At 44.4% G+C, this 72,089-nt stretch overlaps 3 protein-coding genes and 1 pseudogene across 4 annotated transcripts in view; 2 read left to right on the top strand and 2 right to left on the bottom strand.

Annotated features, from left to right (window-relative positions):
* Window positions 1-6,098: 6,098 nt before the first annotated feature.
* Window positions 6,099-11,770, top strand: LOC311139756 (DOMON domain-containing protein FRRS1L-like; the record flags this gene model as incomplete). The annotated part of the gene is made up of 5 exons (XM_084174698.1): window positions 6,099-6,303; window positions 6,867-6,951; window positions 7,178-7,316; window positions 11,212-11,458; window positions 11,598-11,770. The coding sequence occupies 5 exons, from the start codon at window positions 6,099-6,101 to the stop codon at window positions 11,768-11,770; spliced, it is 849 nt and encodes a 282-aa protein (XP_084030824.1).
* Window positions 11,771-15,512: 3,742 nt separating this feature from the next.
* tmem245 (transmembrane protein 245) lies at window positions 15,513-32,640 on the top strand. The gene is made up of 16 exons (XM_084175333.1): window positions 15,513-16,231; window positions 17,122-17,239; window positions 17,711-17,926; window positions 18,546-18,761; window positions 18,897-19,066; window positions 23,003-23,107; window positions 23,243-23,325; window positions 27,770-27,860; window positions 27,956-28,054; window positions 28,284-28,421; window positions 30,117-30,239; window positions 30,315-30,460; window positions 30,538-30,638; window positions 30,840-31,014; window positions 31,167-31,361; window positions 31,568-32,640. The coding sequence occupies exons 1-16, from the start codon at window positions 15,626-15,628 to the stop codon at window positions 31,614-31,616; spliced, it is 2,631 nt and encodes an 876-aa protein (XP_084031459.1). The 5' UTR covers window positions 15,513-15,625; the 3' UTR covers window positions 31,617-32,640.
* A 2,865-nt stretch (window positions 32,641-35,505) lies between these two features.
* Window positions 35,506-53,802, bottom strand: LOC311139323 (NLR family CARD domain-containing protein 3-like; annotated as a pseudogene). The gene is made up of 10 exons: window positions 53,733-53,802; window positions 49,514-49,625; window positions 49,374-49,422; window positions 41,899-42,115; window positions 37,539-39,323; window positions 37,255-37,428; window positions 36,975-37,139; window positions 36,427-36,597; window positions 36,261-36,307; window positions 35,506-36,051 (listed from the first exon to the last, which is right to left on the bottom strand). The product of its transcript is annotated as an NLR family CARD domain-containing protein 3-like (transcript).
* A 15,360-nt stretch (window positions 53,803-69,162) lies between these two features.
* Window positions 69,163-72,089, bottom strand: part of LOC311139550 (polypeptide N-acetylgalactosaminyltransferase 1) — a 47,578-nt gene continuing 44,651 nt past the window's right edge. Inside the window, exon 15 of the mRNA XM_084174437.1 lies at window positions 69,163-71,506. Coding sequence (XP_084030563.1) covers window positions 71,360-71,506 — 147 coding nt within the window. The 3' untranslated portion in view covers window positions 69,163-71,359. The remainder of the gene's footprint in view (window positions 71,507-72,089) is intronic.

Raw genomic sequence — 72,089 nt, 5'->3', positions numbered from 1 at the left:
AGTGCAGCAAGGACACACACGCGCACACACGCACTCACTAACACACACTCACACACTCACACACGGTGGGTTTAGCAGCTGCAGAGAGACAAGTTGAACCTGTTCACGTGTTACACTAGCACCACCTTCAGGTGGTTATGATTTTACCCCAGTCTTCCCAGTCTCAGACTCTTGGTCTGCCCAGCTAGAAATGTATGGAAAGAGAAAAAGTATGTTATTATAAAGTTGATAAAAACAGGATGAGACTAAATTGTTTTCATGTCTATGTTTCTGTTGGTTATTTCATTAACGTAACAGTTTTGTACTTTAGCACACAATCATTGTGATTACTATGGCTAAACCAATTTCACGGTACTGAGACTGTATGCCAGATATTAGAACAGTGGACCTATACTGCCATCTAGAGGCAGGAATAAGCACAACCAGTGAAGAAAGTGAGTATTCTGGGTGTGTGCCACCGTGCAGACAGCTGTTGTCACAAAGTCAGGTAACACACACATAGCAAGACCCGTTCACACAAAGACTGGTCTTGGTAAAGGAATAATGAGAATTGAACATTTGTCTCTGGCGGAAAATGTAAAAAAAAAAAAAAAAAAAAGAACACCAAGGACTCTGATCAAGTGAAAGACTGGGTGAGCTGACCTCATTGAAATGTCACTCTGTATGAGGCGGTGGGAGAACTGAACCTGTAATTGGGTGGAAGATCTCTCTTTATCCCTACAGTCTGTACATGTTCTGTACATGTTCTATATTATACAGACCTCCTTCAACCTCCACGGGACTGGCTCTTAGTAGAGTTCTTGGTGTAGTTCCTGTAACATCAGTGGACACAGAACATGTACAGACCGTAGCGATAGAGAGAGATCTTCACCCCAATTACAGGTTCAGTTCTCCCACCGCCTCATACAGAGTCACATTTCAATGAGGCCAGCTCACCATCAGAGACATATGTTCAATTCTCATTATTCCTTTACCAAGACCAGTGTGTATAAAGAAGGGGACTGAGCCCAGTAGACTACATTAGTTCTGAAGAGACATTCAGAATGAGGGGTGCTGTAGCTCTGCTGGTGTTGCTGTTCTGTCTGTCTGGGACATGGGGTCAGGGAGAGAGTGGAGGGGTTAGGGAGAATGACATCACTCAACAGCGTCACAGCGAAGGGGGAGAGAGCAGGGGTCAGAGAGAATAACATCACTCAACAGGGTCACAGCGAAGGGAGAGAGCAGGGGTCAGAGAGAATAACATTCAACAGGGTCACAGCGAAGGGGGAGAGAGCAGGGGTCAGAGAGAATAACATTCAACAGGGTCACAGTGAAGGGAGAGAGCAGGGGTCAGAGAGAATAACATTCAACAGGGTCACAGCGAAGGGGGAGAGAGCAGGGGTCAGAGAGAATAACATTCAACAGGGTCACAGCGAAGGGGGAGAGAGCAGGGGTCAGAGAGAATAAAACTCAACAGGGTCACAGCAAAGGGAGAGAACAGGGGTCAGAGAGAATAACATCACTCAACAGGGTCACAGTGAAGGGAGAGAGCAGGGGTCAGAGAGAATAACATCACTCAACAGGGTCACAGCGAAGGGAGAGAGAGCAGGGGTCAGAGAGAATAACGCTCAACAGGGTCACAGCGAAGGGGGAGAGAGCAGGGGTCAGAGAGAATAACGCTCAACAGGGTCACAGCGAAGGGAGAGAGAGCAGGGGTCAGAGAGAATAACGCTCAACAGGGTCACAGCGAAGGGGGAGAGAGCAGGGGTCAGAGAGAATAACACTCAACAGGGTCACAGCGAAGGGGGAGAGAGCAGGGGTCAGAGAGAATAACGCTCAACAGGGTCACAGCGAAGGGGGAGAGAGCAGGGGTCAGAGAGAATAACACTCAACAGGGTCACAGCGAAGGGGGAGAGAGCAGGGGTCAGAGAGAATAACACTCAACAGGGTCACAGCGAAGGGGGAGAGAGCAGGGGTCAGAGAGAATAACACTCAACAGGGTCACAGCGAAGGGGGAGAGAGCAGGGGTCAGAGAGAATAACACTCAACAGGGTCACAGCGAAGGGGGAGAGAGCAGGGTGAGGTTCAATTTGAGAATCAAAACGTAGAAGCAACAGAAACGGCCACAAACAGACGAGCGACCAGACCACCACCGCCCCTGACAACTGGGCTGAGCTGAGAGCATTGAGAGACATGGTGATGGAACAGAGAGTGGAGCTGAGGAACATGGGGGCAGACTGAGGGACAGTGAGGACCTGGTGGAGCATTCTCACAAAACTGTCCAAAGAAATACAACCTTTTCAAGTGTCATTTTTTATCACAAAATTCACATTACGTAACAGTTGCCGAAGTCCAAAAAAGTCATAAACAAATCAATGTTTCTAATGTTTTTTAACATTGCCTCCCTAATGAAAAGGTGTGCGTTAAACGTTATACTGAAAATAAAAATATTTGAAATGAAATTATACAATTATTATAAAATGTTATCAGACTTTTTCCCAATTTGAGCTCTTTAGCCGTTTTCGTTAATGAGAAGTGGGATGGGGGGGGGGGGGGGGGGGGGGTTGAGAATAAGAACCTCATTCTGAAGGCATATAAGCAAATAAATTAACTTAACTTGTGCTCATCTAAGGACTACTCCTCTAGATGATGCATCATGGGTGAATAAAACTTTATTTAAAAACTGATTCAACACCATAGTGCCCTCAAAGCTCATCACTAAGCTAAGGACCCTGAGACTAAACACCTCCCTCTGCAACTGGATCCTGGACTTCCTGACGGGCCGCCCCCAGGTGGTAAGGGTAGGTAACAACACATCTGCCATGCTGATCCTCCACACGGGGGCCCCTCAGTGGTGCGTGCTCAGTCCCCTCCTGTACTCCCTGTTCACCCATGACTGCATGGCCAGGCACGACTCCAATACCATCATTAAGTTTGCCGACGACACAACAGTGGTAGGCCTGATCACCGACAACGATGAGAGAGCCTATTGGGAGGAGGTCAGAGACTTGACCGTGTGGTGCCAGGATAACAACCTCTCCCTCAAGGTGATCAGGACAAAGGAGATTGTGGACTACAGGAAAAAGAAGAGGACCGAGCACGCCCCCATTCTCATCGACGGGGCTGTAGTGGAGCAGGTTGAGAGCTTCAAGTTCCTTGGTGTCCACATCACCAACAAACTATCATGGTCCAAACACACCAAGACAGTTGTGAAGAGGGCACGACAAAGCCTATTCCCCCTCAGGAGACTGAAAAGATTTGGCATATGTCCTCAGATCCTCAAGAAGTTCTACAGCTGCACCATCGAGAGCATCCTGACTGGTTGCATCACTGCCTGGTATGGCAACTGCTCAGCCTCCGACCGCAAGGCACTACAGAGGGTAGTGCGTATGGCCTAGTACATCACTGGGGCCAAGCTTCCTGCCATCCAGGACCTCTATACCAGGCGGTGTCAGAGGAAGGCCCTAAAAATTGTAAAAGACTCCAGACACCCTAGTCATAGACTGTTCTCTCTGCTTCCGCACGGCAAGCGGTACCGGAGCACCAAGTCTAGGTCCAAAAGGCTTCTTAACAGCTTCTACTCCCAAGCCATAAGACTCCTGAACAGCTAATCAAATGGCTACCCGGACTATTTGCATTTTCCCCCCCAACCCCCTCTTTTACACTGCTGCTACACTCTGTTTATTATCTATGCATAGTCACTTTAACTCTACCTACATGTACATATTACCTCAATTACCTCGACTAACCTGTGCCCCTGTACATTGACTCTGTACCGGTACCCCCTGTATATAGCCTCACTATTGTTATTTTACTGCTGCTCTTTAATTATTTTAAATTTTTTACTTATCTATTTATTACTTAACACTTATTTTTCTTAAAACTGCATTGTTGGTTAAGGGCTTGTAAGCATTTCACTGTAAGGTCTACACCTGTTGTATTCGGCACATGTGACAAATAACATTTGATTTGATTTGATTGAAGTTTTTACAGGAACTTGAAAAAGTGTTACGTAATGAGACACATGTCCACAGACACTGTGCTTGTACGTAATAAATATTATAGTTTAACATTAACTTATATACAATGTTTATGATTTATGGACAAACTACAGAAACATATTCTGTATTTTATTCAAATAAGTAAGGTTTTTCAAAATATTTTTTTATAAAATGACCCGAGAATTTAATCCGGACGCATTTCCGTAATGAGAATGAGGTTTGATTTGCTATCTGAATTCCAGCTCAAACCACTGACCTGTCAGTGATGGGGGGCCAGAGTGACAGACAGGTGGAGGAACTGAAAAGAGAGAATGCAGGTAATTTATCACAAGAATACATAAAAAATATGATTTTGTTAATTGGGTCCATATCAAATCAAGGGGGAGGGGGGGCAGAGTGACAGCCAGTGAGAGCCAGGTGGAGGAACTGAAGAGAGACAATGCAGGTAATGTCATTTGGATTTGGTCAACAATTTCAGTATATGAATACGTAAGTTGTTGACCAAGTCCAGAGGAAGAAATATGCTGAATTAAGTTGCTTTTAAAATTATTTGGCTATAGATAGTTTATTTAAGTTAATGTTGATGTTATTTTAACATGATCATGTTATATTAACATGATCATGATTATTTAATCTGATGTTCCTTTGGTGTTATTTTTCCTTCGACCTCATGGCTTGGTTTTTGCTCTGACATGGACAGTCAACTGTGGGACCTTATATAGACAGGTGTGTGCCTTTCCAAATCATGTCCAATCAATTCAATTTACCACAGGTGGACTCCAATTAAGTTGTAGAAACATCTCAAGGATGATCAATGGAAACAAGATGCACCTGAGCCCAATTTCAAGTCTCATAGCAAAGGGTCTGAATACTTATGTTAAATAAGTTGTTTTTTTCTTTTATACGTTTGCAAAAAAATCTAAAAATCTGTTTTCGCTTTGTCATTATGGGGTATTGTGTGTAGATTGATGAGGATTGTAACATAACAAAATTTGGAAAAAGGGAAGGGGTCTGAATTCTTTCCGAATGCACTGTACATATCTAATGCATTGTCTGTAGAGCTGGAGGAGGTAGATGTGGTCTACATGAGTCTCCCCTCAGGCAGTGGGCTCTTCGATGATACTGATAACCCTAACACTTTCCAGGGCTTCTTGCTCTTCCCTTTGTGAGGAGAGCACCATGCATTCTGTAATGAATTCAGATGTCTGATGTGAGCTGCTCTGGGTTCCAATGTTCCTCTCTAACCAATAAATAAACAAGCATTATAGACAAACAATTAAAATGATTATCTTTGTATTATTGTATTATTGACAAAAGGAGAAGGGGAGATAATTGAGAATCATAATCCTTGTAAAGCCAGTTGTAACCACTGGTAAATTGTGTGTCATGCTTTTTTCAGCAGTTAGGCCTTAGGTCTTGGGAGTTATCTATGCTCTAAACAATAAAATGCAATGTAGATTCTACAATATTTTCACATCACAGAAAGGAATAAGAAACCAACCTTCCATAGCAGATAATTCAGCATAATAAATGTATAAATCCCATACATTACCCCATATTGTTATTCAATTGCCATCTGTGTTTGCATAAACAGTGCTGAATGGAATTTTAAACTGTAGATTGATAACGCTGAGTGTTCGTCGCGGTTTCCTATTGGACGCTGCAGTGATTGGCTCTATCGATGGATGTGATGGACCATTAGGAGAGAGGAGAGGAGACGGGCGAAACCAACAACAGGCACATTCATTCTTAAACTGGGATATCATTACATCATTTCAAGATTAAATCCGATCACTTGGATTATTATGAACGTCTCCGTTTCCCACAAGGTTTAAGCGCATTGGCAAAACAGATCGGTTCAGTTACAAATCCCGCTAATTCCAGATTGGTTTAACCGAGACTAATTCGTTGACAGCACTGGATCGCTCCCCTCGCGCCCATTCACAATACTAGAAATAGCCTATGACACATCAAACAACCGCGTTGAAAATATTCTGTAGTGATGCGATTGAGATCCAGTGATTAGGCTCCGTAAAGAAATGCTCAAATACAATCAACAATGAGGATTCCGTCTCAGTTCTGTCTCGTTTAGACCGTTTTTATACTCCCTTTTTGGCCATGATTTTCCTGCGCAGCCTGCTGCAGCTGACAGTGCTCCTGGTCCAGGGCAGTTGGCGGTGGGTCGCGCCGAGCCCCACTGATGAAGGCGCACTGCGGGCCAGCCACGGAGACCATGGAGAGCCGGGACACAAGGAGCCCCATAAGGACTCATACAGCACCTTCGCCTCGGAGTTCCTGGAGTCTAGACATCTATCGGATGATGGTGAGAAAGAGATACAGGATAGGCCAATTCTGAACGAGGCATTTTGCTTACTGTGGCCTTCATGGTAATCAAGGCTGTATTTATGTTTATGTGTAGGCCTTCTCTTGATGGAAATCAGAGGGAGCATCTACATATCTGTGGTTGATAAGTAATTCGTGGTTGATTGGCTATTTATGTGATGATGCGCGGGTTGATAGACCGACCATACAGCGTCTTACTTCCACCCGAGGCCACTCATGCATGGATCAGGACCCTGGCCAGCTCCCCGCAGATCCTGCTCTGGCTCTCACTGGCAGGCCTGGAGATGGGCGAGCATTGGACAGTTCTTCACCACATTAAATGTTGTATATTATTAGATTATAATAAATGAACAAAAATAACATATTTCAAACTATCTCAATTTTGTTATGAAACGTGAAGGAGCAGTTGTGCTTCTCTGAATGCACATTAGGCTGAACCCCACCAAGTGATGCATATAGTAGAACTTATAGAAGATGATTGTTGGGGAGGCAGCTCAGTAGCCTAATCATTTCTCATGTGGTGGGTGTGTGTGTGTTATCCAGGCTACCCCTTCCCCACCGCCCCTCCTGTGGATCCTTTTGCCAGGATCAAAGTAGTAGACTGTGGAGTCACCAAGGGCTGCATAAGGTCAGTGTGTGTTTGTGTGTGTGTGTGTGTGTGTGTGTGTATGTTTTGCATACTTGCAAGCATGTGTGTGTCCAGGGCTCTCTCTGTGTACTGTGGTCCCACTCTGGCAGATGTGGGAGTACATCACTCTGAAGAGGTTACATTTCTTAATTGTGTGTGTGTGTGTGTGTGTGTGTGTGCGTGCGTGTGTTTGTGTGTGTGTGTGTGTGTGTTTGTGTGTGTGTAGGTATGGGAAGCCGGGGTGTGATGCAGAGACGTGTGACTATTTCATGAGTTACCGGCGGATCGGGACAGACGTGGAGTATGAGATGAGTGCTGACACTGACGGCTGGGTGGCTGTAGGCTTCTCCTCTGACAAGAAGATGGTGAGTGACCGTATCTGTGTATGTGCGGGCATTGATGTGTGTGTGTGTGTGAGCATGCGTGAGATCTGTTCTTACACTCTACATACAGTGCATTCGGAAAGTATTCTGAACCCTTGACTTTTTCCACATTTTGTTAAGTTACAGACTTATTCTAAAATTGATTAAATTGTTTTTTTCCCTTCATCAATCTACACACAATAACCCATAATGACAAAGCAAAAACAGGTTTTTATATATTTTAGCAAATGCATAAGAAATACAAAACTGAAATATCACATTTACATACAGTACCAATCAAAAGTTTGGACACGCCTACTCATTCAAGAGTTTTTCTTAATTTTTACTATTTTTTACATTGTAGAATAATAGTGATGACATCAAAACTATGAAAGAACACATTTAGAATCATGTAGTAACCAAAAAAGTGTTAAACAAATCAAAATATATTTTATATTTGAGATTCTTCAAATAGCCACCCTTTGCCTTGATGACAGCTTTGTACGCTCTTAGCATTCTCTTAACCAGCTTCACATGGAATGCTTTTCCAACAGTCTTGAAGGAGTTCCCACATATACTAAGCACTTGTTGGCTGCTTTTCCTTCACTCTGCCGTCCGACTCATCCCAAAACATCTCAATTGGGTTGAGGTCGGGGGATTGTGGAGGCCAGATCATCTGATGCAGCACTCCATCACTCTCCTTCTTGGTAAAATAGCCCTTACACAGCCTGGAGGTGTGTTGGGTCATTGTTCGATTGAAAAACAAATGATTGTCCCACTAAGCCCAAACCAGATGGGATGGCGTATCACTGCAGAATGCTGTGGTAGCCATGCTGGTTAAGTGTGCCTTGAATTCTAAATAAATCACAGACAGTGTCACCAGCAAAGCACCCCCAAACCATAACACCTCCTCCTCCATGCTTCACGGTGGGAACTACACATGCGGAGATCATCCGTTCACCCACTCCGCGTCTCACAAAGACACAGCGGGTTTGATACAAAAATCTCCAATTTGGACCAAAGGACAAATATCCACCGGTCTAATGTCCATTGCTCGTGTTTCTTAGCCCAAGCAGGTCTCTTCTTCTTATTGGTGTCCTTTAGTAGTGGTTTCTTTGCAGCAATTCGACCATGAAGGCCTGATTCACACAGTCTCCTCTGAACAGTTGATGTTGAGCTGTGTCTGTTACTTGAACTTATTTGGGCTGCAATTTCTGAGGCTGGTAACTCTAATGAACTTATCCTCTGCAGCAGAGGTAACTCTGGGTCTTCCTTTCCTGTGGCGGTCCTCATGAGAGCCAGTTTCATCATAGCGCTTGATGGTTTTTGCGACTGCGCTTGAAGAAACTTTCAAAGTTCTTGAAATGTTCAGTATTGACTGACCTTCATGTCTTAAAGTAATGATGGACTGCCGTTTCGCTTTGCTTATTTGAGCTGTTCTTGCCATAATATGGACTTGGTATTTTACCAAATAGGGCTATCTTCTGTATACCCCCCTACCTTGTCACAACACAACTGATTGGCTCAAACACATTAAGAAGGAAAGAAATTCCACAAATTAACTTTTAAGAAGGCACACCTGTTAATTGAAATGCATTCCAGGTGACTACCTCATAAAGCTGGTTGAGAGAATGCCAAGAGTGTGCAAAGCTGTCATCAAGGCAAAGGGTGGCTATTTGAAGAATCTCAAATATGAAATATATTTAGATTTGTTTAACACTTTTTTGGTTACTACATGATTCCATATGTGTTATTTCATAGTTTTGATGTCTTCACTATTATTCTACAATGTAAAACATTGTAAAAATAAAGAAGAACCCTTGAATGAGTAGGTGTGTCCAAACTTTTGACTGGTAGTGTAAGTATTCAGACCCTTTACTCAGTACTTTGTTGAAGCACCTTTGGCAGTGATTACAGCCTTGAGTCTTACATTTACATTTTAGTCATTTAGCAGACGCTCTTATCCAGAGCGACTTACAGTTAGTGAATACATATTTTTTTATACTGGCCCCCCGTGGGAATCGAACCCACAACCCTGGCGTTGCAAACACCATGCTCTATCAACTGAGCTACATCCCTGCCGGCCATTCCCTCCCCTACCCTGGACAACGCTGGGCCAATTGTGCGCCGCCCATGAGTCTCCCGGTCGCGGCCGGCTGCGACAGAGCCTGGATTCGAACCAGGATCTCTAGTGGCACAGTTAGCACTGCGATACAGTGCCTTAGACCACTGCGCCTCCCAGGAGTCTTCTTGGGTATGACGCTACAAGCTTGGCACACCTGCATTTGGGGAGTTTCTCCCATTCTTCTCTGCAGAGCCTCTCAAGCTCTGTCAGGTTGGATGGGGAGCGTCGCTGCACAGCTATTTTCAGGTCTCTCCAGAGATGTTTGATCGGGTTCAAGTCCGGGCTCTGGCTGGGCCACTCAAGGACATTCAGAGACTTGTCCCAAAGCCACTCCTGTCTGGTCTTGGCTGTGTGCTTAGGGTCGTTGTCCTGTTGGAAGGTGAACCTTCTCCCCAGTCTGAGGTCCTGAGCGCTCTGGAGCAGGTTTACATCAAGGATCTCTCTGTACTTTGCTCCTTTCATCGTTCCTTCGATCCTGACTAGTCACCCAGTCCCTGCCGCTGAAAAACATCCCCACAGCATGGTGCTGCCATCACCATGCTTCACCTTAGGGATGGTGCCAGGTTTCCTCCAGACGTGACGCTTGGCATTCAGGCCAAAGAGTTCATTCTTGGTTTCATCAGACCAGAGAATCTTGTTTCTCATGGTCTGAGAGACTTTAGGTGCCTTTTGGCAAACTCCAAGCGGGCTGTCATGTGCCTTTTATTGAGGAGTGGCTTCCGTCTGGCCACTCTACCATAAAGGCCTGATTAGTGGAGTGCTGCAGAGATGGTTGTCCTTCTGGATGGTTCTCCATCTCCACAGAGGAACTCTGGAGCTCTGTCAGAGTGACCATCGGATTCTTGGTCACCTCCCTGAGGTCCTTCTCCCCCGATTGCTCAGTTTGGCCGGGCGGCCAGCTCTGGGAAGAGTCTTGGTGGTTCTAAACTTCGTCCATTTAAGAATAATGGAGGCCACTGTGTTCTTGGGGACCGTCAATGCTGCAGAAATGTGTTGGTACCTTTCCCCAGATCTTTGCCTCAACACAATCCTGTCTCGGAGCTCTACGGACAATTCCTTCGACCTCATGGCTTGGTTTTTGCTCTGACATGCACTGTCAAATGTGGGACCTTATATAGACAGGTGTGTGCCTTTCCAAATCATGTCCAATCAATTGAATTTACCACAGGTGGACTCCAATCAAGTTGTAGAAACATCTCAAGGATGATCAATGAAAACAGGATGCACCTGAGCTCAATTTTGAGTCTCATAGCAAAGGGTCTGAATATTTATGTAAATAAGGTATTTCAGTTTTTTATTTTTAATACATTTGCAAAAATGTATAAAAACCTGTTTTCGCTTTGTCATTATGGGGTATTGTGTGTAGATTGATGAGAGAAAACATTGATTTAATCAATTTTAGAATAAAGCTGTAACGTAACAAAATATGGAAAAAGTCAAGGGGTCTGAATACTTTCCGAATGCACTGTATGCTTCCAACAATTGAGTGGGTAAACCTAATAACCAACGTTTCTGCAATTAGGTTATTACATTTACCCATTAAATTGTTGGGAGCATATATAGAGTGTGGGACTTTCTTTCTTTTGGTACAGTTTACTCTTGGTTAGTCAACAGCACCTCTACAAACATTTTTGGGTCAGAGTCAGTTAATGCTTTTACTACATCTGGTACACATGAAGTCTGTCATGACAGACACATGAAAAAGTAAGACAATGCTGATTGGTCAACCTATCCTTCCTGCTGATTGGTTCTCCTCACCCCCACCCCTCTCAGGGAGGAGATGACGTGATGGGCTGTGTCCATGATGATAATGGCCGTGTTCGTATCCATCACTTTTACAACGTGGGCCAGTGGGCCAAGGAGATCAAGAGGAATCCTGCCAGGGATGAAGAGGGCGTCTTTGACAACAACCGTGTGACCTGCCGCTTCAAACGGCCGCTCTACGTCCCCAGAGAGGAGACACTGGTGGACCTGCATCTCTCTTGGTACTACCTGTTGGCCTGGGGACCTGCTATACAAGGTCAGCCAATGAGTGTGTATGTGGTTGTGTGTGTGCAGAAAGTTGATGTGTGTTTATTAGCATGTACATGTAAATGATTTCTCTTACTCTCCTCCCCCACTCTTCTCCTTTCCTTCTCTCCTTTCCTCCTCTCCTCCAGGTTCCATCACACGTCATGACAACGATGCTCCACCAGTCTCCGATCACATGATCAGCATCTATAAGTATGAGGACATCTTCATGCCGTCTACAGCCTACCAGACGTTCTCCTCTCCCTTCTGTCTGCTGCTCATAGTAGCCCTCACCTTCTATCTGCTGATGGGCACGCCCTGAGAGAGAGGAGAGGAGGAGAGAAGAGAAGAGAAGAGAAGAGAAGAGACGAGACGAGACGAGACGAGACGAGAGGAGAGGAGAGGAGAGGAGAGGAGAGGAGAGGAGAGGAGAGGAGAGGAGAGGAGAGGAGAGGAGAGGAGAGAAAATTACATTTTACATTTTAGTCATTTAGCAGACTTACAGTTAGTGAGTGCATAAATTTTTCATACTGGCCCCCCGTGGGAACCGAACCCACAACCCTGGCGTTGCAAGTGCCATGCTGTACCAACTGAGCTACAGGAGGGCAAAATGAGAGAGGAGAGGAGAGGAGAGGAGAGGAGAGGAGAGGAGAGGAGAGGAGAGGAGAGGAGAGGAGAGGAGAGGAGAGGAGAGGAGAGACGAGACGAGACAAGAGGAGAGGATAAGAGAGGAGACGAGAGGAGACGAGAGGGGACGAGAGGGGACGAGAGGAGAGGAGAGGAGAGGAGAGGAGAGGAGAGGAGAGGAGAGGAGAGGAGAGGAGAGGAGAGGAGAGGAGAGGAGAAAAGAGGAGAGGAGAGAAGAAAGGAGACGAGAGGAGAGAAGAGAGGAGAGAAGAGAAGAGGAGAGATGAAAGGAGATGAGGAGAGAAGACAGGAGAAGAGAAAAGAGCCAGCAATAAGACTGAGATTTTAAATTGTATTTCTGTCTGCCACACCCTCAATGCAGGGTGCTCTTTACACATAATTTCACTATAAATATATATGAATAAATATATACAGTAGGATACTATATATACTTTACATTGAGGACTCATCAGGAAGCTTGCAAATCATTCAGAAAATGGTATTGTATTACCATAACAACATACACTAACCCATTAGTCAGAAAATCTGAAATATTGTAGGTGTTTCTAGAGAACAGTAGCATAACCTTTAGTTTTAGCAAGGTATTTAATTGAGGTCATTTATGTTTATGACAGTAAGGTATTGCACACCTGACAACAAGTATTACTCCAACGCATGTGGCGAATCACAGCTGGACCCTGAATATGTGAAGAACCTACGGACACGATACCAGGAGACGTTACACACTGGGACAGACTACTGAGACTGGAGAGAGATTTCACTTAGAGAGAACCATCCAGATTGATGTGAGCCAAATAAAAGCAGACAGCTCATAGTTTATTATCCTGCTGAAACATACTGCTTCTGTATGCAGCCATGCTTTACACAACACTCATTCTCCACAGGGAAATACAGTATTATTAGTATTAGTATTATAGTATTTGTATACAGAAACTAAGACTAGATGGTAGAACAGATTTTTATTTTTCAGCTCTGAGACCTTTCAACAATGGCCTATTCAGCCCCAGGGGATAAGTCTTTACTATGTAACACTGAACTCTATACTGTATTCCACAATGTGTGAGAGGGTCCATTTTTTTAGGATTGCTTTAGTTCACCACATGCTAGTTCATATGTTTCATTTGCTTGTGGCGAAGTGCGTGTGTGTGATCACTGTTTGCTGATGATAGGGCAGCTGGCTGTATGATTGATGGTGCATGATTCCTTTGTAGATATGCAATAACACACCCATCAGCACTGAGCCTATAGTGGACATTATGACAGCCAGGGACAGAGGCTCTGTCTGACAGCTTGCCTTGGCCCTGCAGCATATGGCCTAGAGCTGAAGGAATCTAAGGCACAGAGTCCAGTTGTATTTGTACCGTTCACTGAACCGTTGTTTTACATGGAAATGCTTCCCCACTGAAACAGTGTCTAGTGTCTAACATGCAAGTGTTTTTGTTTTCAATAAAGCTGTGTTCAGTAAAAAATACCCAACAACATCTTGTTTTCATCCCTGTTGGTAATGTGATGGATCTGTCATCTGCATCATGTGCCCTTCAGGCAACATACATTTAATCTGCAATGTAATGAATTTACAACAATACAACATCTGTGTGGGTCGCCCTGGGCTGGGAACAAATAATGGGCATTGACATATTTTTGGACAAGCAGCACATTCTAAATAATTCAAGATAATAGAGGATAGGGATAGACTACAGATAACTGGGTAACACTTCATTTTAAAGGGTCCTTATTACAGTGTATTTACACTGTAACAAGTATTGTAGTTAACGTGTAACAACTCATATTTACAGTGTAACAACAACATGTAACTGGTACTAATTGCGGTCTGTAATTACAAAGGTGTAACAATTAATGCTTGTTACCATGCTTGTTACAATAGGCAGGTTTCCACTAAATTCACCAACTTAGTGTTTTGTTTCTTCTCAGCTGCATACAGTTACAACTGTTACAAAGGTTGTGATCCCTCGTGGATGCGCTGGGTGTCTGAGAGATTATAGCCTATGCTCAATATGCTCTAATTACTTAGCCTTGAATGTGCACTGTTCAAACTATATCTCCACTCAGTGTTGTTGCTAGCACTTGCCCCCAAAATAAAGTGTACCATCTGGGTTAACATGGTTGAGCTGGTAAAAACAGATCAGAAAGTCAACCTCACTGATTGGGATCTAACATGGGTGGCATCCCAGATGTGGAAAAATACACTATTTCAAAGCATAGTACAAGTAATGTTTGCCTAAGTACAATGTAATTACTAGTTGTTACACGGGATTTAGCTCATTAAAATTAAGTGTATCTTGAGGGGTACTTAGTTGTAATTAATGTGTACTTATACAGTACACTACACATCCTGACAACCTGGCCCTCAAGCTTCTGGAAGTTTCACTTCATTTCACAATAAGGTACAGAAATTACGTGAAACTTCCAGAAGCTTTAAAATGAGGGCCAGGTTGTCAGGATGTGTAGTGTACTGTATAAGTACACATTAATTACAACTAAGTACCCCTCAAGATACACTTAATTTTAAGTAGCTAAATCCCGTGTATCAACTAGTAATTACATTGTACTTTGTACATTGTACAAACATTACATGTGCTATGCTTTGAACTAGTGTATTTTTCCTCATCTGTGATCACAAAGTTAACCCAGATGGTACACTTTATTTGGTGGCAAGTGCTAGCAATAACGTTGAGTGGAGATCTTTTTTCAACAGTGCACATTCATGCGTAAGTAATTAGAGCCTATTGAGCATCATTTCTCGGACACCAAGCGCATCCACGAGGGATCACAACCTTTGTAACAGTTGTAACTGTATGCAGCTGAGAAGAAACAAAACACTAAGTTGGTGAATTTAGTGGAAACCTGCCCATTTGTAACAAGCATGGTAACAAGCATTCATTGTTACACCTCTGTAATTACATACCTCAATTACTACCAGTTACATGTTGTTTTTACAGTGTAACTATTGGTTGTTACAGTTAACTACAATACTTGTTACAGTGCATGTAATTACACTGTAATAAGGGCCCTTAAAATGAAGTTTTACCGATAACTGTTGTAGCCTAGGCCGAGATTGTAATGATAGGCTATGTATAATTTGCAAATATGTGGTTACTTTGCATATTTGCTACGTGACAGCACGGACATCCTCAATTCGTGGTGATCCTCCCTAAGGTCTGTTTATTCAAGTTTCTGTGTGTAGTTTAACTGGGCATTCCAAGGAGTAGGCTACTAGCAGGAAACTGAGCAGTGAGCACAGCTCTGTCTGGCACCAGCTAGCTACAATACATTTACATTTTACATTTTAGTCATTTAGCAGACGCTCTTATCCAGAGCGACTTACAGTTTGTGAGTGCATACATTTTTTCATACTTTTTTCCCCCATACCCATCATGCCTTGCGACAAACACGTCACCAGTGTGATGGTGGTTTCAAAGATACTGGAAACTAACGCTCCTTCTTCTGTCTGTGGTGGTATTGGGTGTGATCCGCAGGGGGAACGCAGACCGAGGCGGATTCATTGAAGATGGCAGACGAGGAGGACTCGGGGCCGGAGGCAGAGCCAGCTCCTTCCTCTCCCGCGGAGACCCCTCGTTCCGCCCGGCCTCACTACGTCTCGTTCTCCGAGAGCGTCCAGCCAGCGGTGGGCATGATGAGCCAGCTACTCAGCCAGCCTTCCTCCCTCAAATTCGACAAGAACATCAAACAGGCCTTCTACAACACAGGGGCGATGATTTTCGTGGCTATCTGTTGCGGAGCGGCTGTGCTAGTCTTCTTTATCCTGGAAGCCTTTCTGCGACCACTGCTCTGGGCCGTTCTCTGCGGGACCTTCCTCCACCCGTTCAAACACTCCCTAGCCCGGCTGGGCCGCTCCTGGCTCAACGGCCTGCAGGACACCGGGACGCCGATACTCCTGGGGACGCTGCTGGTCCCCGTGTGGTGTTTCAACCACGGGGTGGATTTCCTGGGGGGGCTGGTACTGGAGAGGCTCACGGTGCTGCTGGTGATCGGGGCGGGCGCGCCCCTCATCTACTTCTTTTACCTGTTCTGGAGCGTGATTGGCATGCAGGTGATCATCGGGCACGTGTGTGATGTCATCGGGGGCGCGCTGGACTGCTTCCACTCTGTGTGGGTGAGTGACAGGGACACTACTGACACTAAGGGGGAAGGCCCCCACAACAATAAGAAAGGCTTTTCCAATACTGTAGCCTACAACAGGATGGGCAGGGGATAACACTGTAATGCAGCCCTTACATGAATCAAGTACTCAGCTAACTCAATTAAGAATTTCATGAGAACTTTCACATGCCTTGGCTTAGAGTGTGTGTGTGTGTGTGTGTGTGTGTGTGTGTGTGCTTGTGCGTGTGTGTGGACAGGAGGCTACTGTCCATAACTGAATAATTTCCTTAAACTCTTTATAAAAGAGATAAAGAACTCTTATAAAAAATACATTCTGCTTTTTCTCCCCCTCTTTCTACTCCCTCCCTCATCTTCTCCCTCTCTCTGTCTCTCTCTCTCTCTACTCCCTCCCCACCTCCTCTACTCCCTCTCTCTGTCTCTCTCTCTCTCTACTCCCTCCCTCATCTTCTCCCTCTCTCTGTCTCTCTCTCTCTACTCCCTCCCTCATCTTCTCCCTCTCTCTGTCTCTCTCTCTCTACTCCCTCCCTCATCTTCTCCCTCTCTCTGTCTCTCTCTCTCTACTCCCTCCCTCATCTTCTCCCTCTCTCTGTCTCTCTTTCTCTCTCTCTCTACTCCCTCCCTCATCTTCTCCCTCTCTCTGTCTCTCTCTCTCTACTCCCTCCCTCATCTTCTCCCTCTCTCTGTCTCTCTCTCTCTCTCTACTCCCTCCCTCATCTTCTCCCTCTCTCTGTCTCTCTCTCTTTCTACTCCCTCCCTCATCTTCTCCCTCTCTCTGTCTCTCTCTCTCTCTCTACTCCCTCCCTCATCTTCTCCCTCTCTCTGTCTCTCTCTCTCTACTCCCTCCCTCCCTCCTCTTCTCCCTTCCTGTCTTCCTCTCTCTAGGTGATGACAGTGGTGTTGGGGTATGTGCTGGCTGTAGCCTGCAAATGGAGCCCTGTTACAGAGGGATACCTGAGAACTATGTCTGTACCTGTCTGGACAATACTACTCTTCTACCTGGGTGAGGAGAGGGGGAGAGAGGGAGGGAGAGAGAGGAGGAGCTATGTGAGTGAGAGACATGCCTGTTCCTGTCTGGACAACACGTTCTATTCTTCTACCTGGATACAAACAGCGGAGTGGGAGTAGGAGAGGGAGATGGAGGGGGGTAACTTTGTAGGTATTTATGTTCCATCATAAGATAAGGAAGTGTATAAAGGTAAAGTGTGTGGCCGTGGCCTCAGGATATTTAGTCTTTAGTATTAATAGACAGCTGGTAGTGTGCTGGGAGGGAGGGAGGCGGTGGTAACCTTCAGGCTGAAATGTTAAAAGGTACTGAGAGCTGAGACCACTGCTAGGACGGAGGTATTTAGAGGCAGAGTAGTAGCACATTCTGATGTAGTTTCAACAGGAGTCTACTGTTCATTAATCATCACGCTGTCATACTCCCCTCTCACCATATACCTTCCCCTCTCCCCCATGCCTCCCTCTCTAGTGTCTCTGACTGGCTCGTGGAGAGTTCCTGTGTTTGTAATCGTGGTCACGCTCCTCATTGTGGGCTCTCAAGAGAAACCACCTGTCCCTGGCAACTCAGGTGAGCTGTCAGGACAGGTGTTGTCGTTCGCTGCTAACACCATCTACATGGCCATCTCCTGCAGTAACCTCCGCCTGGGCCCCGAGAGAGAGACCAGCACCAGCAGTGGCTCCACAGGTCAGATAACACACAAACACACACACACACACACACACCACAGTGGTTATCACAGTCAGCCACAAAAAGCTCTCTAAGTGTTAATTCTATATTAATTTAATAGATGTTGAAGGTTTGGACTGATTTAATGACCACTTCCTCACCCTTTCTATAACTCTTTCATTCCAAATATACTTGTCCCCCCCATCCCTCCTCTCCACATCTCCCCCCTACTCTCCACATCTCCCCCCTACTCTCCTCATCTCCCCCCTACTCTCCTCATCTCCCCCCTACTCTCCACATCTCCCCCCTCCTCTCCTCATCTCCCCCCTACTCTCCTCATCTCCCCCCTACTCTCCTCATCTCCTCCCCCTCTTCTCCCTCCTACTCTCCACATCTCCCCCCTACTCTCCTCATCTCCCCCCTACTCTCATCATCTCCCCCCTACTCTCATCATCTGCCCCCTCCTCTCCACATCTCCCTCCTACTCTCCACATCTCCCCCCTACTCTCCTCATCTCCCCCCTACTCTCCTCATCTCCCCCCTCCTCTCCTCATCTCCCCCCTACTCTCCACATCTCCCCCCTCCTCTCCACATCTCCCCCTCCTCTCCTCATCTCCCCCCTACTCTCTCTCTGTAGATGGGGTGGACTCTGTGGGCCCTGGCCCATCCTGTCCCCCCTCTGTCCTCCCGTTCCCCCGTCGGGCCCGTGCTGAGCTGGGGGGTCTCTTCCAAAAGGAGAAGGGGTCCCAAAGAGCCAGTGATATCTACTTTGTCCTGCTGGTCTGGGCTTTTGTACTGGTCCAAGTCTGGCTCAATCTCTGGATGCTACAACTACTGCCTATCCCAGTGGCTGGTAATATCTGAAACACTCACACACACTTACACACAGATACTTACACAGACAGGCACACACACTGACCCAGGCACTCACACCGACCCAGGCGTGCACACACACCAATGTATAACAGTGTGTGTGTGTGTGTTGTAGTGTGGGTGTTGAAGAAGCTGGTGGTACGTTTTGGTCTGAAGCGATTCGCTGAGAAGACTCTGTCGTCATGGTGGGTAGGACTGGAGAAGTTTGGCCGTGAGCGACAGGACGCCATCATGCCTGGACCAATCAAAGGACTCGTTCAGTTCCTGCTACGCGTTGACACCAAGGTAATGGCACACACCCCCGGCCAACCCCCCTAAGACACACAGCCACCCTGCCAACCTCCCTGATACACACAACCACCCTGCCAACCTCCCTGATACACACATCCACCCTGCCAACCCCCCTAAGACACACAGCCACCCTGCCAACCTCCCTGATACACACAGCCACCCTGCCAACCTCCCTGATACACACAACCACCCTGCCAACCTCCCTGATACACACAACCACCCTGCCAACCCCCCTAAGACACACAACCACCCTGCCAACCCCCCTAAGACACACAGCCACCCTGCCAACCCCCCTAAGACACACAACCACCCTGCCAACCCCCCTAAGACACACAGCCACCCTGCCAACCTCCCTGATACACACAACCACCCTGCCAACCCCCCTAAGACACACAGCCACCCTGCCAACCTCCCTGATACACACAACCACCCTGCCAACCCCCCTAAGACACACAGCCACCCTGCCAACCTCCCTGATACACACAGCCACCCTGCCAACCTCCCTGATACACACAGCCACCCTGCCAACCCCCCTAAGACACACAGCCACCCTGCCAACCTCCCTGATACACACAACCACCCTGCCAACCTCCCTGATACACACAGCCACCCTGCCAATCACCCTAAGACACACAGCCACCCTGCCAACCTCCCTGATACACACAGCCACCCTGCCAACCTCCCTGATACACACAACCACCCTGCCAACCCCCCTAAGACACACAGCCACCCTGCCAACCTCCCTGATACACACAGCCACCCTGCCAACCTCCCTGATACACACAGCCACCCTGCCAACCTCCCTGATACACACAGCCACCCTGCCAACCCCCCTAAGACACACAGCCACCCTGCCAACCTCCCTGATACACACAACCACCCTGCCAACCTCCCTGATACACACAGCCACCCTGCCAATCACCCTAAGACACACATCCATCCTGCCAACCTCCCTGATACACACATCCACCCTGCCAACCTCCCTGATACACACAGCCACCCTGCCAACCTCCCTGATACACACATCCACCCTGCCAACCTCCCTGATACACACATCCACCCTGCCAACCTCCCTGAGACACACAACCACCCTGCCAACCTCCCTGATACACACAACCACCCTGCCAACCTCCCTGATACACACATCCACCCTGCCAACCTCCCTGATACACACATCCACCCTGCCAACCTCCCTGAGACACACATCCACCCTGCCAACCTCCCTGATACACACAACCACCCTGCCAACCTCCCTGAGACGCACAGCCACCTTGTATTTTTATAAACCACTTCCTGATCTATCTCTGGTCACCACTAGAAGGTACTGATGCATACAACACTGTAGACAAGATACAACACAATTCTTATCTACAGTGATTATGTGATTTTGATTGGCTAGCAGCAGTGTAGTGTCCTGTCTACCCAGGGGTAATGCTTCTGGACAGTTAAGGTAAGGGTTGAAGCTGGGTGAAGAGGCAGGAGCTGGTCTTCTCTGTGATATATGAATGATCTCCCTACAGGTTAATATTACTACTGAATGATCTCCTTACAGGTTAATATTACTACTGATAGAGGTCACTTAATTATTTTACCTCTTGTCTCACCCCCCTCGTCTCACCCCCCCTCGTCTCACCCCCTCGTCTCACCCCCCTCGTCTCACTCCCCTCGTCTCACCCCTACGCCTCAATGAGGAAAGAAGAAAAAAGATTGTACCACCTCTCCTCTCTCTTTCTCTCTCTCTCTCTCTGTCTCTCTCTCTCTCTCTCTCTTTCTCTCTCTCTGCCTCTCTCGGTCTCTGTCTCGCTCTCTCTCTCTCTCTCTCTCTCTCTCTCTCTGTCGCTCTCTCTCTCTGTCTCTCTCTCTCTCGCTCTCTGCACCATTTTGTTGTTTGTATTCTGCTCAACCACACGTTGACAGATCTGGTATCCAATCAGTACGGCATTTACTCCCTGCATCCAATCAGAAATGTCCTGCAACACTTCCTGTTTTCTAAAGCCTGCCCTTACTGCCTGTGTCCAATCACAATCTTTGTTGTTTGTGCTTGGGAACCATGTGATGATTGCTGCACAGGTCTGTCCAATAATAATCTCCCCAATATCTCTTTGTCTCCTCCTGAAGCTCTGGCATTGGCTTAACAAGCAGGTAATGTTCTGGAGGAGAGCTCTGCTGAGAGAGAGAGAGAGAGAGAGAGAGAGAGAGAGAGAGAGAGAGAGAGAGCATAATGTGAAAATGAGAATGAAAGAGAGAGGAAGAGGAAGAGTCTGTGTGTACGAGTGTGAAAGAGTCAGACAACAAAAGAGAGTGTGATAAAGGAAGGAAGAAGGAGAGTGTGAAGCAGTGTGAGCACCCTATAGTAGCTTGGAGTGACGCTGTACCCATCCACTGTCATCCCTCCATCTTGTCTCCACCCCTCACTGACCTCACTTCCTCCCTGCTTCCTGCTTCTGTAGTGGTGAAGCTACGGTGGGGCGAGCTCATTCATTGGCTCCTCAACCTTCCTTAGCTTCTCCTCTGTGACCTGATTGGCTGGTTGGCTTCTGCGCGTGTGTGAGCTGCATGGAGAGAGCAGACTGCTTTAGACCAAGCTGATGGGGGTGCCGGGGGGTTGGGTTGGGTAGCAGTGCTGTGCCTACCATTGCCAAGACAGGGTAGACCCCCCTGCTATTCCCTAGCTCTGGCAATTAAGATCTGTACCATGGAGGGGCATTAGCAGACCGCCTAAAGAAAGATCTGGGTGGGGTCCTGGGGGCTACATGGGTTCTGGAGGGGTAGGACTGAGCTGGTACTGGGTTGAGTTGGAGTCTGATCCATATTGGGCAGGGGGGGGACATCCATATTACTGACTATCCTGTAGTGAAGGCTTTAGATTAGCATCTTTAAAGATAGACTCAGCCTCGAGCAGCACGTCTGATATTGAGATGAGCGAGATGCAAGACTTCGCTTTCACACAGTCACACACAGTATGTGCGCAGGTTCGCTTCACGCTGTTAGAGCGTGGTAGCCACAGGACCAAAGCAGGGGAGAAGTTGAGCCTCGCGCTTCAACGCTCTTAGTTGTTGCGGAAATCGACCCACTATGCTGAGTCTAGCTTTAAAACAGCAGTTACATCAAACCGTCCTTGATGATTTCTGATTCTGACTGGTCTTGAGCTGAGCCTTGCTCTAGTCTATATTTCTGTAGAATCTATATTGTAGAATTTTAGATCTCTCAGATTCTCCTTCTGTTATGTGTGGACTCAGGATGTGTCCCAATACCCTGAGGTTGCCACCATATTGCTTCATGTGCTGTCAGGTCAGTGGCCATGCAGTGTTACACCACTGGGACACTGCCTTACTAATATCTCATCATCGGCTCCAGCCTCCTGACGGTAACGCTCAACACTCTTCCTCAGTGACCTCACACACTCCCAGGTCACTTAGGAAGGTGTCATAATGCTGTCATAAGGCTGCCATAAGGCATCATAGGGTTGTTATAAGGCAAGGGACATAGAGAAACCTAAATACTGGTAAATGACTGTCCCTACCTGTGGCCCTTAGAGGAAATGCCCCTTAAAGTTACAATAAAGACGTGTAAAGAGATGAGCCTGCAGACAGGGCACACGTCTCACACACAGCCCTTGGGTTTAACATGCATGCACTCATGCATGGTGTGTGATAGAGTGTGTCTGTGTACACAGGCTGTTCTCAGGATCCAAGATGGCGGCGGTAGGCTTTAGTTCAGACACAGAATGTCTGCCTTGGTCTCTGGTTTCCCAGGGGAGAAGGACACAGGTTTCTCCATGTGTCCAGCCACATCTGCAACACCTCCTAATGGCAGATACTGACTTATGTCTCTCTTTCTCTCTGTCACCTTCCCCCTTCTTTTTTTATCTCTCTCTCTCTTTTCTCTAACTCTCTCTCTCTCTCTCTATCTCTCTCTCTCTGTCTGTAGATGGTCATATGGTTGGAGCGCTCCCTGGATAAACTAATCAGTATCTTCATCATCTTCCTGTTGGTGACAGGAACTCTGCTCATGGGTCTCCTGCTCACTGCTATGGTACGGTACTGTGTGTCCCTCAGAGCTTACCGTAGTTTGATTTCCTCCTCTACCACTAATTAATAATAGCTAATTGAGATATAGGCTATTTTCAGCATAACCTCTCTCTCTCTCTCTCTCTCTCTTTCTCTGTAGGTTCATCATGAAAGTGTTCATATCATAGAGGTCACCAGTAACCTTATCAATGAGACTGTGTCCAACCATCCAGAATGGGCCAAGTAAGCTTCTTGCACACTTGGCTGTCCATCGATATTGAAGTCGCTCTGGATAAGAGCATCTGCTAAATGACGTAAATGTAAATGTAATGACTTTACTCCCAATTGTCACAGAGGTGTGATTGTTGTGTGGGGTTGCGGTTGTGCCAGTGCATGTGGTTGTGCAGGCCAAAGCCAGACCTGCATGGTATGCCACATGAGGAGAGGGTTGCCCCTGCTGCTGGGGTTCGTGTGCAGGCCGTTGGATTGTCCTCTGTGATTATGTCCTGGAGGTGTGTTGACACCCAGGTGGCAGGTGTAACTCCAGGTATGTCGGTTGGTAGCCAGGTTCTCCAAGTTAAACATTGCCGAGGTACAGTATGTGAAGGTATGTGAAGTGGGGGGTGAGTTGTTGACCATTGATGTGGAAGGTGAGCTCTTCTTGTTGGGGGGGTGAGTTGTTGACCATTGATGTGGAAGGTGAGCTCTTCTTGTTGGGGGGGTGAGTTGTTGACCATTGATGTGGAAGGTGAGCTCTTCTTGTTGGGGGGGTGAGTTGTTGACCATTGATGTGGAAGGTGAGCTCTTCTTGCTGGGGGGTGAGTTGTTGACCATTGATGTGGAAGGCAGTGCCGGCTGTCGGCTAATCAGCCAGTTACAGACTCATTTTCAGCCAGCTACATTTTCCACTTCATATTAACTAGGCCACTTTCCATTTAAAAGTTTCAATTCACTCGTCCATCGAGCCCTCTCCTGCTAGAATGAACGATATGCATCTTCTAGCGATCTATTTATAGGATAGGCGCCTGTCAGTCACAAAGCGAGCGATGACAGGGAAATGCAGCAGAGAGGAAGAGGCGAAGCGAGAGGTTTCACGCTCGCCAAAATCTGTCCAAAATAAGCCCAATGCGTTTCTATGGTCTTATTTTGGACCTAAGCTTTTCGCCTGCATTCCCACCTCTGGGACAACGACTCCCATTGTTGGGGCGGAGACATGAGCATCTCGTCAATATATAAAGTTCTCTGGTTGCAGTCGAATTTCTTTACACCGAGGAGGGAGAGAGCATGATGCTCGTGAATTTGCACGTCCCATGTAATGTAAGTGATAACGATGAGTCGAAATCCATTCATGTATTTTCTTTCGCATGTTTCACATAGCTAGCCACGCGGAGTGGTGCCGCATAGTAGGCTATTTACTTAGCCTAGGCAGCAGATAGTAGCGCTGGAAGCGCAAAAAGATGGCGGAAGCGGACGATGAAGTGGATTCTGAATCTAATGGCGGTAGAATCAAGGAGAATTGCAGTATTGTCCAAAATAATGGAAAACGGAGCAAAGTAGTGTACAGTGATGAGAATGTCCCTTCGTATCTAGTAGGAGTGCGGTTTGTTAATGAGTAGCAGCTGAGCAGAGTACCAATCCTGAAGAAACCATTTGAGATATCCAAACTGGTTGAGAGAGTGCTGGGTATAGTGAAGGCTGTGAGGATCACGAGAGGAGGGCTTGTTTAGATTTTTTGTGCTTCTGCGGATCAGAAGGAACGTGCGTTGCGTCTCACCCGATTTGATAAGTTTGAAGTGTGTGTCTCTTCAGAACACGGCACTCCTCAAGGGGGTTATATCTGGCGTCTCGTGGGAAGTCGATTTTGAAGAGATAAAACATATTCCTGGGTGATTGATGCACATCGGATGAATCGTGTGGTGAATGGTGAAAAAGTGTAGTCTCTGTTCTTTTGTTTTTTGATATGGAGTCTCTCCCTACTCAAGTGCAGTTGGGGTATATAAACTACAGAGTTAGAGCATTTATCCCAAGACCAATGCAGTGTGATCATTATAAAGCTTTTGGTCATGTTTTAAGTGTTTGCAGAAGGGAGAAGCCGAGATGTCCAAGTTGTGGAAAATATCATATCATGTGTTTTAAAAGTGAGGAAAATGTAGCTACATCTTTCGATTGCCTGACAAGGGTGAAAGAGAATGAGGTGGCCAACGTCAGGGCTGTCCAGAGCATTTCATATGCAGCAGCTGTTAAAAGGGTTGAGGGTTTGAATGGTGCTCCTGAAGAGTCCATGGTGGTGGATAGGCCTTTACTGAAGGCTGCAGGGGATGTCTTTCACCAGCAGGACCCTGACATTTGAAAGGTTAAGAAGGTGGACTTTGTGGCCTTTATAGCTCTTGTGATTAATGGCGCTGCCAAGGTGGAGAGAAGATAGATACCATTGTGGATGCGGCAGAGCGGTTCCTGGGACTGAAAGACTTAAAAAAATGTTATATGGAATATTGTCACAAGCCGTACCACCCTCTGAGGTCATAGAGCCTGAGAAGGGAGATATGGAGATTTGAAGGAAGGAAGAAGTGGGAGTTTGGTTTTGTCAATGTACTATTTTATTTGGGTGGATTAAGTTAGTTTCCCTATCACATATGGATTTTCTTTTTACCTTGTTTTGGTTTTTCAACCCGTCCAGTTGGTGGCGGCAATACACCTTTTTGGGTTGTAGTCTGCCATAAAACCCACAGAAGAAGAAGAAGAAGATAGTTGGCGCTAGATCTGCACTATCTTCTAGGATTGATTTGCATTCCCGGTAATACATGCACTGGTTTCCCCCGTGTACTGTCTCGCACATAAAACATTCTCCATTCAGGCTGAAAAGTCGTAATTTCCCTCCTTCACTATCTTTAATGGCGAGCCGCCGGAAAATAAATATAAAAATAAGGGTACTGTCTTAATGAAACAAAAACAATTCCATCACCATTGGCTGAACGCAGTGTGCAACATCGCTGGTTACTTTTTCTGGCTGGCTACTTTTTCTATTTGGCAGGCTACTATGTACTTGTGGGAAACACTGGGAAAGGTGGGCTGTTCATGCTGGGGGGTGAGTTGTTGACCATTAATGTGGAAGGTGGGCTCTTCTTGTGGTGGGGTGAGTTGTTGGGGTGGCAGGTAGCTTAGTGGTTAAGAGCGTTGTGCCAGTAACCGAAAGGTCGCTGGTTCTAATCCCCGAGCCGACTTGGTGAAAAATCTGTCGATGTGCCCTTGAGCAAGGCACTTAACCCTAATTGCTCATGTAAGTCGCTCTGGATAAGAGCGTCTGCTAAATGACTAAAATGTAAATGTAAATGTTGTTGACCAGTGATGTGGAAGGTGAGCTCTTCTTGATAGAGGTTGTGTTGTTGACCATTGATGTGGAAGGTGAGCTCTTCTTGATAGAGGGTGAGTTGTTGACCATTGATGTGGAAGTTAGGCTCTTCTTGATAGAGGGTGAGTTGTTGACCAATGATGTGGAAGGTGGGCTCTTCTTGATAGAGGGTGAATTGTAGACCAATGATGCGTGTCTTGAAGATGGAGTTGTAGACGGAGGAGACCAGGTTCAGTGAACGCTGCATGGATTCTGGTGAGTGGGCGAGGAGAATAGTCGTCTGCATATTGCGGTGCAAATATGTGTTGAGTTGAGGTCTTGGTGGTGGCTTGGAGGCACCGGAGGTTGAATAGATTTTCATCCAGCCGGAACTGCTTTATTTACCCAACATTCATCTCTTCATGGTACAGACGGCTCTTAGGTGCTCAGCTCTGACGGAGCATTGGACTGGGCCTTGGTGTTAACTAGGTGAGCAGTGGACTGGTCCTGGGGGTTAACTAGGTGAGCAGTGGACTGGTCCTGGGGGTTAACTAGGTGAGCAGTGGACTGGTCCTGGGGGTTAACTAGGTGAGCTGTGGACTGGTCCTGGGGGTTAACTAGGTGAGCAGTGAGGGCCTTGTGTACTAGACGCATCACACCACCCTGCAGTGATAACCCCCTGGCACCTCGTACACATCACACCACCCTGCGGTGATAACCCCCTGGCACCTCATACACATCACACCGCCCTGCGGTGATAACTCCCTGGCACCTCGTACACATCACACCACCCTGCGGTGATAACCCCCTGGCACCTTCTACACATCACCCCACCCTGCGGTGATAACCCCCTGGCACCTCGTACACATCACATTTACATTTATGTCATTTAGCAGACGCTCTTATCCAGAGCGACTTACAGTTAGTGCATACATTATTCTTTTTAATTTTCATACCCCATGGGAATCGAACCCATAACCCCGGCGTTGCAAACGCCATGCTCTACCAACTGAGCTACCTCCCTGCCGGCCATTCCCTCCCCTACCCTGGACGACGCTGAGCCAATTGTGCGCCGCCCCATTGGTCTCCCGATTGCGGCCGGCTACAGCAGAGCCTGGATTCGAACCAGGATCTCTAGTGGCACAGCTAGCACTGCGATGCAGTGCCTTAGACCACTGCGCCACTCGGGAGACTTACACCACCCTGCGGTGATAACCCCCTGGCACCTCATAGACATCACACCACCCTGCGGTGATAACCCCCTGGCCCCTCATAGACATCACTCAAGAGCTGAACAGGGTGCTTTATTGGTGCATCAGTCCCTGACTCACTCTCTCTCTCCACCCCTCTCTCCTCCAGTTGGCTCCCTGAGGCCCAGGTCATCCAGAAAGCTATGAACTCAGCTGCCACTAACGTCTACCAGCACGGTCGAGAATGGATAACATTCAAGGTAAGAGAGAGAACAGGAAAGAGAGGGAGGGGGGTGGATACTTGATTAACACTGGTAAAATCACTGATGGTGTGTGTGTGTGTGTGTGTGTGTAGCTCCATAAGATGCTTGGTGAAAAGGGGAACCACACGGCTGTCATAGAAAAGCAGGTTCTGGAACTGTGGGACAGACTGTACCACTCCTGGTTTGTCAAGGTAATGCAGGGGGAGGGGGTGGCCTGGTCCATCAGACCACAGTATAGGGGGGTTCACATGGTCACATCTTTATGTTTGGCTTGAGAATATATAGACTGACACACTCATTACCCCTTACTAACACAGACATACCAGAACTACACCATGTACTCATACATGTCTCACTCTTTCAACACCGTCTGTGTATGTGTGTGCTTACATGTATGTCTGTACGGCGTTTCTGTCTCAGAATGTAACCCATACGGGAGGGCGTAACCGTAGTGGTGGTCAGAAGCTTGTCCAGAGACAGAACAGCTGGCTGGGAGAGATCTTAGACTGGCAGGACATCGCCTCCTTCGCACATGACAATATAGAAACACTTCTCTCTGTGAGTACGTACGTGTGTGTGTGTGTGTGTGTGTGTGTGTGTGTGTGTATATATACAGTGGGGAGAACAAGTATTTGATACACTGCCGATTTTGCAGGTTTTCCTACTTACAAAGCATGTAGAGGTCTGTAATTTTTATCATAGGTACACTTCAACTGTGAGAGACGGAATCTAAAACAAAAATCCAGAAAATCACATTGTATGATTTTTAAGTAATTAATTTGCATTTTATTGCATGACATAAGTATTTGATACATCAGAAAAGCAGAACTTAATATTTGGTACAGAAACCTTTGTTTGCAATTACAGAGATCATACGTTTCCTGTAGGTCTTGACCAGGTTTGCACACACTGCAGCAGGGATTTTGGCCCACTCCTCCATACAGACCTTCTCCAGATCCTTCAGGTTTCGGGGCTGTCGCTGGGCAATACGGACTTTCAACTCCCTCCAAAGATGTTCTATTGGGTTCAGGTCTGGAGACTGGCTAGGCCACTCCAGGACCTTGAGATGCTTCTTACAGAGCCACTCCTTAGTTGCCCTGGCTGTGTGTTTCGGGTCGTTGTCATGCTGGAAGACCCAGCCACGACCCATCTTCAATGCTCTTACTGAGGGAAGGAGGTTGTTGGCCAAGATGTCACGATACATGGCCCCATCCATCCTCCCCTCAATACGGTGCAGTCGTCCTGTCCCCTTTGCAGAAAAGCATCCCCAAAGAATGATGTTTCCACCTCCATGCTTCACGGTTGGGATGGTGTTCTTGGGGTTGTACTCATCCTTCTTCTTCCTCCAAACACGGCGAGTGGAGTTTAGACCAAAAAGCTATATTTTTGTCTCATCAGACCACATGACCTTCTCCCATTCCTCCTCTGGATCATCCAGATGGTCATTGGCAAACTTCAGACGGGCCTGGACATGCGCTGGCTTGAGCAGGGGGACCTTGGTGTGCTGCAGGATTTTAATCCATGACGGCGTAGTGTGTTACTAATGGTTTTCTTTGAGACTGTGGTCCCAGCTCTCTTCAGGTCATTGACCAGGTCCTGCCGTGTAGTTCTGGGGTGATCCCTCACCTTCCTCATTATCATTGATGCCCCACGAGGTGAGATCTTGCATGGAGCCCCAGACCGAGGGTGATTGACCGTCATCTTGAACTTCTTCCATTTTCTAATAATTGCGCCAACAGTTGTTGCCTTCTCACCAAGCTGCTTGCCTATTGTCCTGTAGCCCATCCCAGCCTTGTGCAGGTCTACAATTTTATCCCTGATGTCCTTACACAGCTCTTTGATCTTGGCCTTTGTGGAGAGGTTGGAGTCTGTTTGATTGAGTGTGTGGACAGGTGTCTTTTATACAGGTAACAAGTTCAAACAGGTGCAGTTAATACAGGTAATGAGTGGAGAACAGGAGGGCTTCTTAAAGAAAAACTAACAGGTATGTGAGAGCCGGAATTCTTACTGGTTGGTAGGTGATCAAATACTTATGTCATGCAATAAAATGCAAATGAATTACTTAAAAATCATGCAATGTGATTTTCTGGATTTTTGTTTTAGATTCCGTCTCTCACAGTTCAAGTGTACCTATGATAAAAATTACAGACCTCTACATGCTTTGTAAGTAGGAAAACCTGCAAAATCGGCAGTGTATCAAATACTTGTTCTCCCCACTGTATATATATATAACGGGTGTATCCTCTGTTGTAGATAGTGGAGTCTCTGTGGGTGGTGATGAGTCGGAATGTTGGGCTGCTGATCTCCACGACGACCACACTCCTCACTGTCCTCTTCCACAGCGGCACAGCTCTACTCAACTTCGCCCTCAGCCTGGTAACACACACACACACACAGCTCTCTCTGTGCCTCCCCCTTCATACCTTAATATTGACACTGGTGTGTGTGTAGGTGATATTCCTGACCACGTTGTTCTACCTGCTGAGTTCCAGTGGAGAGTACTATGAGCCTGTGAAATGGGTGATCAGCCTCACTCCTCTGTCCCAGCCCGGAGCATCCTCTAACATCATAGGACAGTCTGTAGAGGAGGCCATCAGGTACACACAGCACACACAGCACACGTTTGACATTTGAAATGTTAAAACATATATATTTTTAATTGTGTGTGTTTTAGGGGGGTGTTTGATGCCTCTCTGAAGATGGCAGGGTTCTATGGTCTCTACACCTGGCTGACACACACCATCTTCGGCATCCACATTGTCTTCATCCCCTCTGGTGAGTGTGTTAAAAACTGACTGATCAAATAGAACATCTTAACTTGCTGTTGTTTGCCTGACTAGCCTGGAGATGAGGAAAACCCTCCTTGTGTCAGAACTATTAGATGAATAACTTGTATAACAGGACTGTTCTGTTCCACTCTTCTGACTTACTATTGTCAAACATGTTCAAAGTGTCCTCTTCCCTCGCACCCTTTAGCCCTGGCTGCTATCCTGGGTGCGGTGCCGTTCCTGGGGACCTACTGGGCAGCTCTGCCCGCTGTGTGTGACCTGTGGCTGGCCCAGGGAGAGGGGGTCAAAGCCCTGCTACTGCTGGTCTTCCATCTACTGCCCACCTACTTCGTAGACACAGCCATCTACTCTGATATATCAGGGTACGTGAGTGTGTGTGTGTGTGTGAGAGAGTGTTTATGTGTACGTGTTTGTGCGTGTTCACTGTTTATGAGATCAGTGCGTAAGAGAGAGAGAAATCTAATCTGTTATGATATTAAAGTAAGTGTGTGTTGATATGTCTCCCCCCCCACAGTGGTGGTCACCCGTATTTGACTGGTCTAGCGGTGGCAGGCGGAGCATACTATCTGGGTCTGGAGGGGGCGATCATCGGTCCTATCCTGCTCTGTATCCTTGTGGTAGCCTCCAACATCTACAGTGCCATGCTGATGAGTCCCACCTCTGCCCAGCCCACCCCTATACAGTCTACCTGGCCACTACACCCTGCCAGGTACACACAGACATCATCATCATTACATTTATGTCTGGTTCTTTTGTGCCATTTACTTCTAATTTACAAACCCCCCCCTTTCTCTCTCTCTCTCTCTCTCTCCACTCTCTCTCTTTCTCTTTCTTTCTCTCTCTTTTCTCTCTATATCTCTGTCTCTCTCTATATCTTTCTCTCTCTGTCTTTCTCGCTCTCTCTCTCTCTCTCAGGCCCTTCATGGACACCACTCCCTCGGTGCTGAAGAGGGCGAGCGAGTGAGAGGGGGTGTGTCTCCTGGTTTCTCATTGGCTGGGTGCCTGTCCCTTGGCTTCCCATAGGCTGATTACCTGGAGAAGCGCCCTTTCCTCCCCCGTGCTCCTCCCGAGCTCTACGGGGTCTCCCAGGCGGAGTGGCAGGGTGTGAGGGGAGGTTACCCACGATGCCATCTGCCTGATAAAGCTACTTTCCAAACCATGGAGGAGAGACCCTCCCCTCTCCCAACACATATAAGACCATAGAAAATATTTAGATTATAAATCAAAGCAATGGTCCGCAATATGTATATTGGGCATACCATATTTAATATTGAATGTTTGATGAATTGATGCTTATCACATCATCTCGTGAATGCGGTGCCTCTCTGTGTTGCACACATGCAGCAATGGCAAAGTGTATTGTGCCGCCATAATGGATGGGAACACGTGGAGTTTAGAACAAGGTCTGTTCTACCCATTCTATGTACACGTATAAGTCCCCCCAGGACCATATCTGCAGACCTGCCTAAAGTGGGATGTATCTTACCCCCCCCTCCCCCAATCCTTCTTACCCCCTCTACACGGCCGTTTGGGGCGGTTAAAGTTCAGAATGGGCCACACGTTGTAAGGTGCAATGGAACACCGAGTCAATTAACTAACCCTGGTCCTGGAGAGCTACTGGGTGGGCAGGGTTTAGTTCCGGCCCAGCGTTAACACATCTGATTCAAGTAATGAACGATTGAATAAGGTAACTAGAGGCTGTACACACTGGTGCCCTCCAGGTGCCTCCAGGATTTACATTTAGCACTTTTGGTTTTCATCATGTTGACTGTTAATATCCTAAATATAATACTGTTTTATTATCTCTATGGTTACATGTTGTATGATGTATTGTCATGCTTTGGAGTTCTGTTGGCGTGGCGATGAGTACTGTATGCAGGCACTTCCTGTGCTGAGAGGTGGAACTTCCTGTTTCAGGAGGGTGGAGTGGGAGGGGACGGATCTTACCTGTGTTGATGTTTTTACATTTAAAAACAGATTAGTTTTCAGCTAAAGTTTATGTTTTGCTCTCTAACACACACACACACACACATACACACAGGTTGATGTCAGTGCTGCTGTAAGGTGAATGTAATCTAAAGATACTGTAGTTGTTACATATATCGGTAATAAGGTAGTGGGTCCCTGACCTGTACTAACTACATCCTATTGGAATCCATCACATACACACCCCAGATTACACACACATATTCACTCCACATTTATGGGAGAAGGATGCACTTTCACATTATAAATGTAACCGTTTACACCAAATGAAAAATGTACAGGTATGTATTCTGATTGAGTACTCTGTATGTGAAGCACGTCATCATCTTATGTGGCCAAAGCATTCGCTGCCTGAGGTTGGGAGGACTGGTTATCTATCCTGAGAAGGTTGGAGTCCTACTGTTGGCTCACTTCACACTGACGTCACCTGACTGGAACATACCGTTAATGTGTTTTCTACTGGAAATGCACTGCGACAATAAACATGACTGTTTGAACTAAGATAGCTGATAATGGGCCTCTGTACGCCTATGTAGATATTCCATTAAAAATCAGCCGTTTCCAGCTACAATAGCCATTTACAACATTAACAATGTCTACACTGTATTTCTGATGAATTTGATGTTATTTTAATGGACAAAAAAATTGCTTTTCTTTCGAAAACAAGGACATTTCTAAGTGACCCCAAACTTTTGAACGGTAGTGTGTATATATATATATATATATATATATATATACACACACACCTTTACATAAGTATTCAGACCCTTTGCTATAAGACTCGAAATTGAGCTCAGGTGCATCCTGTTTCCATTTATCATCCTTGAGATGTTTCTACAACTTCATTGGAGTCCACCTGTGGTCAATTCAATTGATTGGACATGACAGGCACACACCTGTCTATATAAGGTCCCACAGTTGACAGTGCAAAAACCAAGCCGTGAGGTCGAAGAATTGTCCGTAGAGCTCCAAGACAGGATTGTGTCGAGGCACTGATCTGGGGAAGGGTACCAAAACATTTCTGCAGCATTGAAGGTCCCCAAGAACACAGTGGCCTCCATCATTCTTAAATGGAAGAAGTTTGGAACCACCAAGAATATTCCTAGAGCTGGCCGCCCGGCCAAACAGCAATCGGGAGAAGGACCTCAGGGAAGTGACCAAGAATCTGATGGTCACTCTGACAGAGCTCCAGAGTTCCTCTGTGGAGATGGGAGAACCTTCCAGAAGGACAACCATCTGCAGCACTCCACCAATCAGGCCTTTATGGTAGAGCGGCCAGACGGAACCCTCTCCTCAGTAAAAGGCACATGACAGCCCGCTTGGAGTTTGCCAAAAGGCACCTAAAGGACTCTCAGACCATGAGAAACAAGATTCTCTGGTCTGATGAAATCAAGATTGAACTTGAATGCTGTGGGGATGTTTTTCAGCGGCAGGGACTGGGAGACTAGTCAGGATTGAGGGAAAGATTAATGGAGCAAAGTACAGAGAGATCCTTGATGAAAACCTGCTCCAGAGTGCTCAGGACCTCAGACTGGGGCGAAGGTTCACCTTCCAACAGGACAACGACCCTAAGCACACAGCCAAGACAACGCAGGAGTGGCTTCGGGACAAGTCTCTGAATGTCCTTGAGTGGCCCAACCAGAGGCCGGACTTGAACTCCATCGAACATCTCTGAAGAGACCTGAAAATAGCTGTACAGCGATGCTCCCCATCCAAACTGACAGAGCTTGAGAGGATCTGCAGAGAAGAATGGGAGAAACTCCCCAAATACAGGTGTGCCAAGCTTGTAGCGTCATTCCCAAGAATACTTGAGGCTGTAATCGCTGCCAAAGGTGCTTCAACAAAGTACTGAGTAAAGGGTCTGAATACTTATGTAAATGTCATATTTCTGTTTTTTTTTATATCACATTTGCTAAAAAATCTAAAAACTGTTGTTGCTTTGTAATTATGGGGTATTGTTTGTAAATTTATGAGAAAAAACAACAATTTAATACATTTTAGAATACGGCTGTAATGTAACAAAATGTGGAAAAAATCAAGGGGTCTGAATACTTTCCAAATGCACTGTAGACCTATAATCAAATATACAAACCACAATAATAAAATAACAACCACAAACTACTAAACATTTAGATTTTTCCTACAGCATTTCTTAAGGCTATTTACACTAAAAACACAGGGGGAAAAATCACTTCTACTGATTTGAAGTCCTGAAGTCAGGCTCTGTCCATATTTCACTATGTCTCCAATTGGTCCAGCTAACCATTGCTGTGGTTACACTTGTAAATCAGTTCAGATTTCTACTCTATGTAGGCAACTAAAGCATTTTTCATACTTGGCTCTAACATGCATCCTTGTCCACATTCTGATTGAGCCCACATTTTCAGATATGCGTCTACACATGCTATTAAAATGTGTCCCTCATCCGTCCACTGTGTCCGCATAGTGACCATATTTCCTCCCTCCCTGTATACAAATTATTTGCTGGATATTCTTTAAAAAATAATATTGATTAATTTATTTAAGACACATTTATGCCATAAGTCAATGCTGCCACCTGTCAATGATTTAGAGCAGGGATGGGCAACTTTTATAAGGGTGGGGGCCACAAAAAATCTGAACTCATCATGAGGGGCTGCAGTTGCTCGCGGGTCTGCGAGCAACATCCTGACCACCTACCTCCGGAGGTGGTCAGGATGATCTGATCACAATCAGATAATGTGTCTTTTGAGTGTCTACACCTTTCTACAAATGTGGGCACAATCAGAATGGGGACAAGATCAGGACAAAGGACTCATGTCATAGCGCCAGGTATAAACAGGACTAGAATATGTGTGCCGGTGCAGGAGGGTGACTTGCCTGAGGACTCAGAACTGTCTTACTTTGCACAGGGTAATAGCTGAGTCAAGCCAAGGCCATAGCACGACGTAAAGTGGCTCAGTGAATGTGGCATGGAATGTGTGCAGGTGGGTCAGTGTCAGAGGAGACACTGTAGAAGGACAGGGTACCACCTTGCCAATCCAGATACACTCCTACTCTGCGGGAGTGGGAGCACGGTAAAAGGATGGGGGTGCTCTTTATGTTATGAAAGGCATCATAGGACTTGTCATTGCAGTACAAACTCCAGGACATGTCATTGTAGCCAATCACACAGTCATTATTCCCTCCTTTCCTAACAAGTCTTCTATATGTCAGCCCTACATAAGCCCCATAACCCTCCCACTCTGCCTCCCAGTAGCAGCGCCCAGAAAGAGGCTCTCTACACAGCATCTGAGTCCACTGGTCAAACCTCTCTGGATGCTCAGGATAGTTTATCTGACGTCTTTTGGAGTCATGCACCACCTTCCTGTTCCCCCGAGTCAGGTACAGTTGAGGGTGTATGGTGTTGAGGTCCGGTGTGAGCTCACAGGCATCTGATGATACATAACAGAGCAATATAATAGTTTGGCATCGTTGTTTAGTATTATTTCAAGTCTATTTAGATTATAGAGAAATGTATTGGTAGCATTTTTTGAAAATGAAGTATAATCTCATATATTCCAAATAATTCCCCCCCCCCCCCCCCGGATAACATTAAACAACAGTAATTTTACGCTGATTCACAAATGGTATTGAGACTTACATTTTCTCAGTGCTGATTTTAACCAGCACTCTGAATCATGGTCCACACTGGAGGAACAGCAGAAGAACAGACAGTGATTGAGTGACACTTTCAAAGCCTCAGTTATGGTTAGAATCATGGATTTATCTTTTTGGTGGGACATTATAACCAATGTTAATGTTTTTACCTGAGTGTCTGCAGTTTAAAGTCTGGATCCTCCAGTAGAGTAGCGGGCAGTTTCCCTGAGTCTCCTGGGTTATTGTAGCTCAGGTCCAACTCTCTCAGGTGGGAGGGATTTGAGCTGACAGCTGAAGCTAGAAAAGCACAACCTTCCTCTGTGACTCCACAGAATGACAGCCTGCAGAAAGAGGAATCTCACTCTCAGAGAAATATACACTGGTGTCATCTAGATGTCCGATAAGAGTCTACCAGATTAGTCTTCAGTATTTAGTATAATATTATCATTGTTTGAGAAAGTACATAATCTCAGAATATTAACAGTAAGGGGCTCAGTTATGGTAGGGTTAGATAATGAACACAGTGTGGAAGACTAACCTTAGTATCTTTAGTTTACAACTTGGATTCCCCAGTCCAACAGAGAGTTGTATCTTTAGTTTACAACTTGGATTCCCCAGTCCAACAGAGAGTTGTATCTTTAGTTTACAATTTGGATTCCCCAGTCCAACAGAGAGTTGTATCTTTAGTTTACAACTTGGATTCCCCAGTCCAACAGAGAGTTGTATCTTTAGTTTACAACTTGGATTCCCCAGTCCAACAGAGAGTTGTATCACTCCTGAATCCTGCAGGTCATTGTCACTCAGGTCCAGCTCTATCAGACTTGAGTTTGAGCAGAGAACTGAAGCCAATGCTTTACTGTTTTTGATGTTACATTGCTTCAGCCTAAAGAGAAAGTAAGATTAATTGAAATTCATATAGGGTCATCATAAACTTTATGAACAGCTCTTGAAACTTTCTTTCATTCAATTTGACCCGATTTGGGGATTTGTTGTTTTACTTGAGTTTCTCCAGTGGACAGAGTGGATTCTTCAGTCCAGCAGAGAGCAGCTCCATTCCTGAATCCTGCAGGTCATTGCCACTCAGGTCCAGCTCTCTCAGGTGTGAGGAGTCTGAGCTGAGAACTGAGGCCAACGACTGACAGCATTTCTCTGTGAGGTTACATCCATTCAGCCTTAGGAAGAAAAAAGACCACTATATGGGTTGATGTTAAGAAATCAACCCATATCTTTGTTTGTATTAGTGTTCTGTCTGATGACGAAAGTTTTCATTTAAAGTACTTACAGAGCTGTTCTGGAAGCCTTGACCACTGGCAGCAGCCTCACCAGACCTTCATCTGATCTGATGTACTTCTTCAGGTCAAACACATCCAGCTCCTCTTCTGAAGTTAGTAACACAAAGAGAAGAGCTGACCACTGTGCAGGAGAGAGTTCTTCTTTGGCCAGACTTCCTGAGCTCACGTAGCTTTGGATCTCCTCTACTAGTGAATGGTCATTCAGCTCATTCAGACAGTGGAACAGATTGATGCATCTCTCTGGAGAGGGATTCTCCCTGATCTTCTCCTTGATGTATCTGACTGTTTTCTCATTGGTCTCTGAGCTGCTTCCTGTCTGTGTCAGTAGGCCTCGAAGGAGAGTCTGATTGGACTCCAGTGAGAGACCGAGAAAGAAGCGGAGGAACAGGTCCAGATGTCCATTCTCACTCTGTAAGGCCTTGTCCACTGCCCTCTTGTAGAGGATTGTTGCAGCTGTGTCTTTGGATGTCTGAAGTTTCCTGGTTGTTTTGTGTTCAGACATTACATTTACAGTGTCATTGTTGAATGTGAGAAACACAAATAAAGCTGCCAGAAACTCTTGAATGCTCAGATGCACAAAGCAGTAGACCTTCTCCTGGTGCAGCCCAAACTCCTCTCTAAAGATCTCTGTGCACACTCCTGAGTACACTGATGCTTCTGTGACATCAGTGCCACACTCTCTCAGGTCTTCCTCGTAGAAGATCAGATTGCCCTTTTCCAGCTGCTGAAAAGCCAGTTTTCCCAATGCCAGGATGGTAGTTTTGTTCCAATAATGATCCAATGCAAGATCTCCAAGATACTTCTGACCACTCTGTTTGGTCTGAAACACCAGGAATTGTGAGTACATTTGAGTCAGAGTCTTGGGCAAATCTCTGCTCTCTGCCTCACGCAACATTTCTTCGAGAACTGTGGCTGAAATCCAACTGAAGACTGGTATGTGGCACATGATGTAAATGCTCCTTGAAGACTTCAAATGCTTGATGATTCTGTTGGCCAGGTTCACATCACTGATTCTCTTCCTGAAGTACTCTTCTATCTGTGGGTCGTTAAACCCTCGTACTTCTGTCACACGGTCAACACACTCAGGAAGGATCTGATTGGCTGCTGCAGGTCGAGAGGTGATCCAGAGGAGAGAAGAGGGAAGCAGATTTCCCTTGATGAGGTTTGTCAGTAGGACATCCACTGAAGTTGGCTCTATGACATCACAACAGTTCTCATTATTCTGGAAGTCTAAAGGAAGTCGACACTCATCCAGACCATCAAAGACAAACATAACTTTGTACTTTTCAAAGTCTGTTATCCCTGATTCTTTGGTTTCTATGAAGAAGTGATTGAGAAGTTCAACCAAGCTGTGTTTTTTCTTCATCAGATTCAGCTCTCGAAAAGGGAGAGAAAATATCAAGTGGACATCATGATTCGCTTTTTCTTCAGCCCAGTCTAGAATGAACTTCTGCATGTTTTTCCAATGCCAGCGACTCCCTTTGTCAGCACTGTTCTGATACGTTTGTCTTGTCCAGGTAAGGCTTTATAGATGTCGTTGTACTTGATTGGTATCTCTTGTGTTGCTGCTCTTCTAGATGCCGTCTCAATCTGTCTCACTTCATGTAACTTATTGACCAGTCCACTTCCACCTTCTGTGATGTAGAGCTCTGTGTAGATCTTATTGAGAAGTGTTGGGTTTCCCTGTTTTGCTATTCCCTCAAAGACACGCTCACACCTCCTCTTCATGTTGGACTTGAGTCTAAGTTGGCACACAGTAAGCTCACCCAAAAGACCTGACAATTTAGATAGCATTAATGTTAACATGTTACTACAGATACATTCAGGGCTTCAAGCAGCTATGTATTACAGTGTATACTTTCAAGCAAACAAGCTTATAGGCCTCTCTTATACACTGTGTGCTTTTGCAAACAGATTAGCTCGAAGAAGATACATTTAATATAGACATGTAGATTAGGGAGAGTGTATTTACAGAAATTCTCAGTGATATTTCTCTGGACATACATGAGGTTCATTCTTCAAATTATGGTGCATTTGGGCATGGCATTTAGGATTTTAAAAAAATAATCTAGATTTAAAACATCTTCCCATTCTATATCAACTAATATGGCAGTTTAATAATTTTGAATAATTGTTCTATTATGATAACATTGTTCCACCAGTAGGCGTAGTAACACAAATGACGGTAACACCAATGACACATTTTTGGTAATTGAGGATTTTCTCGAATGGAGGCCACAGATGCTAAAATATAAGGTAATTTACTAAAGTAATATAATTAATCATTTTGCTCACAATGTAATTTCCCTTCATTTTCATTGAGTAACACCAATGACACTTTGTATTTAGACAACCAATTATCTATGGAATCCTCAAATTTATGACATACTAAAAGGGTGTGATTAGCTAAGAATTGTCTTTAATATAGACTCCTCCCCCGAAAACGGTTTGTCACTGGAATGCTCAAGGTCCTTGTATATCTTTGTAATTAGTGATTTTCAAGGCGGTAACACCAATGACATAAAACTTAGGGACACATTATACAGTGGGGAAAAAAAGTATTTAGTCAGCCACCAATTGTGCAAATTCTCCCACTTAAAAAGATGAGAGAGGCCTGTAATTTTCATCATAGGTACACGTCAACTATGACAGACAAATTGAGGAAAGAAAATCCAGAAAATCACATTGTAGGATTTTTTATGAATTTATTTGCAAATTATGGTGGAAAATAAGGATTTGGTCACCTACAAACAAGCAAGATTTCTGGCTCTCACAGACCTGTAACTTCTTCTTTAAGAGGCTCCTCTGTCCTCCACTCGTTACCTGTATTAATGGCACCTGTTTGAACTTGTTATCAGTATAAAAGACACCTGTCCACAACCTCAAACAGTCACACTCCAAACTCCACTATGGCCAAGACCAAAGAGCTGTCAAAGGACACCAGAAACAAAATTGTAGACCTGCACCAGGCTGGGAAGACTGAATCTGCAATAGGTAAGCAGCTTGGTTTGAAGAAATCAACTGTGGGAGCAATTATTAGGAAATGGAAGACATACAAGACCACTGATAATCTCCCTCTATCTGGGGCTCCATGCAAGATCTCACCCCGTGGGGTCAAAATGATCAGAAGAACGGTGAGCAAAAATCCCAGAACCACACGGGGGGACCTAGTGAATGACCTGCAGAGAGCTGGGACCAAAGTAACAAAGCCTACCATCAGTAACACACTACGCCGCCAGGGACTCAAATCCTGCAGTGCCAGACGTGTCCCCCTGCTTAAGCCAGTACATGTCCAGGCCCGTCTGAAGTTTGCTAGAGTGCATTTGGATGATCCAGAAGAGGATTGGGAGAATGTCATATGGTCAGATGAAACCAAAATATAACTTTTTGGTAAAAACTCAACTCGTCTTGTTTGGAGGACAAAGAATGCTGAGTTGCATCCAAAGAACACCATACCTACTGTGAAGCATGGGGGTGGAAACATCATGCTTTGGGGCTGTTTTTCTGCAAAGGGACCAGGACGACTGATCCGTGTAAAGGAAAGAATGAATGGGGCCATGTATCGTGAGATTTTGAGTGAAAACCTGCTTCCATCAGCAAGGGCATTGAAGATGAAACGTGGCTGGGTCTTTCAGCATGACAATGATCCCAAACACACCGCCCGGGCAACGAAGGAGTGGCTTCGTAAGAAGCATTTCAAGGTCCTGGAGTGGCCTAGCCAGTCTCCAGATCTCAACCCCATAGAAAATCTTTGGAGGGAGTTGAAAGTCTGTGTTGCTCAGCGACAGCCCCAAAACATCACTGCTCTAGAGGAGATCTGCATGGAGGAATGGGCCAAAATACCATTCCTAATTTTGCCTGTCATAGTTGACGTGTACCTATGATGAAAATTACAGGCCTCTCTCATCTTTTTAAGTGGGAGAACTTGCACAATTGGTGGCTGACTAAATACTTTTTTCCCCACTGTATTTGTAAAAAAATAAGGTATTTTTATTGATCTATACACTATATTAAATACTTTTGTTTACTTTCTAGCATTCAAAATAATAGATAGATATCTCTAAATCCCCAAAACATGTCACTACAACTCTACTCATCAATACTGGGGAAAGCCAATTTGCTTGCCATAAGTACTTTAAAAATGCATAAACATAAAGTTTTGCAGTATAAAGGACTTGCATTAAGTTTTATAATTGATAAACAGTTCAATACCAATAAAAACATGTATGATGTGTACCTATTTGCCATTTTAAAGTGTTTTTCACGGTTGCAAAGGCGAGGGACACAAATGCCACTGCATTTCAAGAACGACCCATGAGGCATTGAAGACTAAAGGCATAGAGTTCTTACTTTTCTCCAGTGTGTCAGCGAGCTCCTTCTGATCCATGTTCGTCAGGACGTGCAGTGTGATCTTCAGAGCCGCCTCTCTGGCACTCTTCTGCTTCTTCTCATCTTCACTGTCCACCACTTCCTCATCTTCTCCCTGACTCTCAAAGCATGGACTCAGAAGCCTCTCGAACCTCTTCAACTCACTCTTCATAAAAGTAATGATGTTGGCTTCAACCGACTGTTGAAACAAACATAAAAATGTTTTTATAAATGTGTTATGATGGGACCTTTCCAAGCTGTTTTTACAGTTGAAGTCGGAAGTTTACATACATCTTAGCCAAATACATTTAAACTCTGTTTTTCACAATTCCTGACATTTAATCCTAGTAAAAATGCCCTGTCTTAGGTCAGTTAGGATCACCTCTTTATTTTAAGAATGTGAAATGTCAGAATAATAGTAGAGAGAATGATTTATTTCAGCTTGTATTTCTTTCATCACATTCCCAGTGGGTCAGAAGTTTACATACCTCAATTAGTATTTGGTAGCATTGCCTTTAAATTGTTTAACCTGGGTCAAACGTTTCGGGTAGCCTTCCACAAGCTTCCCACAATAAGTTGGGTGAATTTTGGCCCATTCCTCCTGACAGAGCTGGTGTAACTGAGTCAGGTTTGTAGGCCTCCTTGCTCGCACACGCTTTTTCAGTTCTTCCCACACATTTTCTATAGGATTGAGGTCAGGACTTTTGGATGGCCACTCCAATACCTTGACTTTGTTGTCCTTAAGCCATTTTGCCACAACTTTGGAAGTATGCTTGGGGTCATTGTCCATTTGGAAGACCCATTTGCGACCAAGCTTTAACTTCCTGACTGATGTCTTGAGATGTTGCTTCAATATATCCATAATTTTCCTTCCTCATGATGCCATCTATTTTGTGAAGTGCACCAGTCCCTCTTGCAGCAAAGCACCCCCACAGCATGATGCTGCCAGAACGTGCTTCACGGTTGGGATGGTGTTCTTCGGCTTGCAAGCGACCCCCTTTTTCCTCCAAACATAACGATGGTAATTATGGCCAAACAGTTCTATTTTTGTTTCATCAGACCAGAGGACATTTCTCCAAAAAGTACGATCTTTGTCCCCATGTGCAGTTGCAAACCGTAGTCTGGCTTATTTATGGTGGTTTTGGAGCAGTGGCTTCTTCCTTGCTGAGCGGGCTTTCAGGTTATGTCGATATAGGACTAGTTTTTACTGCGGATATAGATACTTTTGTACCTGTTTTCTCCAGCATCTTCACAAGGCCCTTTGCTGTTGTTCTGGGATTGATTTGCACTTTTCGCACCAAAGTACGTTAATCTCTAGGAGACAGAACGCGTCTCCTTCCTGAGCGGTATGACGGCTGCGTGGTCCCATGGTGTTTATACTTGCGTACTATTGTTTATACAGATGAACGTGGTACCTTCAGGCGTTTGGAAATTGCTCCCAAGGATGAACCAGACTTGTGGAGGTCTACATTTTTTTTTTCTGAGGTCTTGGCTGATTTCTTTTGATTTTCCCATGATGTCAAGCAAAGAGGCACTGAGTTTGAAGGTAGGCCTTGAAATACATCGACAGGTAATGTATGCACTCACTAAATGTAAGTCGCTCTGGATAAGAGCGTCTGCTAAATGACAAAAAATAAAAAATAAAGTACACCTCCAATTGACTCAAATTATGTAAATTAGCCTATCAGAAGCTTCTAAAGCCATGACATCATTTTCTGGAATTTTCCAAGCTGTTTAAAGGCACAGTAAACTTCTGACCCACTGGAATTGTGATACAGTGAATTATAAGTGAAATAATCTGTCTGGAAACAATTCTTGGAAAAATTACTTGTGTCATGCACAAAGTAGATGTCCTAACCGACTTGCCAAAACTATAGTTTGTTAACAACAAATTTGTGGAGTGGTTAAAAAACGAGTTTTAATGACTCCAACCTAAGTGTATGTAAACTTCCGACTTCAACTGTATATGTTTTGATATACCAGGGAGTATTCAAACCCAGGCCTCAAGGCCCTCAGTGCTGCTGGTTTTATTAGGGATGAAACCTATTGTTATTCTTAGATTTGTTTTCCCCTATTGTTATTCTTAGATTTATTTCCCCCTTATTCTTGGATTTGTTTTCCCCCCCTTTTCCCATGGTCAAACAACTCAAGCATAGATTGATAACTTGTTTTCTAATATGGCACACAGAAAGTAGATGCCATGAGGAACTCAGTCAAAAATAATGGCACCGATTGGCCTATAGGTGGTGCTGTTATAGGCAGTCTCACTTAAACCCTCTTATCTCCTCCCCCCATTTGATCTAGAGACTTGAAACTTTGTATGTAGGTGTCTTTCCTCATGCTGAACAAATTTGCCTCAAGAACCCATAAGGTCCGTCAGGATAGATTTTCCTCCATCTTTGGAATTTTGGAAAACCTTTGAAAAACGTATTCTCATGGACCATAAGTCCAATATCAGAAGGCAGGCCCATGGTACATATCATAACTTCGTTTGAGAAAAGCTAAGGAATTGGTCAAGAGATGGCTGAGTTACTGATAAATCAGGAAATTTGATTTTAGGTGTCCATTTAAATCCTTTTAAAATCCACTTAGCAATGGTCTATCACCTTAAAACGATTTAGGGTCATCAACAACATTACCATGATGAACCATATTACGTTTGCCATTGATATCTTTAAAAAATTAGTACAATCCCCTTTGACTATGTAACACTAATGCTTAAAATAATCATAAAATATCTTCTCATGGACTAAAAGTCAGATTCACTCCAAATGTGGTCTTTGGAATCACAATAGTCCCTAAAGAGTTTGAGAAAATAACGTTGATGCATTCAAAGATGGCCACACTATACCAGTAGATGCATATTAGCACAAACACTAATATGCTAAAATATGCTATCTTTATGTTCCTAGGGGCAGGACATCTGTTTTTGGGAGATGTAGGGTTATAGCATATCTGGTCAAGTCATTAATATCCGTTGGGTAATTGGTTGAGGCTTCTTGGGTGTGTAACCCAGAGCTATTCTCTATTACTTAGTGAAGGTCCCCTTAGCCTATCAGAGGGAACGTAGGGGGAGCAATGTGAATTAATCATTGTTTACAAAACGGTTTTCGGAACATATGCTGATATGCCCCTTATCTTTCATAACATTGAGAAATAATCTTTCAAATAAAAAATATACACTTATTGTAGCAGTTTTGCACAGAACCATAAGCTTGCACACAGGTGTTTGGCGCACGCTAGTAGATAGTTCATTAGCACAGTTGGCCGCCTCTGTCTTCTGTTAACAAGCGCTGTAACATGGAGATATGGCCATGTGGGAACACTAACCCTATAAAGGTGTGTGTAGTAATTTATCCTTTTGTTTCTTGAAAATTATTTCTCGCTGATATGAAAGATACTTTCCTTATATTTCGAAAACCGTAACGCAAGCAACCTTTTAACCTTCAGAACGAGCATCGGGGCTCTTAACAAAACCCCGCCGGCCATAAGATACTATGGTCAATAGGCGCTAAAGGTAGTCAGCGTCTATGAATGGGTTATCAGTGAGCTAGTGGACCCATTGAAGTGGACGGCTAGCTAGTGTATCACTAGCGGGCTGTTTCAATTGCGGACTGCGTGAGCCAAGCCATCTATCCCGCTAAGAGTAAGTAGTCGGTTTCTATATAATTGGGATCAGTACCCCACTCTACCAAAGGAGACTAGATAGCGCCCACAGCCCCGTGCGTTGCTGGAACATCTGAACGTTTTCCCCGGGAGATCAGATAGCGCACACGCCCCGCGAACCGGTGGGTTCCTCTGATCAGAAGAGACAGAACTGTGTGAGGAATGCAAAGGAAATACGTTAAGAATTTGATGAAGTGGTTGGTGCACACCGACTGACCCGTATGGTCGATGGAGTGAGGAAGCCCACTCCATCCATTCTATTGTTTTTTGAAGAAGAGTCTCTCCCTTCTTACGTGTATTTGGGTTTTGTGGGACACCATGTAAGAGCCTTCGTGCCCAAACCCATGCAATGTCATAAATGCAAATGATTTGGTCAAGTGTATGTAGACGGGAGGAGTATCGTATGCCAGCTGAACCTAAATGCTGCAATTGTGGTGACGAACATGCACCCGAATTCCTGAAGTGCTCTGTTAGGGTGAAGGAGACAGAGGTAGCAAGAATAAGGGCTGTCCAACATGTCTCCTATCTGGAGGCGGTGAGAAGAGTGGACGAAAGGAGTGACGTTGAAGAAATAAAGGTAGTAGGAGTAGAGACATAGGGATTACAAGGAATCCTGTCGATGAATGCTCCGTCCTCACAGGCCCCTGAGCCTGTGTAGGGATGGGATTTCAACTGTGATTGAAGGATTGGCATTGTTTTTGATTTATAGATTTTTTGGTATGATGTCGGGTTCCCCCCATTGTATATTTATCCTTGTGATTGTATAGCATACCATTCTTGATTAGTATCATTAAGGTTATATTTTCTCTACTATAGAATATAGGTTTAACTGTGTTTATCAACTTTGACAAGGTATTTTAAAGGGAGGTTCTTGCCATTCTTACAGTTTTGGTTATTGGTTGAGTGAATAATTTTATTGCAAGTGACCATATCTTGTCCATTTTATTGGTCATTAAACTGTGGGTCCTTATATGAAGCCCAGCCGGTATAAGAGATGTTGTTTTTCTTATTCATAGATATTATTTATTATTAATACAAATGATCAACTGAGACACTGCTTGGTGTGTAACGGGTCAGGTTATACTAAGGGTATTTGAATAGGGAATGAGAACACACCTGTTTTATTTTTATTTTAGTTAGATGGCCCAGACCACCCCTTTAGACCACTGACAACCAGAATTCACCTTGGTTAGGAAAAGGGGTACTACAGGTATGTGAAGTCACTCCGAGCCTTTACTAAAACACAACATATGGCGGACAGTTTCTCTCGCCTTGGATCTGAAACCAGTAGTAACCACCAAATTCAATGATAGTTAACTTAAAATGTTAAGACAAATCTAACATTCCTGCGCCCCAATAACAATGTTGCTGAGGAGGGCTTGCTAACTGTCCATTGATCAGCACAGCAATTGATAAAACAGGACCATGTTTGAGTCATATCAGGTAGCTTAGTGGTTAAGAGCGTTGTGCCAGTAACCGAAAGGTCGCTGGTTCTAATCCCCGAGCTAACTACGTGAAAAAAAAACTGTCGATGTGCCCTTGAGCAAGGCATTTAACCCTGATTGCTCCTGTAAATCGCTCTGGATAAGAGCGTCTGCTAAAATGACTTAATTGTAAAAAATTTACTTGTAGCTAGCTAGTGAAATGATAATTTGCAATGCTAGATAGATAACGCATTAGCTAGACTACTTCCATGAAATTTGGTATGTAAACCTTACAGTGGGGAGAACAAGTATTTGATACACTGCCGATTTTTCAGGTTTTCCTACTTACAAAGCATGTAGAGGTCTGTAATTTTTATCATAGGTACACTTCAACTGTGAGAGATGGAATCTAATACAAAAATCCAGTAAATCACATTGTATGATTTTTAAGTAATTAATTTGCATTTTATTGCATGACATAAGTATTTGATCACCTACCAACCAGTAAGAATTCTGGCTCTCACAGACCTGTTCGTTTTTCTTTAAGAAGCCCTCCTGTTCTCCACTCATTACCTGTATTAACTGCACCTGTTTGAACTCGTTACCTGTATAAAAGACACCTGTACACACACTCAATCAAACAGACTCCAACCTCTCCACAATGGCCAAGACCAGAGAGCTGTGTAAGGACATCAGGGATAAAATTGTAGACCTGCACAAGGCTGGGATGGGCTACAGGACAATAGGCAAGCAGCTTGGTGAGAAGGCAACAACTGTTGGCGCAATTATTAGAAAATGGAAGAAGTTCAAGATGACGGTCAATCACCCTCGGTCTGGTGCTCCATGCAAGATCTCACCTCGTGGGGCATCAATGATCATGAGGAAGGTGAGGGATCAGCCCAGAACTACACGGCAGGACCTGGTCAATGACCTGAAGAGAGTTGGGACCACAGTCTCAAAGAAAACCATTAGTAACACACTACGCTGTCATGGATTAAAATCCTGCAGCGCACGCAAGGTCCCCCTGCTCAAGCCAGCGCATGTCCATGCCCGTCTGAAGTTTGCCAATGACCATCTGGATGATCCAGAGGAGGAATGGGAGAAGGTCATGTGGTCTGATGAGACAAAAATAGAGCTTTTGGTCTAAACTCCACTCGCCGTGTTTGGAGGAAGAAGAAGTATGAGTACAACCCCAAGAACACCATCCCAACCGTGAAGCATGGAGGTGGAAACATCATTCTTTGGGGATGCTTTTCTGCAAAGGGGACAGGACGACTGCACCATATTGAGGGGAGGATGGATGGGGCCATGTATCGCGAGATCTTGGCCAACAACCTCCTTCCCTCAGTAAGAGCATTGAAGATGGGTCGTGGCTCGGTCTTCCAGCATGACAACGACCCGAAACACACAGCCAGGGCAACTAAGGAGTGGCTCCGTAAGAAGCATCTCAAGGGTCTGGAGTGGCCTAGCCAGTCTCCAGACCTGAACCCAATAGAAAATCTTTGGAGGGAGCTGAAAGTCCGTATTGCCCAGCGACAGCCCCGAAACCTGAAGGATCTGGAGAAGGTCTGTATGGAGGAGTGCTGCAGTGTGTGCAAACCTGGTCAAGACCTACAGGAAACGTATGATCTCTGTAATTGCAAACAAAGGTTTCTGTACCAAATATTAAGTTCTGCTTTTCTGATGTATCAAATACTTATGTCATGCAATAAAATGCAAAATAATTACTTAAAAATCATACAATGTGATTTTCTGGATTTTGTTTTAGATTCCGTCTCTCACAGTTGAAGTGTACCTATGATAAAAATTACAGACCTCTACATGCTTTGTAAGTAGGAAAACCTGCAAAATCGGCCCCACTGTATGTATACGTCCTTAGAAGCTGTGTGAATATAAAGTCACTGCATCCTGAGATGGCTGCACCAGACCAGTTAGTTGGTGGCACTATAGATGTCATTGGCACCAAAGGATACTAGAGCAAGACTTTGTCTCTTGCAAATGAATGCTAGATTTAAATTATGCAGACAAACAATGTGAAATATTGTGATTAGTAAATCTGTATAATCACATCTTGCTGCCTTGCCGAATGTAGTGAAAAGTGGATATTTTATTCAGTAAAATTAGAAACCGGAAGTCCTGCTGCTTGCGTAGTCAGTGTATTACAGCTACTTTATTTAAGTATTTTGGAACACTAATGTGGAGTATACCAACTGAGAGTTAAGTCTTTTACACAAAGTGCTTGCTTTTTTATCCAACTGATCGTGTGTCCTTTCTGTCATCCTTTAAATCCCTGTTCATTGCTGCTCCCAACTATATTTGTCACGTGTAGTTTTCGACTGGATAAAATAGTGGCATGAGTCAGCTCACCTTGAATATGGAGGACAGGTCCATTTGATGACTCTGGGGAGACTGGACACTGGGAAATAAACAGAACAGAAGACTGGAGATCTTAGAGGAACAGAGAGAGAGGGTGTGGTCTGCTGAGTTACTCACTCATAAACTCTTACCTTTGATCAGTAGAAGCGTCTTCCTCGCTGAACTTAGGTGGATGACCCATTGACTTGTCACTCTTGAAGGATACACCGCTGGGTACAGTTGAGTCTGGAGTCTCAGAAGACCCTGTCAGAAGAGACCAGAGCACTTCAATATATAGTCAGCAGTGTTGGGGAGTAGTGAACTACATATAGTTCAACTAGTAATTTAACTACAGTTTGCAGTAGCTTGGTGGTAGTTGAACTCAATTCAAATCTAGGTGGTGTTTTCAGTAGTTCATTACTTTTTACCTTGAGGCTAGCTCCTGGAACTACACTACTCCTTTTTGGCAAAAAATTAAACATTAAAATATGGGTGAGGTAGGCAATCAGTTCCTTTCTTTTTTGGCATCAGACCTGCCTAATTGTCACTTGAAACGTCGTTCTTGTGATTAATAGGCTAAATTACACATTCTGTTAACATATGACCCCAAAGTGATCTGTTCTTGCAATTTGTCGTCTATGACATTCCAGATTTACATATGATCATTATTCACAGAGTAGTTTTGATGTAGTGAACTACTTTTCAAAGTAACTTTAGTTAAGTAAACTACAGTTTTCTTAAAGGGGGTAGCTTTAGTGTTGCTTAACTTCTTCCAGTGTGAAGTCATTGGTAGCTTGGTAAACTATATTTTCAGAGTAGCTTCCCCAACACTGATAGTCAGACACAAATTATTCCAGAATCTGAAATAGACATAGAGAAAAGCTAAAAGGAAGCTGGGACATTCTTATTTTTTTTGATTGATCAATGACTTGATCATGTGTTTTCAACCTTTCTAACCTTTGCAAAGGCTGATGTTAAGTCAGTAAAAGCAGAAAATATGTCTAATGTAATTTATTAAAATGCAGTTGTTATTTCCCAGGTTCTGCCTCATGGATAATCTATAAGTAGCTGCCCAATATCTCACAACAAATGCATTGCAGGCATGTATAATAACACGCATATTCTTAACCCACACAACTATCCCCATAAACTCTCACCTTTGCTTATCCTTACTGAACTCTATTGGATGACCCATAGACTTGTCACTCTTTAGGGACACACAGCTGGGTCCCGGGGAGACTGGTCTCTCCTGCTGGACACTATCAGAAGCACATAAGGACAAGACTTCCAGCATAGCAGTACAGGGAGTAATAAGGTCGTTTCAATATGATTTCAATCACTTTCTGACTGCACCCCTTTTGATTTGAACTGAACCTTCCATACACGTTTGCCCCTGGTAGAAGTGGTCAGAAAGTGATTTTCTGGACCTGAATGCCAAAACATTCAGGAGATAAAGGTTCTCAAAGTTGACCCATTTTGCATACCCCACCCTACCATGAGACATCCATTTCTTCATCGCTGAAAAAGATAAACAGTTGAGTTTGATATAATTTGAAAGCTTACAAACAGGGTTGTCAAACTATTTTATAATTTCTTTAAAACATTCCAAAAAAATTACATTTAAAGTTCCAATGCAGCCGTTTTTATCTCAATATCAAATCATTTCTGGGTAACAATTAAGTAACTTACTGTGATTGTTTTCAATTAAAATGGTGAAAAATAAACAAAAATAGCTTCTTAGCAAATAGCAATTTCTCAAGCAAGAATTTAGCTAGGGCTGTCTGGGAGTGGTTTGGGTGGGAGGGGAAAACTGAAAATTGGCTGTTATTGGCAGAGAGGTTTGGAACTGTCTTTCTTATTGGTCTATTAAAGGCCAAAACTCCCTCCGACCAAACAGGCAGAAATTTCAGGCGATCTTTTCAAACAGCTCTTACTCTAAAATCGCATTATCATCATTTTCACAATTTCACAATATTATTCCAACCTCATAGAGTGGAAATGTATATAAAACACAGGAAAATAAAGTTTTTGACTGCACTGGGCCTTTAACATAAATTATCTAAAAACATATACAGTGGGGAAAAAAAGTATTTAGTCAGCCACCAATTGTGCAAGTTCTCCCACTTAAAAAGATGAGAGAGGCCTGTAATTTTCATCATAGGTACACGTCAACTATGACAGACAAAATGAGAAAAAAAAATCCAGAAAATCACATTGTAGGATTTTTAATGAATTTATTTAAAAATAAAATAAAAAAAATAGGCTAAATATTTGCAAATTATGGTGGAAAATAAGTATTTGGTCAATAACAAAAGTTTCTCAATACTTTGTTATATACCCTTTGTTGGCAATGACACAGGTCAAACGTTTTCTGTAAGTCTTCACAAGGTTTTCACACACTGTTGCTGGTATTTTGGCCCATTCCTCCATGCAGATCTCCTCTAGAGCAGTGATGTTTTGGGGCTGTCGCTGGGCAACACAGACTTTCAACTCCCTCCAAAGATTTTCTATGGGGTTGAGATCTGGAGACTGGCTAGGCCACTCCAGGACCTTGAAATGCTTCTTACGAAGCCACTCCTTCGTTGCCCGGGCGGTGTGTTTGGGATCATTGTCATGCTGAAAGACCCAGCCACGTTTAATCTTCAATGCCCTTGCTGATGGAAGGAGGTTTTCACTCAAAATCTCACGATACATGGCCCCATTCATTCTTTCCTTTACACGGATCAGTCGTCCTGGTTCCTTTGCAGAAAAACAGCCCCAAAGCATGATGTTTCCACCCCCATGCTTCACAGTAGGTATGGTGTTCTTTGGATACAACTCAGCATTCTTTGTCCTCCAAACACGACGAGTTGAGTTTTTACCAAAAAGTTATATTTTGGTTTCATCTGACCATATGACATTCTCCCAATCCTCTTCTGGATCATCCAAATGCACTCTAGCAAACTTCAGACGGGCCTGGACATGTACTGGCTTAAGCAGGGGGACACGTCTGGCACTGCAGGATTTGAGTCCCTGGCGGCGTAGTGTGTTACTGATGGTGGCTTTGTTACTTTGGTCCCAGCTCTCTGCAGGTCATTCACTAGGTCCCCCCGTGTGGTTCTGGGATTTTTGCTCACCGTTCTTGTGATCATTTTGACCCCACGGGGTGAGATCTTGCGTGGAGCCCCAGATCGAGGGAGATTATCAGTGGTCTTGTATGTCTTCCATTTCCTAATAATTGCTCCCACAGTTGATTTCTTCAAACCAAGCTGCTTACCTATTGCAGATTCAGTCTTCCCAGCCTGGTGCAGGTCTACAATTTTGTTTCTGGCGTCCTTTGACAGCTCTTTGGTCTTGGCCATAGTGGAGTTTGGAGTGTGACTGTTTGAGGTTGTGGACAGGTGTCTTTTATACTGATAACAAGTTCAAACAGGTGCCATTAATACAGGTAACGAGTGGAGGACAGAGGAGCCTCTTAAAGAAGAAGTTACAGGTCTGTGAGAGCCAGAAATCTTGCTTGTTTGTAGGTGACCAAATACTTATTTTCCACCATAATTTGCAAATAAATTCATTAAAAATCCTACAATGTGATTTTCTGGAATTTTTTTTCTCATTTTGTCTGTCATAGTTGACGTGTACCTATGATGAAAATTACAGGCCTCTCTCATCTTTTTAAGTGGGAGAACTTGCACAATTGGTGGCTGACTAAATACATTTTTTCCCCACTGTACACTCAGTGCCAAGTTTATTAGATACACCCATCTAGTACCGGGTCTGACCCCCCGTTGCCTACAGAACAGCCTGAATTCTTCGGGGCATGGAAACTTAGCTCAATTGGTAAAAAGGGACCTAACTTGTGCAGGAAAACATTCCCCACACCATTACACCACCGCCACCAGCCTGTACCGTTGACACCAGGCAGGATGGGGCCATGGACTCATGCTGCTTATGCCAAATCCTGACTCTGCCATCAGCATGACACAACAGGAGCTGGGATTCGTTGGACCAGGCAATGTTTTTCCACTCCTCAATTGTCCAGTGTTGGTGATCGCGTGCCCACTGGAGCCGCTTCTTCTTGTTTTTAACTGATAGGAGTGGAACCCGGTGTGGTCGTCTGCTGCAATAGCCAATCAGTGACAAGGACCGACGAGTTGTGCGTTCCGAGATGCCGTTCTGCACACCACTGTTGTACTGTGCCGTTATCTGCCTGTTTGTGTCCCGCCTTTTAGCTTGCACGATTCTTGCCATTCTCCTTCGACCTCTCATCAACGAGCTGTTTTTGCCCACAGGACTGCCACTGAATGGATGTTTTTTGTTTGTCGCACCATTCTCAGTAAACCCTAGATCCTGTTGCGTGTGAAAACCCCAGGAGGCCGGCCGTTTCAGAGATACTGGAACCGGCGCGCTTGGCACTGACGATCATTCCACGCTCAAAGTCACTTAGGTCACTCGTGTTGCCCATTGTAACGTTCAATCGAACAGTAACTGAAAACCTCGATGCCTGTCTGCCTGCTTTATGTAGCAAGCCATGGCCACATGACTCACTGTCTGTAGGAGCGAACCATTTTCGTGAATGGGGTGTAGCTAATAAACTGGTCACTGAGTGTATGTTGTAGCTTAGACCCTATTTTACATTATCAGAGGTGGTTGTGTTGTACCCAGTTGAGACACAGCATGCTCTTCTTCAATACAGAGTGGGTGTCATATTATGGCTGATAAATGAACAAATATTTCTACTTTCAAATCGTACCAAAAACATGGTTGCAGGTCCACACATCAGAGCATGTTGACTTGAGTGGGAATATCCACTGTTTTATATTAAACTGTCAATTTTCCACAGGAAACCTATTGAAATATATAGAATAGTATAGACTAAAAATTCAATTCAATTTCAATGGTGTAGCAGCTAAATAGCAGTGGTCTGAAGGTATAGGTCCATTCTATGAATTCTGTTTCTATGATTGAAATGACACCCACCCTGTATTCAAGAGAATGCTGTGTCTCAACCGATGACTGACACAACATAAACACCTCAGAAAATGTCAAATAGGGTCTAAGCTACAACATATGTGAAAATGAGAAAGATCAGAGTTTATGCAATTTCAGATTATTTACATTAAAGGTAAAAAAAATGACTATTTAAAAATAATATATATATTTTTAAAGAAATTATAAAATAGTTTCACAAACCTGTTTGTAGGCTTTCAAATGATATCAAAGTCAACCGTTTATCTTTTGTATTGATGAAGAGATGGATTTCTCATGGTAGGGTGGCGTATATGGGTAAACTTTGAACACCTCTACCTGCTGAATTTTGTTGGCATTCAGGTTCAAAAAGTCACTTTCTGACCACTTCTACTACGGGAAAACATGTTTGGAAGGTTTCGTTCAAATCTAAAGCGGTGCAGTCAAAGTGATTGAATTCTTATGGAACGACCCAATAGGGGGTAAGCATGAGGCATCTGTATGGTGATGTAATAAGGTAGGTAAACGCTAAACCCGGAGGCAAGAAACGTAAACACTAAATGAGTGTAACACTATTGGTCTATTGGTGCATTCTGCTATTCACAAAATAGAAAGGTGTGTGTGTGAACTACATTTACACCCATTACATCCCTGATTTGTACCTTTGTTCAGTAGATATGGTTCCTTTTCTGAACTCTATTGGATGACCCATAGTCTTGTCACTCTTCATGGACAGACAGCTGGGTACAGGTGAAACTGGTCTCTCCTGTTGGATTGGGCTTCAACACAACACAAATTGTCTCGTTGAACCCCACTCTCCTAATCAATGCGGTTTTCTACAATGTATTAATTATTCTACATCACTAAAAAGTAAAATATGGTATTGACACTAGAGTATACAAGATGCATGATTGCAATGTAAGTAAAACATATACACACACACACACCCTTTAAACCCCCTATGCTCCTTTGAGACCCCTCTTTCAAAGTCACTGAGATCTCCTCTTCTAGCCATGCTATTCAAAATAATGGGCAACTGGGCATTTTCATACATGACCCTAAGCATGATGGGATGTTTCTTACCTTTTAGCGTCATTGTCCGGTTCTTCAAAACCACTTGTTTCAGAGGCAGTGTCCCCCTCCTCTCTCTCCCCAGAGAGACTCATTTTAGAGGCATTGTCCCCCTCTTCTCTCTCCCCAGAGAGACTCATTTTAGAGGCAGTGTCCCCCTCCTCTCTCTCCTCAGAGAGACTCATTTTAGAGGCAGTGTCCCCCTCTTCTCTCTCCCCAGAGAGACTCATTTTAGAGGCATTGTCCCCCTCTTCTCTCTCCCCAGAGAGACTCATTTTAGAGGCAGTGTCCCTCTCCTCTCTCTCCCCAGAGAGACTCATTTTAGAGGGAGTGTCCCCCTCCTCTCTCTCCCCAGAGAGACTCATTTTAGAGGCAGTGTCCCTCTCCTCTCTCTCCCCAGAGAGACTCATTTTAGAGGCAGTGTCCCTCTCCTCTCTCTCCCCAGAGAGACTCATTTTAGAGGGAGTGTCCCACTCCTCTCTCTCCCCAGAGAGACTAATTTTAGAGGCAGTTTTCTTTCATTGGGGAAGGAATAGAGATGTCAGATTTCTTATGCAAATCCTAAAGAAATTAGAGGAGTATCCGGATATGGCGTCTGTCAACCACCTATATATTTTTTAAATCGTCCTGTTATCCTCCAGACACACAGTAGGCTAGGTGAGTTTTTACACCCATGTAGCCTTACAAAAGTACAGTCCAATAAACGCAGGCTGCAGTTCTTACCTCGGTAAGTTCCTCTCCGCTCTGTGTTTCTTTCTGAAAAGAATACAGACAGACTCTCTCAGGTAATGTAGTAACTCTATTCTATCACTCCTGACACACCTCATATGACAGACTCAAAGTCCAACATGTGCCATATTACTTTACACTAGATTGTGCTCTTTCAATTGACTGGTATATTTCTGTTTTAAGGTCACAGAGACACACCTGCACCTGCTGGGAAATCACATGACTGATGATTGTAACAGAGGATACATATTACCATCAATACATACATGACTTTCTTATCAGCATACCGCTGCACAGACACACCACTGTGTGTGTATATCATATGCACAGAGAGAGAGAGAGAGAGAGAGACAGAGACTGTTTAACGCTGTTACTCTGACTTGAATGGGTTTTGTGATTGTTTACTCTGTATGTACATTACATGATGCACATGAAGAGTTAATAAATATCACTAACATAGCATAATAAGGTCCCATTGTAACTAAGAAGGTTCTGAAGAGCTTTGAGAAGACGAGACCCGGAGATTTAAGTGATAGAGAAGCCGTGATTTATAGGATATATTGGCACAGGTGTTGTTAGGCACTAGACAAAATCGAGAGAGATTGAAAAAAATGTAACTTCCAAACATTAATCAATTCACAGTTAGCTTTATTAGACCTGAACTACTGGAAATACAATCAGATGGGCCAACACTAAACATACAGTACAAATCACAGCATACAAACCACAATAAAATTACACAAAATACAACAAATTGAAAAATTTTCTGCAGCATTTCCCAAGACAATTTACACTCCTTTAGAGGCCTAAAGATGGGCGGTGTCCATCCATGTTCCACAATATGTCTCCCGTGACCCCAGGAAGTCATTTATACAATTGACAGTGAGAAATGTTCCATAATGTCACACCGGTGTGCCGTCAGGAAAGTAGGAAAGGGAGGTTACTCCACTTAAGAATTCACAACCACACAGGGTGATAGCTGAGTCAGGCCAGGGCCACAGCATAGATAGGCTCAGTGAAGGTGGTGAGGAAGGTGTGCAGGTGGGTCAGGGTGTCAGAGGAGACAACGTAGAAGGACAAAATGCCAGCCGGCCAGTCCAGATACAATCCTACTCTGCGGGATCGGGAGGATGTGGCAGGTTTGGATACGTTTTTTACATTATGATAAGCACCATAAGCCTCATAAGTGCACTGCAGACTCCAGGACAACTCTTTGTAGCCAATCACACAGTCATTAGTCCCTCCTCTCTAGGGAGTCCCTTATATGCCAACCCTACATAAGCCCCATAACCCTCCCACTCTGCCTCCCAGTAGCAGAGCCCAGAAAGAGGCTCTCTACACAGCATCTAAGTCCACTGGTTAAACCTCTCTGGGTGCTCAGGATAGTCGGTCTGTTACGTACACCACCTTTCTGTTTCCTTCTGTCAGTTAGAGCGCTGGATGTATGGTGTTGAGGTCTGGTGTGAGCTCACAGGCATCTGATTAAACAAAATAGGTAAACATTGTTATTATTATAATTATCGTTTTTACATGGTTTAATTTAGATTTCATTGTGATATCTTGCTCCTGTTACAGTGAGGGAAAAAAGTATTTGATCCCCTGCTGATTTTGTAAGTTTGCCCACTGACAAAGTCATGATCAGTCTATAATTTTAATGGTAGGTTTATTTGAACAGTGAGAGACAGAATAACAACAACAAAATCCAGAAAAACGCATGTCAAAACCGTAATAAATTGATTTGCATTTTAATGAGGGAAATAAGTATTTGACCCCCTCTCAATCAGAAAGATTTCTGGCTCCCAGGTGTCTTTTATACAGGTAACGAGCTGAGATTAGGAGCACACTCTTAAAGGGAGTGCTCCTAATCTCAGCTTGTTACCTGTATAAAAGACACCTGTCCACAGAAGCAATCAATCAATCAGATTCCAAACTCTCCACCATGGCCAATACCAAAGAGCTCTCCAAGGATGTCAGGGACAAGATTGTAGACCTACACAAGGCTGGAATGGGCTACAAGACCATCGCCAAGCAGCTTGGTGAGAAGGTGACAACAGTTGGTGCGATTATTCGCAAATGGAAGAAACACAAAAGCACTGTCAATCTCCCTCGGCCTGGGGCTCCATGCAAGATCTCACCTCGTGGAGTTGCAATGATCATGAGAACGGTGAGGAATCAGCCCAGAACTACACGGGAGGATCTTGTCAATGATCTCAAGGCAGCTGGGACCATAGTCACCAAGAAAACAATTGGTAACACACTACGCAGTGAAGGACTGAAATCCTGCAGCGCCCGTAAGGGGGACCTCAAGAAAGCACATATACAGGCCCGTCTGAAGTTTGCCAATGAACATCTGAATGATTCAGAGGAGAACTGGGTGAAAGTGTTGTGGTCAGATGAGACCAAAATCGAGCTCTTTGGCATCAACTCAACTCGCCGTGTTTGGAGGAGGACGAATGCTGCCTATGACCCCAAGAACACCATCCCCACCGTCAAACATGGAAGTGGAAACATTTTGCTTTGGGGGTGTTTTTCTGCTAAGGGGACAGGACAACTTCACCGCATCAAAGGGACGATGGACGGGGCCATGTACCGTCAAATCTTGGGTGAGAACCTCCTTCCCTCAGCCAGGGCATTGAAAATGGGTCGTGGATGGGTATTCCAGCATGACAATGACCATAATCACACGGCCAAGGCAACAAAGGAGTGGCTCAAGAAGAAGCACATTAAGGTCCTGGAGTGGCCTAGCCAGTCTCCAGACCTTACTCCCATAGAAAATCTGTGGAGGGAGCTGAAGGTTCGAGTTGCCAATCGTCAGCCTCGAAACCTTAATGACTTGGAGAAGATCTGCAAAGAGGAGTGGAACAAAATCCTTCCTGAGATGTGTGCAAACCTGGTGGCCAACTACAAGAAACGTCTGACCTCTGTGATTGCCAACAAGGGTTTTGCCACCAAGTACTAAGTCAGGTTTTGCAGAGGGGTCAAATACTTATTTCCCTCATTAAAATCCAAATCAATTTATAACATTTTTGACATGCATTTTTCTGGATTTTTTTGTTGTTATTCTGTCACTCACTGTTCAAATAAACCTACCATTAAAATTATAGACTGATCATGTCTTTGTCAGTGGGCAAACGTACAAAATCAGCAGGGGATCAAATACTTTTTTCCCTCACTGTACCAAAATGTGTTCAAATGTGAAACCTTTGGGCCTAGATTAAATCCGCATCACGGAAGATCAGCGCTATAGCGAGATTGAAATTTAAAGGCAATGTTCCCGCATTTGCACAGACTGCATTCACTGTGAACATTGCATATGTCAGCTCAATCGGAAATTACCTTCACATTTCAATCACACTATAAGGCGGATCTTCCGCGATACGTATTGAATCCAGCCCCTGGTTTCAAAAACAATTCTCCATGTCAAGTTTGCTAAAGCAAGGAGCAACAATAAACTATTAAAATATTTACTAAGATTCACATATGGTGTTGATCTTCTCAAGACTTACATTTTTTCAGTGCTGATTTGAACCAGCACTCAGAGTCATGTTCCACACTTGGGGGAAAGCAGGAGAACAGAGAGCGAGTAAATGTCTGTGAAGTTCAGTGGAGAAACAGTACAACAAAGACCTACATAAACAAGCAGGACATTACTGTTCTCACACAGATAAATCACTTATGATAAACTGTAGACATAACAAGAAACCTGAAACCAAGGTTTGTGTTTATACCTGAGTGTCTGCGATTAGTTTGTGGATCATACAGTACAGCAGAGAGCATTTTCTTTCCTGAGTCTCCTGGGTGATTGTAGCTCAGATCCAGCTCTCTCAGGTGGGAGGAGTTTGAGCTGAGAACTGAGGCCAACGACTGACAGCATCTCTCAGTGAGGTTACATCCATTTAGCCTGAAGGAGAAAGGAACACATGACTCCTGTACGTTTTTACTGTCAACGATATATTAAGATAAGACAACGTAATTACAAGAAGCTAAGGGCTGGATTCAATCCGTATCGCGGAAGTATTGCAGATGATCCATGTTAAAATTTAAAGGGAAAAAATTTTGCCGCAACGCGGGAACATTGCCTTTAAATTTCAATAGAGCTATAATGCGGATCACCTGCGATATGGATTGAATCCAGCCCTAAGCTGGTGTGTTTTTAGGTAATCAACAAGCATAAATCTGTCAAAGTATCTCAGTTACTCTGGTAGGCAGTATCAGCTTTCTGTCTGATTTACATTTACGTCATTTAGCAGACGCTCTTATCCAGAGCGACTTACAGTTAGTGCATACATTATTTATTTTAATTTTATATTTTTCATACTGGCCCCCCGTGGGAAACGAACCCACAACCCTGGCGTTGCAAACGCCATGCTCTACCAACTGAGCTACCTCCCTGCCAGCCATTCCCTCCCCTACCCTGGACCTACCCTGGCCCCATTGGTCTCCCGGTTGCGGCCGGCTACAGCAGAGCCTGGATTCGAACCAGGATCTCTAGTGGCACAGCTAGCACTGCGATGCAGTGCCTTAGACCACTGCGCCACTGGGGAGATAATGTCTGATGAGGATAATTATTTGTTGTTCCCTTGTACTCACAGGGTTCTGGAAGCCTTGACCACTGGCAACAGCCTCACAAGACCTTCATCTGATCTGATGTACTTCTTCAGCTCAAACACATCCAGCTCCTCTTCTGAAGTTAGTAACACAACGACCAGAGCTGACCACTGGGCAGGAGAGAGTTCGTTTTTAGAGCGACTTCCTGAGCTGACGGAGCTTTGGATCTCCTCTACTAGTGAATGGTCGTTCAACTCATTCAGACAGTGGAATAGATTGATGCACCGCTCTGGAGAGGGATTCTCTCTGATTTTCTCCTTGATTTACTCAATTGTTTCCTTATTGGTCTGTGAGCAGCTTTCTGTCTGTTTCAAAAGGCCTCGTAGGAGAAAGTGGTTGGACTCCAGTGAGAGGCCCAGAAAGAAGCGGAGGAACAAGTACAGGTGTCCATTCTAAGTCTGTAAGGCCTTGTCCACTGCACTGTTGTGAAGGATTGCAGCAGGTGTATCTTTGCTTCTAGTGGTAGTTCCATTTTTAGCCATCAGATTCACATTGTTGTTGATGAACATGTGAACCACATATAGAGCAGCTAGAAACTCCAGAATGCTGAGATGCACAAAGCAGTACACCTTCACCTGGTACAGCCCACCCTCCTCTCTGAAGATCTGTGTGCACACTCCTGAATATACTGACAAGTATGTGACATCAATTCTGCACTCTCTAAGGTCTTCCTCATAGAAGAACAGATTGCCCTTTTCCAGCTGTTCAAAGGCCAGCTTCCCCAGTTTCAAAATCTTCTCTTCATCCGGTGTCATCTGTGAATCAGCTTTCTCTGATCCCCATGGATATATATATATATATATATATATATATATATATATTTATTTTTATATTTAATCAGTATGTTGAAGATCAGGAAGTGTGTGTACATTTGAGTCAGAGACTTGGGCATCTCTCCACTTTCTGCCTCACCCAACATTTTCTCAAGAACTGTGGCTGAAATCCAACTGAAGACTAGTATGTGGCACATGATGTAGAGGGTCCTTGACTTCATATGCTTGAGGATTCTGTTGGCCAGCTTCTCATCACTGATTGTCTTCCTGAAGTACTTCAGACGAGTCCCAAGATGCTTGTGGGAGCATAGCGTAGAGCAAAACGGAGAACATCCTCGTGAGAGTCTCATCTTTCCATGAAGGAAATAATAGTTTGTTGCCAAACCGTTCGGACGCTACAGACCATTTCGTGAGAAGAACGATTTTTCGGGATGTCTCATGGTCTGACAAACACCGCTCTAGCTCTGTCACCTTTCACCGCAGATCGGAAGTGCGACATAGGCGGATGCAGTGGATTGAGACGCATCCAGTGCAAAAAAACATAATTCTAGCTTTAACTGACATTTTTTGGTATTATTATTATGCTAATTATATTTACACGCGGGCTCAGACATAGACCTTAATTGTTTTTTAAAAGACACTTTCAAATAATATCAATGGGTATGTAATATCAAAGTTTCACAGATGTGAACTAAACTTTGCATTGATCTGTATATTCTGAGCACAGGGTAGACAATGCAAATTGAGCCCTAAAGGCAGAAAGCTCTTACTTTTCTCCAGTATGACAGCAAGCTCTTTCTGGTTCAAGCTGCCCAAGATGTGCAGTGGGATCTTCAGATCCCTTTTATGGCACTGATCACCTGCTTCTCATCTGCAGTGTCCACCACTTTCTCATTCTGCTTCTGACTCAGAATCCTCTTGAACCTCCACAACTCATTTTTCACAAAAGGGAGGACATTTTCTTCAACCAACTATTGAGACAACAAATATAACATTAAATAGATATTTCACATTAGAGTCTTAATAATCTACAGGTAACTGCCAAAATAAAGGAAACACTTGAGTAAATTAGGGATACAAAGTATATTGAAAGCAGGTGCTTCCACACACGTGTGGTTCCTGAGTTAATTAAGCAATTAACATCCCATCATGCTTAGGGTCATGTATGAAAATGCCTAGTTGCCAATTATTTTGAATACCATGTCTGGAGGAAGAGATCTCAGTGACTTTGAAAGAGGGGTCTCAAAGGAGCATAGGGGGTTTAAAGGGTCTGTCTGTTTGTCTATGTCTGTCTGTGTGTGTGTGTGTGTGTGTTTGTGTCACAGTCACCAGATCTCAACCCAATTGAACACTTACAGCGTTTTCCACCACCATCAACAAAACACCAAATGGAAGAATCCTGGAAGAATGGTGTCGCATCCGTCCTCTTACCTTTGATCAGTAGGAATGTCCTCCTCTCAATGCTGACCCATTGACTGGTCACTCTTCATGGGCACACAGTTCGACACACAGCTGGGTACAGGTGACCTTGGTGGCTCCTGCTGGATATGACTTCAACACAACAGAGACACCTTTAGTGTCTCATCTACTCTGTCTAATGATGACAATATCATTGCTAGATTACCGTTAATGCACAATATGTTCTCACTATGTACACATGTGAAGAATATACTCTGCCCTTGTCCCCCAAAATACACATGCAGGCAGGCAGGCACACTCACTCACATTCCTTTGACCTTTTAACTTCCTCAGTGTCATGTTCCCCAGAGAGACTCATTATAGAGGCAGTACCTCCCTCCTCTCTCTCCCCAGAGAGACTCATTATAGAGGCAGTACCCCCTCCTCTCTCTCCCCAGAGAGACTCATTATAGAGGCAGTACCCCCCTCCTCTCTATCCCCAGAGAGGCTTTTAGAGGCAGTATCCCCCTCCTCTCTCTCCCCAGGGAGACTCATTACAGAGGTAGTATCCCCCTCCTCTCTCTCCCCAGAGAGACTCATTATAGAGGCAGTACCCCCCTCCTCTCTCTCCCCAGGGAGACTCATTATAGAGGCAGTACCCCCCTCCTTTCTCTCCCCAGAGAGACTCATTATAGAGGCAGTACCCCCCTCCTCTCTCCCCAGAGAGACTCATTATAGAGGCAGTACCCCCCTCCTCTCTCCCCAGAGAGACTCATTATAGAGGAAGTACCCCCTCCTCTCTCTCCCCAGAGAGACTCATTATAGAGGCAGTACCCCCCTCCTCTCTATCCCCAGAGAGGCTTTTAGAGGCAGTATCCCCCTCCTCTCTCTCCCCAGGGAGACTCATTACAGAGGCAGTATCCCCCTCCTCTCTCTCCCCAGAGAGACTCATTACAGAGGCAGTACCCCCCTCCTCTCTCTCCCCAGGGAGACTCATTATAGAGGCAGTACCCCCCTCCTTTCTCTCCCCAGGGAGACTCATTATAGAGGCAGTAGCCCCCTCCTTTCTCTCCCCAGAGAAAACACTTTGGACATCAGAAAGATCTGTGAGAATATCTGGATTCAGCATCTCTGGACTGGAACTGTCCTCCGCAATCAACGCTAAAACCATCAGCATTTCATGGTTAAGCGTCAGAGATGGCGCCATTTCCGCATTCTGGCCTATGCCATCGTTTTGCTGTATTACGTATGTGAGGCAGCTGTTTTATTGGCCTAATAGTAATCTCAGTAATCTCAGCAATACATCTCTATATAGTAAATCTGATCTGCTACTATATAGATCTAAGCGGTAAGAACACTTGGATCTAAACCAGGGCTCTCCAACCCTGTTCCTGGAGAGCGACCGTGCTGTAGGTTTTTGGAGAGCCCTGATCTATACAGTACTGCAGCACCCCTCTGGGATAAACAGAACGTACGTTTACATTTTAGTCATGTAGCAGATGCTCTTATCCAGAGCAACTTACAGTAGTGAGTGCATACATTTTCATATTTTTGTTTGTACTGGTTCCCCCATGGGAAACGAACCCACAACCCTGTTGTTGCAAGCGCCATGCTCTACCACACAGGACCAACTTAACCTTTCTGTGTTCCTCTTTCTACAAAGGTGAACCTGAGGTTATATTTCAGACAATACACCATTTAACTGAACCCAGGTCTCCACCGAGCTAGGTAAATCTGCTTTTAGTTTTAATGTACCGTATTGCTGGAACAAAATATAAAATACATCTTGATGTTCTAGTGCCGTTCGGGCAATTGAAAGTATTGATTGGGGACTTATTTGTGGAGGAATTTAACTGTTTTCCTGGGTGATTTGTGAGATTTTATTTGTGCTTCCTATGACTATGTTTTTGTATTTAATGTGTATATATATAGATTTTGTGTATAATGTGTGTGTATATACAGTGGGGGAAAAAAGTATTTAGTCAGCCACCAATTGTGCAAGTTCTCCCACTTAAAAAGATGAGAGAGGCCTGTAATTTTCATCATAGGTACACGTCAACTATGACAGACAAAATGAGATTTTTTTTCTCCAGAAAATCACATTGTAGGATTTTTAATGAATTTATTTGCAAATTATGGTGGAAAATAAGTATTTGGTCAATAACAAAAGTTTCTCAATACTTTGTTATATACCCTTTGTTGGCAATGACACAGGTCAAACGTTTTCTGTAAGTCTTCACAAGGTTTTCACACACTGTTGCTGGTATTTTGGCCCATTCCTCCATGCAGATCTCCTCTAGAGCAGTGATGTTTTGGGGCTGTCGCTGGGCAACACGGACTTTCAACTCCCTCCAAAGATTTTCTATGGGGTTGAGATCTGGAGACTGGCTAGGCCACTCCAGGACCTTGAAATGCTTCTTACGAAGCCACTCCTTCGTTGCCCGGGCGGTGTGTTTGGGATCATTGTCATGCTGAAAGACCCAGCCACGTTTCATCTTCAATGCCCTTGCTGATGGAAGGAGGTTTTCACTCAAAATCTCACGATACATGGCCCCATTCATTCTTTCCTTTACACGGATCAGTCGTCCTGGTCCCTTTGCAGAAAAACAGCCCCAAAGCATGATGTTTCCACCCCCATGCTTCACAGTAGGTATGGTGTTCTTTGGATGCAACTCAGCATTCTTTGTTCTCCAAACACGACGAGTTGAGTTTTTACCAAAAAGTTCTATTTTGGTTTCATCTGACCATATGACATTCTCCCAATCCTCTTCTGGATCATCCAAATGCACTCTAGCAAACTTCAGACGGGCCTGGACATGTACTGGCTTACGCAGGGGGACACGTCTGGCACTGCAGGATTTGAGTCCCTGGCGGCGTAGTGTGTTACTGATGGTAGGCTTTGTTACTTTGGTCCCAGCTCTCTGCAGGTCATTCACTAGGTCCCCCCGTGTGGTTCTGGGATTTTTGCTCACCGTTGTTGTGATCATTTTGACCCCACGGGGTGAGATCTTGCGTGGAGCCCCAGATCGAGGGAGATTATCAGTGGTCTTGTGTGTCTTCCATTTCCTAATAATTGCTCCCACAGTTGATTTCTTCAAACCAAGCTGCTTACCTATTGCAGATTCAGTCTTCCCAGCCTGGTGCAGGTCTACAATTTTGTTTCTGGTGTCCTTTGACAGCTCTTTGGTCTTGGCCATAGTGGAGTTTGGAGTGTGACTGTTTGAGGTTGTGGACAGGTGTCTTTTATACTGATAACAAGTTCAAACAGGTGCCATTAATACAGGTAACGAGTGGAGGACAGAGGAGCCTCTTAAAGAAGAAGTTACAGGTCTGTGAGAGCCAGAAATCTTGCTTGTTTGTAGGTGACCAAATACTTATTTTCCACCATAATTTGCAAATAAATTCATAAAAAATCCTACAATGTGATTTTCTGGATTTTCTTTTCTCAATTTGTCTGTCATAGTTGACGTGTACCTATGATGAAAATTACAGGCCTCTCTCATCTTTTTAAGTGGGAGAACTTGCACAATTGGTGGCTGACTAAATACTTTTTTCCCCCACTGTATATATATATATATATATATATATGTTGTATTATACAGGGCGCATTTGAAAAAGAGCCCTAGGCCTCAATATTCACCTTTTATATAATCACTCTATCAAGTTCATACAGATGTCAGAATTAGGAGAACTGCAATTAGGAGATGGCTCTTACCTTAGTGTGTTCCTCTCCTCTCGCCAGTGTGTTTGTGTGATGGCGTCAGTCTATCATACAATCTATCATACAGTCTATCATACAGTCTATCATTCAATCTATCATACAGTCTATCATACAGTCTATCACACAATCTATCATACAGTCTATCACACAATCTATCATACAGTCTATCATACAATCTATCATACAATCTATCATACAATCTATCATACAGTCTATCATACAATCTATCATACAGTCTATCATACAGTCTATCATACAGTCTATCATACAATCTATCATACAGTCTATCATACAATCTATCATACAGTCTATCATACAGTCTATCATACAATCTATCATACAGTCTATCATACAGTCTATCATACAGTCTATCATACAGTCTATCATACAGTCTATCATACAATCTATCATACAGTCTATCATACAGTCTATCATACAGTCTATCATACAGTCTATCATACAATCTATCATACAGTCTATCATACAATCTATCATACAATCTATCATACAGTCTATCATACAGTCTATCACACAATCTATCATACAGTCTATCATACAGTCTATCATACAGTCTATCACACAATCTATCATACAATCTTAATGACTGGGTAAGGGTGGGTGGGTAAAGTCTAACAGAGACTATATTACTTTATAACAGAACCTCTTGTTATTACAAGATTTCAAAGGTTGAAAGGTCAAAGGTTGAAAGGTCAGTAACTGACACCTATTACTGTGCTGTACAGTTTGAGGACAAAATTGTTATAAAAAACCGCCGCCACTAATGTTATTCTCAGCATGATCAGTCGAGAAACACAGAGTCACCCATAGAAATAGAATTAGAACACTTCTCTTTAGGTCAGACCAGCACTGACGCACTGATCACTGGCGGGGTTCATAGGTCAGACTGACGCACTGATCACTGGCGGGGTTCATAGGTCAGACCAGCACTGACGCACTGATCACTGCCAGGGTTCAAAATAATCTGTTGTCTCACATAAATACAGTACCAGTCAAAAGTTTGGACACGCCTACTCATTCAAGGGTTTATTTGTACTATTTCCTACATTATAGAATAATAGTGAAGACATCAACACTATGAAATAACACATATGGAATCATATAGTAACCAAAAAAGTGTTAAACAAATATATATATTTTATATTTGAGATTCTTCAAATAGCCACCCTTTGCCTTGATGACAGCTTTGCACACTCTTGGCATTCTCTCAACCAGCTTCATGAGGTAGTCACCTGGAATACATTTCAATTAACAGGTGTGCCTTCTTAAAAGTGAATTTGTGGAATTTATTTCCGTCTTATTGCATTTGAGCCAATCAGTTGTGTTGTGACAAGATAGGGGTGGTATACAGAAGATAGCCCTATTTGGTAAAAGACCAAGTCCATATTATGGCAAGAACAGCTCAAATAAGCAAAGAGAAACGGCAGTCCATCATTACTTTAAGACATGAAGGTCAGTCAATACATTTCTTCAAGTGCAGTCGCAAAAACCATCAAGCGCTATGATGAAACTGGCTCTCATGAGGACCGCCACAGGAAAGGAAGACCCAGAGTTACTCTGCTGCAGAGGATAAATTCAGTAAAGTTAACTGCACCTCAGATTGCAGCCCAAATAAATGCTTCACAGAGTTCAAGTAACAGACACATCTCAACATCAACTGTTCATAGGAGACTGCGTGAATCAGGCCTTCATGGCCGAATTGCTGCAAAGAAACCACTACTAAAGGACACCAAAGACTTGCTTGGGCCAAGATACACGAGCAATGGACATTAGACCGGTGGAAATCTGTCCTTTGGTCTGATGAGATTTTTGGTTCCAACCGCCGTGTCTTTGTGACACGCAGAGTAGGTGAACGGATGATCTCTGCATGTGTGGTTCCCACCGTGAAGCATGGAGGAGGAGGTGTGATGGTGCTTTGCTGGTGACACTGTCTGTGATTTATTTAGAATTCAAGGCACATTTAACCAGCATGGCTACCACAGCATTCTGCAGCGATACGCCATCCCATCTGGTTTGCGCTTAGTGGGACGATCATTTGTTTTTCAACAGGACAATAACCCAAAACACACCTCCAGGCTGTGTAAGGGCTATTTGACCAAGGAGAGTGATGGAGTGCTGCTTCAGATCACCCAAACCTCAACCCAATTGAGATGGTTTGGGATGAGTTGGACCGCAGAGTGAAGGAAAAGCAGTGCTCAGCATATGTGGGAACTCCTTCATGACTGTTGGAAAAGCATTCCTCATGAAGCTGGTTGAGAGAATGCCAAGAGTGTGCAAAGCTGTCATCAAGGCAAAGGGTGGCTACTTTGAAGAATCCAAAATATAAAATATGTTTAGATTTGTTTAACACTTTTTTGGTTACTACATGATTCAATATATGTTATTTCATAGTTTTTATGTCTTCACTATTATTCTACAATGTAGAAAATAGTACAAATAAAGAAAAACCCTTGAATGAGTAGGTGTGTTCAAACTTTTGACTGGTACTGTATGTGTGAGTGCGTGGGTAAAGAGAGAGACAGGAGTCCATGTTATTGTTGTGTTGTTCTGTAAACGTTCTCACTTTTATTTCTACAACGTTTGAAACAGCTCAGTGTGGAAGCCTGGATATAACTCATACAGCTGTCAAATCAACCCCCCCCCCCCCCCCCCCCCGACAGTCAATACATTACATACAAACAGTCCTCGCCTGTCTCGCAGTCAAAACCCACCAAGCAGAAATCACACATCTTTATCATACAGTCATTCAATCAAACATGAATCCGTCAAATAAAGCCCCCCGCCTCCACAGCAAAGATGAGCCAATGAAATGAATGTCAGAACTGTGTGTAAACCCCTCCCCCACTGGAGGAGGTTGAAATAGTTAATGACAGATGTCATCTCTCATACACTGGCAAACTGATAAAAGCGGGTGATAAAAAAAAAACTAAAAAGAAGAGGTAAACCAAAATGATAAGAGAAATGTTAAGTAAAGGGGTGATATGAGTAGAGAGGTTTATGTGTTGACCAGAAAGAGATCAGTCTGGTTATGGAGTGAGATACTGTAGGACACCTTGCATCCCTCTCCCACGTTCATGATCAAACACTTACTGCATTCCTGAACCACCTCCATATTATTATAACGATACGAAGCATATAAATCAATATATGAAACTGAGATACTGCCCTAAACTGACCTCTGGTCAGTATATGCAGCTCCACTGTGCTGTTCAGTGATATAGAAACCGCATTAAACTGATCTGGAGTTAGTTTGTGCTGACAAGGGTGGAGTTGGCGGGCTGGGGTTAGCATGGAGTTGGTGCTAGACACAAACACACGCATACACACACACACACACAGAGACACACTCACACACACACAGAGACACACACCATGGAGGATGGAGCCATTGGAGTGTTTCATCAGGAGGTCTTCAGGAAGAAGATATGATAGAGAAGATGGAAGTGTCAGTCCAGTTCAGCTTGTGTGTGTGTACATGTGTGTATACTGTGTTTGTATGTGGGATTATTTATATGTGTGTGGGTGTGTTACTGTGATCATTAGATCCATCACATCAGATATGCAGGGGCCCAGGGCCGTGTGTGTATTAGCGGAGGAGGATCAAGTTGCCTCCAGACACTGATCTAAGATCAGTTCTTGTTTCCCACCCATAATGGTTAATGTTAGGATTTGGGGAGGGTAAGCTGATGCTTGATCTGTGGCTAAGGGCAACGTCAACCAGCAGCCGTATTAGCTCTATGTTAAACACTTTACCTTAAAGACATAAACAGACAGATAAACTAGAGTCGCTGCTCCGCGGAACTCTCACAGTAACAAACAAAGCCATGTAAAAAAGTCTACATAGAAATCTCAGTATATCACAAACATATTATCTCTGTCTCTATATCTGTCTGTAGCAGTGCAGGTCCGTCTGTTAGGGGTTCAGTTCAGTTTGTGGTTCAGCGCATTGAGTTCCTTGGTGCTTTGCTGGAGAGTTCTTTCCCTCTCTTTCTCTCTCTCTCTCTCTGTTTCCATCTCCTTCTCTCTGTCTCTTTAGGCTGCAACTCAGGGGAGGAACACTAGAGGGAGACAGACACTGCTGTCCTCACACATGCACACGCAGTCATACAATACTGCAACAGGGGGGCATATCCCAACACACATGCTCACATGCTCTCACACACACATCCCCTTCCTTCATATGAGTTCTCCAGAGTTCATTTCCAAAATCTATGAAAAAAATAAAATAAAAAATCACTAAGAAATGAGCCCCCTTCACTTGAGAACACACTCACTCACACACACACACACACACACACACACACACACACACACACACACACACACCCACACACACACACACACACACACGTTCACGCCCCCAACCTATAAACACACACACACACACATTCATTACAGGCAGTCAGGTAAACATAAGTGATGAGTTTGCAGCATTGGGGAGACTGCCTTGTCCATGGAAGGTGTGAGCAACACAGAACCTTGTGTCTCTCTGTGAGTCTCTCTCTCTCTCTTTAACAACATGTCTCTCCAGGAGCAGGTCTCTCTCTCTCTCTTTAAAACATTACCAGTCTGTCTTTAAAAGTATGAGTCTCTCCTCCAGTGAGTCCAAACACGTTCCCTCTCACCTAGCCGCCATAGAAGGGTCCAGAGACAGCCTGCTTTATCCCATTCAGTGTGGACTCTGTCCCTTCTTCCCCCTCTCGCTCTCTCTCCGTCAGTGTGTATGTGGACGGCGGTCAGAAGATCTCAGGCAGCGTGACGTTGCGCAGCAGCCACTGTTGAGAGCGAGTGTGTGTGCAGTCTCTGACGCTGGGCACCTGGCTGTCCTCCTCACTGGCCTTGTCCAGACACTGGTTACTGTTGACGTGGATCAGGGTCAACTTCTACAGAGACAACAGACAGACCTGGGTCAACTTCTACAGAGACAACAGACAGAGAAACAGACCTGGGTCAACTTCTACAGAGACAACAGACAGAGAAACAGACCTGGGTCAACTTCTACAGAGACAACAGACAGAGAAACAGACCTGGGTCAACTTCTACAGAGACAACAGACAGAGAAACAGACCTGGGTCAACTTCTACAGAGACAACAGACAGAGAAACAGACCTGGGTCAACTTCTACAGAGACAACAGACAGAGAAACAGACCTGGGTCAACTTCTACAGAGACAACAGACAGAGAAACAGACCTGGGTCAACTTCTACAGAGACAACAGACAGAGAAACATTTAATTTGTTTATATTTGAGTCATTTTAGCTACGTTCTTACCCAGAGCAACTTACAGTTTTAAAGTGCATTCATCTTAAAGTAACTGTCCAGTGAAAATATCACTTTTAAAAGTGAATATTCTGTTAACCTCTTAAGGATCGATCCCCTTTTTTCAATTTTCACCTAAAATGACATACCCAAATCTAACTGCCTGTAGCTCAGGACCTGAAGCAAGGATATGCATATTCTTGATAC

This window comes from Coregonus lavaretus, assembly GCF_964263955.1.
Source record: "Coregonus lavaretus genome assembly, chromosome: 13".
NCBI lineage: Eukaryota > Metazoa > Chordata > Actinopteri > Salmoniformes > Salmonidae > Coregonus > Coregonus lavaretus.
The sequence above is the reverse complement of the archived record's forward strand: the minus strand, read 5'-3'. Positions and strand labels throughout refer to the sequence as shown.

What these genes read in the sequence shown, in the direction of transcription:
- tmem245 (XM_084175333.1), top strand. Translation starts at nt 15,626, where the DNA reads ATGGCAGACGAGGAGGACTCGGGGCCGGAGGCAGAGCCAGCTCCTTCC. An exon ending in TGCTACGCGTTGACACCAAG is followed by an intron (nt 19,067 to 23,002) that starts GTAATGGCACAC and finishes CTCTGTCTGTAG; the next exon opens with ATGGTCATATGGTTGGAGCG. An exon ending in AACCATCCAGAATGGGCCAA is followed by an intron (nt 23,326 to 27,769) that starts GTAAGCTTCTTG and finishes TCTCTCCTCCAG; the next exon opens with TTGGCTCCCTGAGGCCCAGG.